Genomic DNA, 60,948 nt, shown 5'->3' with positions numbered 1-60,948 from the left:
CGGGGGTGCCGGCAGGAGCGGGGAAAGGCCCCGGGGGTGCCGGCAGGAGCAGTGCGGCCGGGAAGGGCCCCGGGGGTGCCGGCAGGAGCAGTGCTGCCGGGAAGGGCCCCGGGGGTGCCGGCAGGAGCAGTGCGGCCGGGAAGGGCCCCGGGGGTGCCGGCAGGAGCAGTGCCACAGTCGAGCACTAGATGCCACTCTGAGGCCGCAGAAGGAGCCTGGCCGCTCGGCAGCATCCCGGCACGGAGGGCTGGGAAGGAAAGCGCTCGGAAAGCCCCCGGGGAGCGAGACAGGCCGAGCTCCTCGCATGCCCCTGCGGTGACGCTCAGAGAACAAACAGCGAAAAGGTGAATCAGGGGCCACCGGTGCTGCGTTTGGGCCCCACGTGAGCCAGGCCAGCAGCAGGTGCTTCGGATGGGAACTAAACCTCCATCCAGAGCTAGCAAATAATCTCCCGACTTCAATGGCTTTGTGCACAGGTGTCCCCACTTCTGACCTATTAGCCAGATGGGCTCAAAAGGAGGGTGGAAGAGCAGGGTGAAAGGGCAGTTATAGCTCGCTGGATGGGGTTTCAGGAGAGTTTAAGGATGAAGACCCGTGGCTCTTACTGTGTTTCTGCTGGTACAGTTGCCCTACAGGTAGGTCTTTAAAAGTTTGTGATCAATAGAAGTATAGCTAACAATCCCCTCCTTCACTATTCCCATACACCTCCTAAACATTGCAGCATCGTGCTGAGAATCAGGCCTCAAAACTGTATAATCTGACTAAACTAATAATGGGCATGAGTCACAAACCTCAGTGTGGGTATTGTGTGGCTCAGAAAAATGCAGGGGTATCTGAAGAAAGGTTTGGCTTGTTGTCAGGATAAAGGCTAGTTGTGCAGTTTGGATTCAGATCAAGGCTGGAATGTGGAATGAAGTTTTGATGGGGCAGCATCTTTTCTGGGAAGTGAGTCTGCTTTACTGAACAACTTGGAATGGATCACTTTCTGTGAGTGACCCATACTATGCATTTTCTAAAAAGTACTCCCTGTTCATGTAATGTAATATTAGCAAAACAAACATGTTGCTTCAAAGTACTGAAGAAGCTGTGAGCTACTCAAAGGGTAGTGAAAGCAGAGAAACATATATCCATTTCCTTTTACGTGGAGGAATTTCCCAAAGCAACATCATAGTTTTGAGTGAACTGTGTGGCTTGTAGTCCTCAGCCTTAAGGATGAATACATGTCAATCTGGAGGAAAGAGGAAGGAATGAATCCTGGTAAAAGTCCTAGGCACTGATGTGTGTTATTTCTCTTCAGTTACTTGGTATTCCTACATAATCAGGAATAGTGTGCTATGCATTGCTAAGTGAGTTATGTTGGTCTTAAATAGTAGGCTTATAGAGAAAATAAGATTTTCCCTGCTATTAGCTACAAGAGATTTTTAGGTAGAAATGGTGGAGGTACGTGTCTCACGGCTGAGTTTTTTTTTGAGTGCTAACTTCCTAAGAACACTAGCCTTGCTTTTGTGGCCTGTACTCTAGTGCAACCCTCCCACGTGAACTGTGATTGGATCCAACCCTGTTGTGGTAGAGATGTGTGTGAGTTTGACCTTTACAGAGCTAAGTACTCAAAAATAACTGCTCTTGGCAAAGTGCAAGTATAATGCATTGTCTGGCTGTTTAATTCTCTGCACTAATTGGTCTGTACAGAGAATAAACAGATATTTACTGTAACAAGTTTTGTGTGAGCTCAAATGGTAGAAGATTGTGTATTTGGTGTTCGAGTTCCTGTACTTGCTTTTTGCTGTCCAGTTTAAACATCTGTTACATTGGGATCATAAATCCTACTAGTGCAACATAGCCAGCATGCCCTAGAAATTGAGTGGCACTTCAGGAGCCAGTTTCTTGTAAAAAGTATCAGAAAGAAACATTCTGTCTTTCCTGCCACCACCTACCTTGTGAAAAAAATATCTTCTGAAGAGTGATTGTCCAGTAATGTAAAGAAAGTCCATGTGTATTTGTTCTGTGTACCTGTAAATGTGTGAAGGTGTATTGTCCTGTGGTTGTCCGAGTCTGCTGAGTAATCCATCTGGGCTCCCTTAGATGTGAGACTGAAGCCTGGATACTTAGGTAAAGCAGGATGTTGGGTCAGTTTCTGTTTTCTGTAACTTGAATTTAAATGTAGGAGTGACTACTTTGAAGTAGAGCATTCTCAGATTTTGAGGAAGGAGTTTGGTCTTTTGCACATGAACTACACAACCATTGCACACACACGTTTTATCCATGAAGCCACCCTAAGTCATAATGTGGGATTTCAAGGTTCTCTGTTGGCAACATCCATCTTCTGCACCCTCCTCGTGTTAGCATTGATCTACAGGGGAAATAGAGAACACAGCTGTGTTATTATATACCTGACTGCAATTTCTGCTCTAGTGATCGAGTGTACATACAGAATTTTTGAAACATGGCCATTCTAACTTACTTTGTCTTCCTGTCAATAGCATGGCACTTGTCCAAATTATGGATCGATATCAGCTGATCTTTTTATGTTAAACTGTAATGAAGTTGCCTCTCTTATTGGAGATGTGATCTTGCTTCAGGCAATGCCTTTAAGTGCAAACTTTTGGAATGGAAATGGGGGAGAGGGGAAACAGAAGCAGAGGAATGAGCAAAAGCCAGAGTGGAGAATAAAAGCATTCCTTCCTCTTTTTTGAAATCTGTAGGAGTTGGGTAAGAGGGGACTTGGATAGATAGAGATCCTGGCTTGTTAGGACTTGTACTAGTATGGGTAAGAACTATCAGCCTCTACTCTCTTCAAAGTACTGTCAAAAATCCAGTGGTGGACACTGGGAATGAAAGCCAGGCTCTCTTGAAGTTTCATGCAGTCTTACCTTTAATTTCTATTTTTTTTTCCTATTTCATAAAGTTTGTGAGATCAAATAATTGAAAGAACAGAGGAAAAATGAAATGTGGCGAGGAGTGGGGAATGAGAGATGTAAAAGGGGGTACTAGATCAGCCATTTTTCCCTTGTGGGCAGGATGAGATCTACAGTGACATCTCTACAGTGACTTCTCTAAGTCATTATCTAGTTCAGAAGAGTTTCAGGGTGTCAGTGTTGTGTCATAGCTCTAGTGTGACATTTCACAGGCATTCACTGTAACTCTTCAGACTGCTCTGCTTTTACATTAATTTATTTAACTTGTATGGACAAAATGTAGCGGGGAACTTTTTTCCTATGCTATTTCTAGGGTAAAAGGTTTGTGGAAGAAAGATGTTCTGTCTGGCTTTTGGAACAGAGTCTGTGCGGGGCTATATTAATTTTGTTTTGTAAGGGAAAAACAATGAAGAAGGGAACTTGGTGAGTTCAGGGCTGGTAGTCTCTGGCTGAAGTTGACAGACACTTTCCTAGAACAAAGGGATAATGGTATTTTGAAAGGCATCTTTTTGTGAACCATTTAAAAATAAGTTGGTTTCTTTGCTAGTTTCTCTCAGAACTGCCTCTGAGCCACTCCTTACAGCTCACTTTTGGCTGCTATGAATATGCTCCGTATTTCTGGAGAAGCCAGGAATGCCCTCTCTTCCAAGTGTCTCATTTGTATCCCTGCCCCATGGGGCAGGTCTGAGGATTCAGCAGCTCTCCTGAGCCTCTCTGCAGTGGCAGGAGGGCCAGCAGGGGTGAGGGAGCTCTGACACAGCCTGGGCCCCGAGCTGGCTGACAGGAGGGCAGAGCCTGGGGGGCACTGCAGCAGGGACCCCTTGCTCTGAGTAAATGCAGCCAGTCTCACATTCTAGCTCTCCTCTCCAGAGAGTGGGGTTCCTGCAGGAATTCTTTCACTGCATCTCTTTGGTGCGTAGTGTCAGTCAGCAGAGCTCCACTTCTGTGTAATTATACGTGAGAGATTGTTGGTTTCCTTTGCAGCTTTTATATTTTCCTCTTAAACCTTTCCAGTGTGTGGGTGCTGCCCCCCTTTTCCCCCCACCCTCACTACATAACTTTATTTCTGTTTCAGGAAGATCTGTATGTGTGTCTTTCTAAAAATTACTGCTATTATTTTTCTTAGTTACTTTATGAAAGTATCTAGAATGATCCATACAAATACAGACTGCTGGATTTGAGAAGCACATGACAAGATCTTCATAAGAATTGAAAATGATTGAGTAGGACTGATGAACTGAGATAAGCAAGGGAAATTAAGGAACTAAGCAAATGGTTTCTTTACTGTCAAAGAACTGTGGCTGAGTTGGAAAGTGAATTTTCATTGCATAGTCTCATGTAGATACTTTTAATTCCAAGGCTATGTCTTCCCTTCTTGGAGACTTAAGCAAAAAATGAGTAAGACATCTCTATTTCAGGCTAATGCTGAAATGAATAATGAAAAGTTAAGACTATGGTAATCAAGAAGTTTTTGAAGTTTCAGGCAGTCTATAGTATCCAAACTTCAGCTTCACTCTATTACTCTGCTGGGACCCTATGATTCAGTTAGTGAATTTGTACGCATTTTTGCACCCCTTGATACAAGCTTGGCTAACTATGACTTTGGAGGCATCTTCACAGTAGTTTTGTGCTTGCAAGCCTCCCATACCCAAATATCTCAAAAAACATTTATGGTTATGGAGGCCTTGGTGAGGGACAGTGTTATTTCAGTTGTACAGATAATGAACTGAGACAAAAGACTGATATTTGGGGAGTAGTACAACAAAATTATGGTAATTCTGGATGGAAAAATATCTGCCTTGTTCAAGGAAAAACCCTAAATTCTAAGACACTTTTCCTTGTAGTGTAAGGATGAGAAATTAAATTGTGAGTGCTTCTTATGAATTACAATGAGAGAAACCCTCAAGCATTACTTTGGGTCTATGGAGAGAATTTAAGATTTTGATGATCCTATTGTGAAAAGGAGATGAATAGCTTCTTTTAAAAGACAGCTTAGTATTAGGAATAATGTCAAATGTGAAAAATTGAATTTTTCATACAGATTTAAAAATATTTATTCATCAAGTGTTTTAATTCATGTAGTTTGTCAAAAGTGCTTGATCTTTGAGAAAGGAAGTATTGGTTTGATGAATCTACATGTTCATCCTGAAAAGCTTGTAAAAAATCCAACTAGGTATAGTGCCTGGCTCAGAAAATAGAGGGAAGCCACAGGGTTTTTTTGAAGATTGGTGTTTTGTTAGTGTAGAAGGTAAAAGTTAAGACTTGTCCATAGCTTTTCAAAGAGTTTGATAACCTGTTGGTGTAAATCAGGATAGCTGCAGTGAGGTCTGGCTGTCAGTCTGTTCCTAACTGTGCCACAAAACTACTCTTATTGTGTTTTAGAAAAGAAATTAAAGCACAGATATTATATGTAAGCTAATGTACTTTAGTGACAGGAGATGGTATTTTCTTCAAGTCTGGGAAGCAAAGCTGGGAGACATGGAAAAAGAAACCCAACTGAGAAGTTACTTGCCCTACCACTAAAATCTTGTTTTAGGAGACCCAACATCAGTCACAAAGCAGATGCTGGCAATGTTCCTGCTCAGCAGGCCAGTATAAACATGTGTGCCAGGTGCCCAGTTTGTGACTATTGACACAAGCACAGAGGAGGTGGAGGGGGCTGTCCCTCTTAGTGGTACTCATTGCTGCTCTGTTTGCTTTGCTTCTGTGTCGGGGCAGCAGGGCAGGAGTGAACAGAACTGGGGAAACTCAGCCCAAGGAAATGAAGTGAATTATTGGGTGCTGAAGTAGGATATTTCTAATAACTGATCTGTTGCTTTGTTTGCAATACCAGAAAGGTGGGACATATGGAGCAATTTGGAGGATAATTCTATTAGTTTAAAACCAGATTTTTTTTTTTTTCCTTAGGCCTGAAGTACTTTCATTTAAGTGTGATTTTCTTTTTGTTAAAAGAAAAAGTAAAATTGAACTGAATTTTAAGAAAGTATTGCAGATTTGAGTTGAAAGGGTATACATTTCACATTCGGCATATCAAACTGAATGATCTGGATTTTCAAAGAGTTTGCCTAGGCTGGAATAGCTAAACAAATCTGGAAGAAATCTGCAGTCAGTGTAAATCTGCATTTTTAAAAGCTTGCTCAATCATTCCACCTTAGACAAACAAATATTTGTTTTACATCATCTATGTTCTTATTTCTGAGCTGTTACATACACAGAATGCTTGTGTGGATGAGTATGCACAGACTGTTGAATAAAGCCAGATTGTGAAACTGGGAAGGGGAAATTCAGTTGTAGCCTGTCGTTATGGAGAGTAAGAGAGCTACACCTCCAAGGGTTTTGCCTGATTACTTTGGAAATTAGAAGTCAGACTTAGGTAGTGGGTGTAAAAAGAAGAGTGGCAGTCATGACGGTGGAAACACTACGTGGGATAATTGTGTGCATTGCAGGGAAATAAACATCATGGAATTGTAGTTCTGGGCCTTGACTGTTTTCTATTAGCAAACAGGTTACCATAACTGATTTCAACCCTTTATTGGCAAAATTTAGTTGATTCCAGTGGATTTACACAAGGGATTAATTTAATCTTCAGTTTTCCTAGTTTTCAAGCCCAGAAGGGCTATTAGCTTGCATACTGTGGTCTGCCACACAGAACAGGCTGCAGAATTTCATATTGTTATTCAGCATCAAACCTGTAACTGGTATGTTTTGAAAAAAAAGTATCTTTCTGCAGGGAAAAATCTCAAGGAAATGCTGTTGGAAATTGCTGGAATGATCAAGTGTGGTTTTTTTTTTTTTTTTTTACACAAGGCTGAGACCTTGATTCTGTTCCTAATTCTGCGGCAGTCAAACTACCTCTCTGTGCTCTAATTTCTGTGCCTATAGCTGAAGGATAGGATAGTTAATTTCATCTGGAAACAGATTTAAATTCCATAGCAGAAGACTGATAAATGTAAGTAAAACATCACTCTGTGGCTGTAGTCAGCTCTCTCCTCTATCCCTTTTGTTCTTCTGCATTTCTCATTTTGCTTTTCTCATCTGCAGATCTGTGATATTTTTACTGAGTGCAGTAAATGATGTGCTGACCTTCTACTGCCTTTAGTACTACCTATTAAAGTTTTATCTATGTTTTCTTAAAGAGAAGTACAAATCAAGACAAATTTCTCTAAAATTTTATGCATTCAAACTCACAAAATGCTAAGCTAGCTTTTCATTTGTTCATAATACAGCACTTCAAGAGTGTGTGCTGTTGCTGTTATTTACATAGCTGTGTAACAAGATGGGCGGTTCATGAGGATTTTTTGGTTTGTGTTGCATTTCAGCTTTCTTTTAGTAATTACTGTAGCAAATCTGTCTGGTGAGTATCTCATAGTTGTGTCATTCCAGCCTCTGGAGTATTCATGCCATGCTGAGGTTGGAATTCCAACTTGTGTCTCAAAACACATGGTTTCAAGTGCCCAGAGACAGTGGTGTTTAGTGCTTGTGTTATGTTCCTCCCCAGCAGAAACTGTCCTGCATCCCAGGACTTGGTTCTGGATTGTCTCTCGATTCCAGTTGAACATTTGTATCTCTCCATGTGAATATAAAAGAGAAATGACTGATGTTTTCCTTGTTTCTAAGTTTTAGGAGCAGGGACTGACAGCTGGAGTCTTTGTAAAGAAAGGATCTGTAACCAAATGGACCCATGGGATATAGGCACCATTGGAGTTCAATATTACAGTGGCAGGTACCTTAGGGGTGAGATCCAAAGATTAGATTATAGGGCAAAGGGAAGCCCCAGTTTCCAAGTGTGATTTGCTGTTAGTAATGGTGTCAGGGCCATGAATGTCCTGAGCAATGTACACATCACTGACAGGAAAGGCTGAGGAAGAGGGTGCAACTTCTTGGCTTCTTATCTTGGTTTTGCATTTTATTAGATGCTAGGATCAGTCTAGTCCCTATTGTTTTCACAAACAATATGAGGCTCTTGTCTGCAGACTGCTTTAGGAAGGATTGGCCCCTCTCAAGCCCTACCAAGGAGGGCTCTGTAGCTGCTCTTCCCCTGGTATTTGCCAGCTGAGTGTTACTACAGAATCACTATTGTCTTTGCCTCTCTAGGCCTTAGGGACTGGTAGTGGTTGCTGTTTTCTCCCTACTTTCTTGGTGCTTTTTCTGATCTTTCTTCAGCTGACACTCCTGGAAGCCCCTCTCCTGTTCCTGATCCTTTGGAAGGCTTGGTCCTGGCAGTTCATCATGCCTCTCCATCATTTCCCTCGCCTGGTGCTGCCCGGCTGCAGCCTTGGTCCCCGGGGGCTTGTGTGTCCTGCCTCACCAGTGTTTGCCTTGCCTGGTGCAGCATTCAAGCAACACCTTAATAAAAAGCTTTCCTCCCTTATCTCTTCTCTGCTGCTGTGCCACTGGGCTGGGGATCGTGTTCCCATCTCTTTCACACGCACACCTGGCCATAAAACACTGGGTTTGTTTTTAACCTCAAACCAGGGAGCTTTAATTAAAGAGACAGTGACCTCTTTTATGAGTTTGCTCGCATAGGGTTTCAGGGCTATTGTCACATACAGCTCACATGACAGAGCACCGTTGCACAAAGCTCCATTTACACATCCTTCCCGGCTCTTTTCCTCTCCTCTTTTTGTTTTCCAAACGCAGAAGGAAGTTGTTTTCTTGTTTACCCCTAGGCAAAGTTGTCTCTCATGTTAGTAGCCTATGGCTAACAGTTTCTTTGAAGAGAACCCACCTTTCTTACTAACACACAGTTGTCATTAGACTTGCAGAAATGTTATTTTTTTAATCTATGTAAGAAATAGTCTTCTGGATCTGACTAGCTGAAGCAGATCTTCTGTTCGTTTTCCTTAACTAGTTCTCATAGCTGTATAATGGAATTTGTGTTTCTTATGATGACAAATACTTATTATTCACTGTTGCATTTACCTGTATTCATTAAGTTTCAGGGGCACTAGGTAGAATTTTTAATATATGCTCCAGCATGATATATGTAGCAACAGACACTGAAACTTGTCCATAGTTTTAAACAGAATAGTTTGTGTCATTGGAAGAAAAATTTTCACAAATACTGATGTGTATTCTGCAGCACATATGTTCAAAGATACACAAACAGAAAGATACACAGAAGTGTGTATGCAGTCCAGAACTTATTTGAGGTATGCAGACTTCTACAAAAGGCACTCATGCACAGAAAAGAGACAGCTGGGACAGACACAAGGAATTCCACATAATTGGTGGAATACGGAGACACACAGGATATGCACACACAAAAGAAAAAAACAAACAAACCATGTGGAAGGGTGTAGCTTCCCTCAGAACACACCTTGCATGTAGACCTTCAAAAGCAGGCACAAGGATAAGTCTACAGGAAAAGCTGTATGTAGAAACTGATGCCCAGTTAACTCTGAAAGTAATATGTAAGTTGCTGTGGACACAGACAGCATGTTCAGGTGCTGGAACTCTCACTGAATTGTGCAAGATTTCTGCATTCAGTAGTGTTACTTTTAGGAAAAGCTCAATTATATGGCAAAAATTTACACACTTTAACTGCAAAGCTTGTAGATATGAGAACACGTGCCCTTACACATATGAATAGGTAGATCTATTTTGATGTGAATACTGGCACATATTTTTCTTACTCAGTGTATTAATAGAGGTTTGCCTAGACACAAATATGCCACACACACAGACCCTTAGACACACACAGATATACCCATGTCTATGTTCATTGAGAGAGACTCACTCAATATCTGTGTATGTGTGTGTTGGGAGAGGGTCATAACCTCCTCCATTCTTCTCCTGAAGGGGTTTGGATAATGAAGGGAAAAGAAATGAGGCCTGGGGCTAATTTGTAGTGGCATTTCCTGGCCTCTCTTATGCCAATGAAGCTCCGTTTCATCTTTAGCCTTATCAATTCTGCAGTCATGTGGCTTTCCGCTTGGACGCCTCTGTCTCTTCACCCTCCTCCCCAATCTCCCATGCTAATGGAAACTTCGTTAATGCCATTAATCTGCTGACTGGGACAAGTCAAAAACATATCCACACAATCTGAGCCAGGGCTGCAAGCGTCCTGGGGCTGCCAAACAGAGGCACCCCTCGTGCTCGCTGCATTCCTGAAGGAACTTCATATTGATTTATTCCTTTCTTTCCTTGTCTGCTTTATCCTTTGGTGACTTTGCATCCTTCAGAACAGACATCAACTAGATGGCCTTTTTTTCCCCGATCCCTCAAAATGATATTTCTTCAAGAATCCTTTCCCTAGTTGCAGGACTAGTGCCTTCTTTCAGTGCCCCCTCATGGTAGCTGTTTTGTTCTTATGCTGTTTTTGATGACAGACTTGTTATTCCTCTTGTTTAATAGAATTTCATGACTATCCAAATGTTATGTGAACCTGCCTGGGCTGGACCATAAAAATGAAGTGTTCCACTCTACCTTAATATTAGCAGGCAGAGTATAAGTAAGTCTTTCATTATCCAGCTACTGTTACTGTTGTTCTAGTGGCAGTTGCCACTAGATCTGTTCTTGAAAGACTGTGCTGCTGGGTGCCCTGTCTTCTGAAATGTTCTCAGCTTCCCTGAATCACTTTTTAGGAGTGAGAACATACCAGTGCTTTGCCTTTTACTATTAGGCCAGGTTTTGTAATGCTTTGCCATTGTCTTCTATCACAATTGATTATCATTTTTGGTGATGTATCATTTTCTTAGCTATGACTTCAACTTTCCTTGCCAGTGTAGTGCACCTGCAGAAGCTTGAAGCTCTGAGCAATGACTCACCATCTCCTTATTTCATAGCATTGTTCAGTGGCTGAGCATGTGGAAGTTTCTCATGTCAGGATTATGCAGGCTGAGGTTTCACCAAGAAGAGAAAACAGACTCTGTGTGATACTTGTTTTAGGAAAAAATTCTGTGATAATCAGAGTTCATAGCTAGCTCTTGAGAATGTCAGGATGTTGAGTGATCTGTATTTGATCTATGAATCTTTATATACATAAATGAAATAGTGACAGTGAAGAAGGAAAAGACAGCTAGGAAAGGCATGCCGTCCGAGTTGTGACATATGGATATGTTTCTAAAAAAAAGGCATTAAATTGATGAAAACAAGGAGGGATGTTGGCAGTTCAGCATGAACTTTGATGTCAGGCTAAATCTGAAATCATATTGGCCATGACAGAAGGCTGAGCCTTAGTTGCCACCTCCACACAGACATCACAGTAAAAAGGGATTGTTTTCCAAGGAGAAGACAAAGAAGTTTTAAATTCTTCAGCCCTGGCAGGGGTTGAAGTCAAAAGTTCATCCTTATGTAGTTTTGGGTACAGAGAATGCATGTCATTTCCCACCAGCCAGGAGATGCTCCACTGAACAGAGCATCTTCTACCTCTGGCCAGTGCTGGGAGGGGAGACACTTTTTATCTTCAGGGTATATTAATGCATTGCACTATCTGATGTAGAAGGATTCATGCTGGTTTGTACCATGCTTATTTTTTGGGCATCACTGAATAAGGGGGAAAAATCAGGCAGAGATTGTTACATCTTGGTACAAAAGATAAAAAGCAGGTGGGATATTCAGTACCCTAAAATTCCTGTTTAGATGAGTGGGGGAGTATCTGTAAACCTAAGGCCAGCACCTGCTGGAGCACTTTCAGAGCTCCAGTGAAAGCAGAGAACTAAAAATCGAATACCTGTAGTCCTAATGAGTGCCAGGACAGTCAACAGCTCACACAAGACCACTCACTTTGGTTTAGATATTAAGTTTGCTTTCTCTTCCTTGTATTCTGTGATTGAGGATTTGAAAGTGAAACCTTGGGGCAAAAAATGATCACACCACATTGTCCTGTACAAGAAGAAATGAAAAGGATCTTCAGGTAAGTAATTTGTGCACATCAAGCTGTTCCTTTCCAGAGGGTACCTTAATAGAGAGGCAGGAAGATAAGCCCTATGCAAGATCTAACATTGTCCTGTCCAGTGACCTTGGCAAGTTGTTCAATCTCTTTGTGTATCTAGACTTTTCCTGTTCAGAATGTTCCTATCACAAACTTCTTGAGAAAGAATTTTCTTCCTATGGGTGCATCCAGCTAGAGAGTTGGTCAAAATTTTTGCTAAAGTCACTCTACAGTAATATAACAGTCTATGCCTCCATATGGCAGGAATTGTGCATTAGACTGAGAAGTAAAAGATGCTTTAGACTTCTGACTGGTGCCAAGAAATAAATAAATTCAGTAAAGCCTGCATTAGCTGCCTTGGGTACAGGGAGCATCCCAGCTGTGGCAGCACAGAGCCCATGGAGGTTAAATTTGGATCATGTCATGATGCAGCCTTCATGCTGGGAAAGAAGTTTAAAATGTCAGTGCTGTGTGTCTTTGGAAAATTTGTATTTGAATGCCAGTGCTATGCACAAAGCTGCTGCTGCCCACTGATTGTATGCTCTGACCCATTTTTTGCTCAGTCTTTTCTAACTGCTGGGCTCATAGGAGCTGTCATACTGCTATGCAGATTCTGCCCAGCTTCCATTTTGCAGAGGAAAATGCTCAAAAAGAGGTGGTGAATGCAGTTTTTCAGTGAAGCAGTATTTCACTGCACTCATGACACTCTGAAGATTTGGAGTAGATAAAGTTTGTTAGTTAAAATAATAACAGTATATCCATTGGTCTGAAAACCAAGCTCTTTTCCTACTTTGTGCAGTAAAAAGATTTTATTTTTTAAAATGAAGTCTGTGAGTGCTAGTCAGGCAATGCAGTATTTACTTCTGGTTCTGTTCAAATCTGCATTTTGATCTTGGGATAGCACAGTCTGTGTTTGCATTATCCGTTTGTAAAGTGAGGAAAACAACTCTTTCTTGCCTTCTTTTCTGTCTTGTCTAAGCCAGACTTGCCTGGCTCAGTGTCTGTCTCTGGTCAGTGAGCCACTCTTTTGTCTCTTGGGTTTTTCTGTGCAGGCTTTGTGGGCTTCTGGCTTTGGACCCAAAGGCTGGAAATCAACCCATATTCAAGCATCTCTATAGCTTATCTTTTACCTGCAGTTGGGTAGTACCTGGTGTGTCCTGATGTTGGTATGCTTCTCTTTCACTGAGGGATAAACAAAACAGAATTATAGCACTCTCTCCTTTTTCTTTACCTTTATATTTCTTTAGCTATGTCTTTTTCTATATCTTTATATATCTTTACTTTCTTCTTCTGGAACATTTGGTGAGTGTCCTGTGAGTCATCTTTAAGCTTTCCTGGAGGGAAGACCCAATATTTTGATGAATACAGCTGTTTCTGGTGGTAACTGTAGAAAAGAGCTTGAAGACTTTTGATTTTTTTTTTTTTTTTTTTTTTTTTTTTTTTTTTTTTTTTTTATTCAAGAGTGATGTAATGAAATCTGAGGAGTGACCTTTCCTGGAATCATTGAGACCTACCAGTTCATGGCAAGGGGAAGTTGGTGTGACTCATTACAGAATGTAGTACATTCTTTGATGCCGAGGGCAGAGAATTGAAACTCACACAAATGCAAATGAATCAATGTTTTAAAATCCTTGCAATCAGCAAGGGAAGAAACTTCTTTGCTTTAATGAAAGCACAATAAAAAGTAATACTTGCAGAGTTTATTTAATTCAGAGATGCTAGGCTCATTAGGCAACTGGATTAGAACATGATTCTGCCTCTTACTGGTACATAAGAATCATGTTTACTACTTTGAAAATACAGTCACTTCTAGGAAGGGATATTGGAGATGTTTAACTTTAAAAAATCTCCACAAACCATGGACATAAGGTTAAGGTAGGAAAAATAGAAAAGAAGGTACACAATGGAGGGAAAAACTCATCATCCTTACAACCATTGCCAAAAAGAACATTCTTGTAATGTCTGTAACAAACTCTGGCTTACAGCCTTTGTGGGGAATGTTTGAGTCCTGTCAGGGGGTGCCTCTGACACCTGCCTGGCAGCAGCAGTGCAGGGCTTTAGCAGCACAAATTACTCCCAACCACTCTGCTTGGCCTGTCAGTGTTTAAATAGGGTCAAAATCCTGTCTTCTGGTTCCTCAGGCCATGGGTGAATGCCATTGACTTGAGAGGAAATAGGTTTATGCTCTGATTTTGAAGAAGGTGCAAGGTGTACTGAAGGTCCTTGTTTCTAACAACTTGCAAAAGTTGCTTAGTTTCATGAAAGAAAGCTGACCAAATTGGATACCAAATGCCTAAACTGTGGTAGAAATCCTTATCCTGGAAAGCCTGTTGTCCAAACTGTTGCTTTTGAATCTGATTCACCTACTCCTTGGTCTAGCCTTCAATGCAACATCCACCAGCACCTCAGGTCTTGTGTCTGGGCTGCAATCCAGGAATAAAGTTTGAGAGCTATCAGTCTATTAGTCCAAATTCTTGGGGACTTCTGATTTGAAGAGGCAAAGGAGATGCTATTAAATGTGATTTACAAATGTACTGCTTAAACCATAGTTCATGGTAGACTTTTCTGCCTCACACATGAACTCATTTAGTCACTGAAACATTAACTTATATCCGCTTCAGAGACACACCTCTTTTTGTGGATGGCCCCGAAGAGAATTTATGGAAAGAAATGTATCTTTGCAGTACTGAAAGAAGAATTATAAGAGGAGTTGGGGGTTGGCTCTATAGTCACTGCTACTCTAGGGTACTGTTCTGGGCTTTGGTGATAGCAAGGAACAAAGGTGCTTTTCTTTGTTGTAGTTGTTAGGGGATTTTTTTATGTTTAGGTTGTCCTTTTTGTTTGTTTTGTTCTTGTTATTGCTCTTTGTGCCACAACTGAGGGGATGACACCTTCTCTATTCTGGCAAACTCCATCCAGCACAAGTTGCTGAAAGCCATTGTGGTTTGTAGTTTGGTTGCCTGGAAGAAATGAATGTGCAGCTCTCAACCAGCTTCCCTATGGGTGACAATAATGGCAATTTAGTTGTTTATTTCAGGTTCTTATGAAGTGAAATCATGAAAGGGGAGTTTGCCCTATTGCTGCGCTTATTTTATGATCTTTTTAAAAGAAAGAAAAGGATTAGGACTTGGGATGAAGTCCTAAGACTGACTTGGTGTCCAGAGCTCCAGCCTGACCTTAAAGCCACACAGAGAACAGTTAGCAGACACTTTGAAGTGAGTCTGGGCTGCACTTTTCATCTGCCAGAGCAGCAGTTTAGGAATCAGCACTCTGTTTGCCCTACTTACCCCCAGTACTCACAGAGGAACGCTGTTGGCACAGGCACCAGACTGTCACTTTTGTGACCGAGGGAGGAAAGAGAGGAGTCTTCACCCCATCTTCCTTTTCAGACAGTCTCCAGGAGTTTTGGAAGGAGCTTTTTAAAAGCCTTCTTCTATTGTTGGCCAGGAAACAAAGGATGGAGGAGCTGGATTTAAGCATAATGACGTGAGCTCCTCCATGCAGAAAAACCCAGCTGAGAGACCCCCCCGGCTCCACACACACACAAAAAAAGGAAGAAAGGGGGAGAAAATCTTTGAAAATAACTAATTAAAGTTGTTTTAGCCTCTCTCTCTCTCTCCCCTCCAAGGGCGCCTAATCTCACAGGGGGCAGAGGGGGAGAGAGGCAAGAGGAACAATGAGAACCATCCCCCCTTCTCCACACCCCACCTCCCGGTCTCTGAGGTTTTAAAACAAGAGGCCACTTTAAGTTAATGAGCTATCAGCTGACTGGGAGAAGTCTCTAATGAAGCCTGATGTTCACACATTCCCCAGCTTGCTGAATAGACTTCTGCCAATCTCATAACTGTCAGAAAGTTTCATTCATAAAATCCACATGCTGGGGATGGTGGTGATGGGGGCAGGGAGAGAGCTGGGTGGAAATGGAAGAGAGGAAGTGTGGGGTGGAGGTCTCCATATGGAGCAGTCATCCCCAGAGGCCAAACAGGAACATGCATGGCTGGGGCTGGCAGGCTTGAGGATCCCAGGGACCTGACTCCACTCTCCATTGTCTGGCTGGTAATTAGGAAGATCCTTCACATGGTTCTGGAGGACATTGAAGTCTGTAGGGATAATTAGTGAAGATTTAGGGGATGTTCCAGCTTTTATGTCACCAACTTTGCTAGGGCCACAGGGGCAGGTGCTGGTGGCATGAAGCCTAGGAGTCATTCTGGGGCTTTGCTGTGCCTCTTGTCTCCTGGCAGTACCTTAGGAGCTGTGCCTGTGGGCACCTTTGGGGGAAGAACAACAAAAATAAAGGGAAAAGTCTGAAGGAAAAGGTATAATGCTGAGACAGGAAGAAACACTCTTGTTTACTGTAAAGAAACTTGGTGTTGGTGTGTGCTGGAGCTAATTCTCCTTGGGTATTGCACGCGCTTTTGGCATTAGTAAATAGGAAAGATGCAGATACAGGTCAAAATCTCTTTTCCTCCAAAGGCTGGACTGTGGTTTGAGTAGCAAATCAGCATTGTAATCAACAGTAATTGGGAGCCACTGTATTCCTGTGTTTTGCAAGTTTTGACATGAGACAATTCAAGGTCTTTCCTGAAGTTTCTGAGCAGCAATGCTGAGCCTAGATCTTTTTTGGAAGTTATGGATTTAATATTTTAATAATAATTTAATTCCTCTGCTCAGAGCAAAGGAATTGGATCTTGGAGCATTAGACTTTTCTCTCTCTCTTTGAAACTTACTTCTCTGGTGGATCTGTTTAATCTGTTACCAAAAAACAAAACAGAAGGCTCTACACCTCAAGGCAGGAAATACACTGACCATGAGGGTTCCCTTTTGGTCCCTTCCAATCCCTAAGTCAGTATGCTGGAGCAGGACCAGGGCATAATTGTTAGAGTGTCACTTAAATCTTAGTTGTGACAAAAGGCACCGTTAAATGAGAAACAATCTCTGCCTTGGGGAGCTTACAGTGTAAATACACAGTGCAGATTGAGTGGAAAAAACCACTTAAGAGTCTTATTCAAAGACCACTGAAACAATAGTAGGATCTCTGTTAACTCTGAGGAGCTTTGAAACTTGATCATCTGCCTGCTATTACACAGGGTGTCTGAATCAGGGCTCTGAAGTCAAATCCTACTAAGGACATAACTACAAGGTCAATTTTGTTCGTATGTTTCTTGTATATACTACGAAGAGAAAGGGACTGGATTTTTCAAAGTATAATAAGAAATCAGGGATGAATATTCTTGACATGCAGGACAGCATGTGCTGGGGCCACAGTTTTCTCAACCAGTTTCCTTATTAGGAGCATTGGATTCTGTGAAAACATGAATATGTTGGGAAAGCAGCTGCCTTTTGAGATTTCTATGGATTGGAGTACTGAAATGAGTAATGAGTCAATGGCATAGTATTTAATTCACTAAGGCTTCTGGCTTCCCACCTATTTTGTCCTATCATTGAAATTTCACTAGAGTAGTGTAGAGAGCTATGTGGTTCTTTGTATGCAGCAGAGGCAGTGCTGGAGAGAATGTAACTGGGATTTGACTGTAAATTGCGAAGTCTGTTGTGTGGCTGAATAATCAGGGAATATTTTTCCTCAAACAGCTTCCATAAAGATTTTGGTTTTTTCCCCTCCTTACATTTGGTAGCTCTATTTACTCAGCTTTGTTGCATTATAACAGTACCTGAAGACTTCACCACATTTCTTTGCTGCTGTTTGCATTTTGAAGGTTGGGAAGCAAAACACAAAGCTTTGCAGTGGAATCTACAAAAGAGTTTAACCTTGCACACTTGGTTTCTAGGCAGCTTGTTTGCAGTGAAATCCAAGTATCTGTGTTAAATATGGGCACCTGTAGATGTATGTACATGGGACTGGGGAGCTGTGTAAGCTGGTGGGTGACAAGTGCTGGAGAGCAGGGTGGGACATCTAGTCTGGCAGGTAGGCAGTTCTCTCTTGCCTGGAGAGAGACACCTGTCTTTAAATTGGCTCATTGCTGTGCATATGTTCTTATTGAGGTGTGCTCTGGCTGTATGGATGCAGGACTTAAAACTGGATATTGGCCATAAATGCTCAGCCTTTGAATATTTCCATGGTGTGGCTTCCTAAATTACTTCTGGTGATGGTGTTCCATTTATAAATAATCAAATATTCTGATGAGAAAGCAGTAGATTAGCACTTCACAAAGGCTGAAGAAGTTTTTTGGCTGAAGGGAGGGCAAACTTGCAGAAGAGCAGGAATTTCTAATGTATAGTTATTTACATGCTATGGAGCATACAATGGGCTGTCTCATCTCTTCCATGTGCTGAGCCAGGAGCATCTTGGAATGAAGGCATGTTCAGCTCCTGTCTATGGCTCACTGAATGTATCCTCTTAGAGCTGGACCTGAAGCTGTTTATTTTTGTTATTGTGGTGCTAGTCACTGGTTTACATGCTGACTTAGTTCTCCAGCTTGGTTTTACTCCTGGGTTTTCTTTCTCTGGAATGCAGCACTAATCAGATCTATCTTAGGTGAAGTCAGAATGGTCTCTGTGTTGGCTTTGATTTTATTTGTTTTTTGCCTCTCTCACTCTTTTCTATCATCAGTATTTCTTAGTGGCTGGTGTACAAATTGCTGACACAGAAGAGGCAAATTCAATATTATCAAATCTCTGATCATGCCAGATTTTGTCCTTTTTTTTTTTCAGTTTTTCCTCTTGGTTATGCCATTGCTCACTCCCAGCTTTCCCTTGTCCTTTATCAAGTCTCCTTCCCAGTCAGCACTACACTGCTCTTGCTGATATTAACTTTTTCTTGCAAATCCCACAAACAATTTTGTGAAGTGCTGATTTTGTCACTGCTGCTTATATTTATTTAGCAGCGGGAGGATGACTGGGCTCTCTGTGGTTGAAGGGCCCTCCTGTATGCTTTAGACTCACTTGGATGCTCTCAGCCTGATCTAAGGGCTCTCCAGCAAGGAGCCACCAACACGCCTCTCAGGAAGTCAGGGAAGCATCTGCTGGAGGGTTTGTTCAATTGGGTCAGGGACTTGCTCACAAATTGGTAAAGGAGGAGGGGAGCAAGCAGACAGTGGTCAGGTCTGGGTACAGCACTGGATCCTGTGCCATGGGTTGTGTTTCCTCTGTGTGTGAGCCAAGAGGGACACTTGCTTTACCAGCCTCTCATGAGAGCATTCATCCGACACAAGAGGCTCTGCTCCTTTCCCCTTGGGGGATGCTGGAGGCAAGAGCTCTCAAGGGCTAAAGAAAACAAAGCAATGTTTGCTTAGCTGGAGAGCAGAGTGTGCCCTACGTAAATTGTACCAGGACCTAAAAGTGCTTCAGAAATGAAGTGCCTCTGAAATTGGCTCCACGAGGTAAATGTGAGACAGGATGATGCCATTTCCCCAGCTGATGGGGTGTTCCATTGACTCATTTGAGGAAATATTTTGGTTACTCTGAGCCTCAGCATCAGGAAAAATGACATGAAAGACCAAGTTTTCCCAAGGAAAAAAAGGTTCTGATAGTCCTGCTCCTTGTAGACAGCCAACAAAAAGTCAACGTGTGTGTCCCTTGTAATCACAGTACAAGGGCTCTGCTCATAGGAAGGAGAGAGAGGAAAAGGATATTATCTCCACTGGCCTGATAAAGCAAGCCATGAGGATGGGAGGAGATCAGGTACATTCTTTGTTCCCAATGTCCACATTCAAATGCTTGGAGCAAAAGGCTTGGAGAAGCATCCCAGCGTTCATCCTTGCTGAATGCTGGGATACTTCAGGTGGGACAGTGTTTCTGAGTCCATGTTTCTCTGGCCTTGCTGTGTTAGAGGTTGTTTTTTTTTTTTTTTACTCTTTGTACTGGACCTATGAAAAATATAGGTCCTGTTTTTAATTTTAGGTATCTCTGGTTCAGTCACAAGAGTGCAGGCCAAGCTGGCACGTTTACAATGTACTTATTGAAGATGTAGTACCCAGCCTCACATGTATTTTATGTATTATGTACTCTGCAGAAACCAAAATTTTGAAAATACAGTATTTCTAGTACAGCAGGAAGAAAAGACCACTCTTTGCCACATACCCACCTCCTGTAGCTTTTGTTTCATTTCTTGTCTCTGTATACAGAAGTGTCTCATCATACATAAGGGGATTTCACCTCAGTATACAGTCCATTGCAGCTGTCAGTTCCCAGACCTCCTTTGCATCTATAGGCATCTTGGGGATGCTCTGTATTTCTAGGACTGCCTTATTTCCCATAATGTTTTTCCTCTGGCGAACTTGAAATGTATCTATGCTGGCTGTTGATTATTGGTATCCTGAGTTATTAGTGATCCTTACAGAAGTGGGGATAGCAAACTAAGGGGTTCTATGTTTGTGGTCTCTTTCTTCCATGATAGTAGACCTGCTACTACAGTAGAAGTTCAGTTCAGTTGTGTAGGAAAGCATGTTATCACATCTCAGTGTTGATCAATCATTTGATGTTCCCAGCAATTCAATTTGCAGGGTAGGGGATGTCATAAAAATGATTAGGCTGAAAAAAATCTAAGCATCTTTTCTATGGAAGCCTTGTTGTTTGGGTCTTTTTTCTCTTTTTTTTTTTTTTTTTTTTTTTTTTTCCCCCTCCTGTGTGTATTTTTGAAGCCTGCAGTGGATTTTCTGGACTTGTGACATGAGTTGTTCTTATGTGGTGCATTAGAGCTCTTGTGAAAAATAAAACATGTGATGTGGAAAGTCTCTAGTAAAGAGTGACTCAGGAAAAAGAAAACAAAACCCTTCAGTCTAACGAAAGAACAGACTGTGTGAAAGTAACTTGGCATTTAATTGGAAATTGCAGTCAGTCTGCAGATGAAACAGCCTTGCTGGCATCTGCAGGTGGGTGTTTTGCTTATGCTTTACAGTTCTCCTTCCTGCTTGTGCTTGTGAATGTGTTTTGCCTGTCAGCTCAGAGGTGCAGACATGGCTGCAATTTGTGGCTGCTCTTTTTCCAGAAGTATCAGCAGTTCCCAATATCACGAGTGTTGTAAAACTGTGTTAGTAAGAAAGACCCTGCAAAAAATACCTTACAGTACAAATGGGTGTGACAGCCCTTGTTTTAGAGATGGAGAGTGCCTTTAGAGGTCATCAGAGATAAGTGATGTGACCAAGATCATGCAGGCCCTTTTGCACTCTAAATTATATCTGGGACTTCTACCTCACAGGTTCAGAGCTCACGAGGGCATTTTAATAGAGAAACTTTAGGAGGTGCACTGACATACATTCATTTAAGGTAAACGTGATCTGCCATCTTGGGCCAAACCCCAGATTTGCTTTCATCAAGTCTAATTATGATAATGGTTCATTTAACCTCTCTGCCTCCCCCTAACTTCGGCTTTAAAGCAAAGGTGCACGGGCTGAGAAACCTTGGACTGCACAGTTCCATTTTTAGCTCTGTCTGACTCATTTAATGATTTGGTCAGGTTAGTTTGTCCTTGACTCAGTTTCCCCACTGTCAAAATGGCACTAATAACACTGTCCTGCTTTTTGAGGAAGGGTTATGAAGATAAATTAGTTTTGGCTGGAGAAGAGTCCTGCAGGGCTAGCAGAATTGGAAGGAGACAAGCGTGCACTCTGTTGCAAGTATTATCTATCACTTATGTTTCTCACAGCCCTCCTTGACTTTTACTGACTACATTCTTTCTCCTCTTGCAAATCACCAATGTGTATATTGATCAGCAGTATTCCTTGCACAGATTACAGGGTCATCTCTCCATCAAATTCTTTGCCTTCTCAGAGGCAGATGGCTTTACAGTTGTGGGAGTGAAATCCTGGCCTCGACAATGTCAACAAAGCCAGGATCTCATCCCTGGTTTTCCACTCCATGAGTGCTTCGTCTTCTGCACAAAGGCTGGCTATGGGGCCTCTTTCTAGGGCTCCTCTAAGGAAGAGCAATTCTCTCCAAAAAATTGCAGAGATGTTTGCAGGGGCAGACAAAGTGATGTGAAGGGATGGTTGGAGATGGAAAAACCAGCCACACAACAATCTGACTTCTTCTAGAGAGGGTTAAGTACTAAATACCTCTTACTGGGTCACTTAATGATGGATGGTAGTTAGTGGGGGTGGGGTAAAGCTGACTTCCAGCCCTGCATCACTAAACAGTTCATTAGGAAAAACACACACAATGGAAAATGGCAGAGAGGCTCAAGTGTCCAATTTCTCTCTTGAACTCTCTGAACAGGAGGCTCCAGTCAGGGGAATCCCTGCCACCCATTCCCCCCCTCCTTCTCTGGCAGTTTCTTTATTAATTAACGGAGTTGGCTGGGGACGGAAATGGAGGACAATAATCAACATAGATGGGTCTGCAGACCTATTTTTAATAATGTGCTTTGCATCTGTCCTAATTGGTATGGAAACAGTGACCTGATTGGAACGACCGGGAGCCTCTTGGGGCCTTTCTTTCTTCCTTTCTCTCCCTCTGTTTTCTTTTTTGTTTGGTTGAAGTTTGACTTGGTGGGAGTGGAGGGGCCAGTGGGTAAGAAATATAAAACCTAACCTTAGGGGCTGTTCACAGGCTGGGGAGTTGAGAGGGGCGACGTACTGGGGAGGCATGGGATGTGGGGGCAGGGAGGCCTGGATTGGAAAGTTGGGTGTAAATGCCTCCAGGACAGAAAATCTAGCTGCCCTGAAGAGCTGAGGCCAAGCAAGGGAAGGAAGGGGCAGCAGCCCTCCTGGTTTAGTGTGACGATGAGGAATATGATGGCTTTTTTGGGTGAGACAAGAGAAGTACCCCAAGAGCCAGCTGATGGCCAGTCCTTACCCTGCTGTGTAACAAATGTGCATGCAGTGAGAGACAGCTCCTGTCTGCAAGAGATTTTAACCTGAAATAGACAGAGAGGGAAATGGATCATTTGATATCAGAAGGTGGTTTAGGAACAAAGTGTGGTCCAGAAATGTGACTCCCTCAGTGCTGCATGAGCTGCTTACCAGACCACAGATGTAGCTGCCATAATAGCTTGGAGACATGGCACTGGGGAATCCAGAACACATGCTGTATGCAAACATGCATTCAAAGACTCTGCCTGTGTGGGGAGACAGGATAAAACTGAATTTAACTGTGGTATGTTCTGCAAGGTGGCCAACTTTACCTGTTGCAGCTGCTGACATTCTCAGCATTTGCCTGTTCACAGTGGATGCCTGTTGGGGTGGGATTGCAGAGACTGAGCACCCCTGAGCCCAAGGAGCAATGTGTCCCTGTGTTTTTGCCATACAGCTGTGCTGTCTGTCCTGTGGCTGCAGGGATGCAGCTGAAGGACTGCTTTCCTCTTTCTCTCACCTAGTCAAACAGCTAGCAGCAGGCTCTTGCAGGCTGTGCTGTGTTTGTCCACTCTGCCTTCCAGTGTCTTCGCAATCTCTGGAAAGTCACTCATGAGGCTTGAGCGTTTGGAACACCACCTTTCTCCATACAGCCTCCAGCAGAGCACAACTGAACAGGAACTTGTTACCCATGCAAGAATTATGCTCGGTGTTTTTGCATTGCGATCTTGGTGCCAAATTACTACCTTGCAACTTTGCTTTGTGTCCAAAGCTTGCATGTGTGCACACTGTCAAGCAATAGGATGGAAAAACAACTCAAACTCCTGAAATTATAATGAAATAAAAGTGACTTTCATATAGGCTAGGATAGAAATTGCACATTATTTAAAATAAAGTGAAATGGATGGGAAGATTGGCTCAAACAGCTATTTTTGTATCTCCCCCTTGAATCCACGTCTGGCCATTTTATTTTGAGTTCTACAGCAATTATTTTTTCCTGTAAGCCCCAGCTCATAGGATGGATTCCTGTAACTGAGAATTTCAGCTTTCTTTTGAGGAAGCTTGCTCTTATACTTGCTATGGAAAACTTGAAGAAATGATGTTATTGCCCTCAAAAGGATCAGAATGAGAAGCTGAAAACAAGATCTCCCACATGCATTGCATTTAATAATAATAAGTCTCGGGTGCTTTTTTCCAGTCTCTGTTTTGTGGGGTCTTGCTTGTTAACCTGGGCTTACTTAGGCAGCCATGGAGGCATTGCTAAATTCAGGCCCTGCTCATGGATGGTGATCTCTTGTGTATATAGAACCCCTTATGAAGAGGAAGGAAAAAGAGAAAAGAATTGCAATATGAAATGTAGGGGGAGCAGGCAGTGAGCGGCTGCCGCTGCAATGCGTGAGGAGTTGGCCAGGTCCCATGTAAATCAAGGACAAAGTTGACTAATTTCCTGGGTCGGTCATGGTGAAAATATCACATTTCATGGTTTGTTGCCGATTCATAGAAAAATCCTATTAAAACCGGGCAGATTACTTATACAATTTAAACAAATGATGATCAAAGATTATAACATGTTCTGTGAAGAATGAAAAGGAATAGAAATGAATGTGCATCTGGTGCGATGGGGCCAGCTGGGGTTTGCATGCCAACTTGCTGTTTTAGCGGGGCGGGGGCGGTGCGGCCCGGGGGCTCCGCGCCCCTCTCGGCCCGGGCGGGCAGCGCCGCGCGCGGCCACCAGGGGGCGCCGCAGGCCGCGTTTTGAGGCGGGGGCTCCGGCCGGGCCCGGCAGCGGGCTGCGGTCCCGGCACCAGCGTCGGACGGACGGACAGATGGGTGGATGGAGGGATGGTGCAGCCGCGGAGTGCGGCCGCCGGGCACGCTGCCCGCTCGGAGGCAGCCCGGCCGCTGCCCATCGGGGCTTTCCCCTCACAGCCAGGTGCGATGTGCCCAGCGCGGCTCAGCCGGCGGAGTGCCGGTGCTCGGCCCAGACCCGAAACCCGCGCTGACTCGCTATCCCATGGCACACTGCATCACTTCCAAGTTGCTCAGGAAGAAAAGCCAAGCTGAAAATCAGCACAGCTTAGGATGCAAGGTAAAAATGGGTTCTGTGTCTCGCCGACACAAGGTCTACACTAGCGGTAAGCCAGACTGTTCCAGACCCCTGCATAGATCTGTCCCCTAATCCTCGTCAGAGTGAAATGCTGAAACCTTCACAAGACCTTCACAAAGTGTCAAGTGCAACAACTGTACCCTGAAGAAGAGAATACAGAGGCATGAGCATATGCTTATGTTGTAAAGAGCAGTGGCTTCGTGAAGTGATTGTGAAGGTGGCGATGAAATGGGTAAACAGAAATGCATCCTCAAAGAAAATGGCAGAAATTTTAACAAATACAACAAAATGATTGGCATGGGGAGCAGGAAAAGACAGGGATTTGTTTTGTTCATGTTTTTAAGACAGATTTCTGCATTTCAGTTGAAATTGTTACATCAAGCAGGGCAGAATTTGGTATTTTCCCATGCACTGCTGAGCACCCTATCCCAAACAGCAATCCATGTGAAACCTACTGAAGTGGTTTTCATAGAAGCTTAAATAATGAAGTCTTATGACATCAGCTCTCACTTTCTTATACTAAGTAGACCACTGATGCTTCTGTCACAAGGCTTGTTTTGCACAGCTGTCTGTCCAAAGTCCTCTATTGAAGCTTTCTCAAACACTGATAGGGTAGGAAGGACTTGATTTTAAAGGTCTTCTCCAATTTAAATAATTCTATGTTAGTGTGGGAATTCAGTTGCATCTGAAATTTAGGGATGAGATGTATGAATTTACTGATACTGGCTCTTCTTTTTTACCTATAAATCTAGGAAAATGTTGCAATCAACTTTTCTGCATGGCCTTCAACTCCACATCCAAACCCTAATGCCATCTCTAACCCTAGTGTTGTCCAGAACTAAGGTATCCATGGCTCCCTTATAATTCAGCATAACATATTTAAACATTCTGACAGCTACCCTGAACTTTTCTTCAATGACCAGACAAATAAGCACCAAATTCTCCCATTGTGAATCCTGCAAGAAAGCCAAGCCCTAACTTACTGATCATTTTAACACCAGGACATAGTGCTGCTGAGAGAGTAAAGGTGTTTGCAGCTCTGACCCTCTTGTTTTACCCTGAAGGACCTGGGAGAGTTCTGCAATGGAAATATGATGCTGCAGAGCCTCCTGTCCCATGCCCTAAATGTGAGCTGCTTGCATTATCATTTATGGCTAAAGAACCTGTTGATTTGTGAACATTAACTATGAAAAATTCAAATCCACCGAGGCAGGCTGCAATCCTGTTGCAGGCTGGACAGAACTCATCAGTAAATCTGCACTAAATCTTAGTTTTAATCCTCACTTTATTCCTGGCACGAGTGATGACCTAGAAATCCAGCTATGTCCAAAAGTTAATCAGAAGATGTTTAAATATGCTGATACTGATTTTACCACTTATCTTACCTCAAGCAATGATGCCATTCCGGTTCCAGCGTTGATCATGGCTCAGTAACCCCATTCTGTCTGACAATTAAAAATGATACATTTTAATCTACTTATCCCTGAGCAGGTTTGGCAGAATTGAGCAACAAAAATTATTTAGCAGAGCCTCATTTCTGGAATGCTAAGCTAGAGCCTAATTGTAATCCTAACCCTGCTTTGACCTCTGCCCAGATACTTGCTGTTAGTGAAAAATAAAGAATAAATATTTGAGTATAGCAACATTAACTTTCATCCAGTTTTGTGAGTCTTAAAGATTTCAACAATTAATTTGTCCCTTTAATCTCTCTTCTTCCAGACTCTATCCCCAACTCTAATCCTATTTTTGATGACAGCTCAGAAACCCAGAATTTGGCATTCTCATCTAGTGGTATCAGACCTTGGCTTTTCTCTACAGGTCTGACAGGGGTCAGTATTAAATTTGGTGTTTTACAGATCCTGCTGTCCCTAAGCATAACTCAAATCCCAACCTACCAGCATCATACACTCTCCTCTCATTGTCACCAGACTTGAATCTACTTGTTCTAGCCTTGTTTGACTTTGCAGAATTCAGCAAATATCCAACTCTGTCTATATCTCTTTAATTTTGTTCCTAAAAATAAACTACCAGTCTTTACCACAGACCAAACATTTGTTCTTTCTTCAAGATCAGGAATAAGACATTTGAATCTATTGGCACCAGAGTGCTCTGGTATGGATAATCTGTGTATTTAGTGATTTGGCTATAGAGAACTGAAAATTCTGTTTTCTAAAAATAAGTGATTTCACACCTTGAGTGGTGAATAAAAAATTTAATTTCTATGTATTCAAGGGGAGATGAGGCTGATTTATGCTAGCTGATAGTTCTGGTCTGATACATAGAGTTCTTTGCAATAGAAAGTACCTGATGCTGCTTTGTGCTTAAAGAATCCTTATGCTTTTATAACAAAATGTGTATATAGTGTTGCTGAGTAAAAATCAAGAATGGTCTCTAAACAGTAAGTGCTGTTGGCTATATCCTGTGCTTCTCTTGTATGTGCTTTATTCTGGCCAGAGGGTGTGAACTAGGACATGGGAATAACAGCTGGAGAACGTGGTGGGAGTCATGGTGCTGGGAGGAACAGCTGCAAGTCTCCCTGTTTTTAATTCACTATTGAATACAGTGCTATTGGCTTTTTAGATCCTGACCTGTTCCTGTACTGCTAATTACGTTTGTGACATGAATGGTCATAGGAAGGAACTTGGGGCACTGGAGTTAGATTTTACAGAAGATGCCTTTTATGTGAATTTGTGTGATTAAATGTCATATTTCTTGGAAAAATGCCACCTGATGTACATTAATTTTGGATCATAATGCTGAATTGAGAAACTGAACTGAATTGGACATTAATTTGTTTGTTAACTTTTCCACTTTGTTTTCAAGTAGGCAGTCAGGATGGAGTAGGAGAGGCTGTTGGTCGCCAGCATGTTCTGGATAGGGCAACCCTGTGAGCAGCTGGTAAAATAATATGCATATTAAGTTGGAGAGCAAGTGAAAACCACAGATAATTTTTTTCCTCTCTGATACTATGAATAAGCATCTTCCAACAGTGATGTCTTTGTGTAACTAAGCAGTCTTAAAGCCTTGTACTTAGGCAGAGCTGAGAGAACGTGGTAAGGACCTCTCACTTGGTGTAGCCAGCTTACCACCATGGCTGCTTTGAGCCAACATTTTGTAGACTTAGCATCATGTTCATTTCACGTTAATGGTGAGTAAAGCTGATTAGCTGCTGTTTTAACTGCAGGTAACTCATTGTTACTGGCAGGAAACATGTTTCATCTGCATAACAGTTTCATGTGAGCAGTGGGGAACATTTTCTATTAGCGTTTGTTGATGTGAAACGTGTTTCTTAGTGGAATTGTGTTTGGGAGTGGAAGAGAACTTTATTTTCATCTTTAACTCCAACTAGGAAACCTGAATAATGAAAACAAACTTTTTCATTCATTCCCAGTGATTTTTGATATTACTTTTAATGTGTCCAAGATCAGTGTCTAGCCTATTTATCATGCACATGGCTAATGAAGCTAGAATCAACCTTCTTAATGTTGCCAAAGTATATAAATGTCAGCTGCATGCAGAGGCTGGGGTGAGCTGAGGTTGTGTTCCAGAGAAGCTGTGTTACTCTGCTGTCCCTAACTGCCATGTTCAGCTGAGAGTTTGAGATCTGCAGGGCCCCTGTGAGGTTCAGGTAAGCAGTGTGTGTTCTTTTCCATCCTGGCAGTGTAATATTCCTTCTTTTCTCTTAGATACCAGGCAATCCTGTTCATACTTTTTGATTTATTATAATGACACCTACCAAAGCTCTACATAGCCAGGAGCTTGAGTTTTGAAAGTGATAGAATAGTGGTACTTGCTTTTTAAGAAAAGCTTTACTTGCTTTCTTTGCTTATGCTTTCCAGATAGTGAAGCCAAAACAAGCAATGTTTGAGTCAGTATCTTTCCAAAAATGGTGTCATATAATAACTAATTGCATTACCAGTTGTGCCTCTCATTCTGAAGGATCTCAAAGCACACAGTTTTCCAAATTATAAGAGCAAATGAAAATCCTGTGTTGTCAGTAAATACTGTGAGACTCTCCTTAAGAAATGAAACTTCCACCTTCTGTTAGCCTAGGAGGTGGAACTTGCTTTACAGTTTGCAATAGCACTACACAAATATTTTTGTGAGCAAGGAGGGGAGAATACCCCATTTGGTACAGATCAGGAAAGAATTTAGGAAGAAGGTTGCCTTGCAACATGATCATTCTAGAGACAAAGTTTTTGCTTGCCCAAAGCCATAAAAATTATGTAAGGGTATGGCTTCTTTCTTGATTTCATAGAGATAGCCTCTTGATTCTTAACAATCCACAAGTTGAATTGTTTCCAAGTCTTCATTTATTCTGGGGGATGTGCTTGTGCTTAAGGGCCTGACAGTCACAAAATACAGTCCCAGACAGCTTTAAGTCCAAGTGTGACTTGTAGACAAATAACTTAGTTCTGATTTTGCTGATTTAAATCAGGGAACCCACACATTTACTGCTGCAAGCCTCACTTGCTATTGTATATTTGTACTGCTGGAATGCCAAGGATCCAAATTACCTATGAAGATATTCCTATGCTAGATATCATATGAATGCAGAACAAATGAAAGATGATTTCATGCTTTAGAACTCCAACAGTCTATGACAGAAGATTGTGACATGGTCACAATTATAATTGACACCAGAGAAGCCAGTACTTCTGCTTCAACTTGTTGGCCACAAACCAACAAGACAAAACAAAAAAACCCCAACAACACAATAACTGCAAAATTCCCCAATGACAACAATAAAAACCCCAGGCCAAAACACTGATCCACTTGACCTATTTATAGAGAGGGAAGAGTTAAAGAGCAAAAGCACATGGGAAAATCTAAAATTATCTTCTCTTCAAGTGTATGGGGAAGAAAGAAGAGAGGCAAAACAAAGCTCAGAGAATCTGAAGCTTGGACTGCCTTGTTTTTCCATAAATTTTCCAAGATATGTTGGAGACTCTTTTATGCATTAGCACAGTGTTTAGGAATGAATATTTGTTCAGTGAGATATGACTCTCCCATGGCAGTGCAGTGAAATATAGGATATTTCGCTTGTTGGCAGCAGATTTCTGGCTGTCTATGTTTTTATTAGTGCAGGTTTTTCTATATGAGCACAGCTATTTATCTAGCAAGCAGGGCCAGCAGATAGAAAGTTGAAGAGAGAGCCAGCACAGTTCTAAGCCATGACAGTTGATAAAAACCCTTAAGGCGAAATATCTACAGGACTGGGCCATGTGCCTGAATTAAGGGAAATGCTGTTACATTTTCCCAGTCACTTCAATATCCTGCAGTTCCTGCACTTCCACAAACACAATTTAATGCAGCTGATAGAATGCTATGCTGAGGATGTTTTGTCAGCTGCCAGTGTTGAGTCTTGGAAATTTTAATTCCTGAGTTAGAAGATGGAGGGAGCTTTTTACTAGAGGTTGTAACTGGCTGATGACCCTTAGTGTTTTGCTCATTTACCACCAGAGATGGTCAGATAGTTACCCCAAGGGGCTTTGAAGTACACCAGCATCTGTAGTCTGCTGGTCTGGTTTGTCTGTGTGGTGATAGTGGAGGTATAAGAATCCAAATAAGCAACCTGATTCTCTAGAGTAATAATCTGTGTGTAATTGTTGGGGCTCAATCACACACCGGGGTGTTCTCTGGTGGCAGGAATTTTGCTCGAGTGTAAACTGGATCAGACCTGTGGGACCTGATCTTTAGTTTGTAATACTTTGCATGTGTGATAAATGCTTGTGGAGGTAAGCAGACCAATTACTAAAGAGGGAAGCAAAGGTTACCAAGTAAAAGAACAGAGTAAGAAACCAATGGTAAGATCCTTATTTCTAAGGTGATTCCCTAAGCTCTTGGTGTTTTGCTTGAATAGCTGCTGAAAACAGAAGAAAAGGCAGTCTTTGCTCTATAGACTGAGAGAGGAACTGTAAGATAAAAGGCAACAAGGGATGAGAATTAGAGGTGGCTTAGGGAATGTATGGAGATTTGTCTGAAGTAGCAGTAGCAGCATAAACAAATGGGACAAAGCTATTTGTGAAAATATCATTATAAAGGATTTTGCAGATGGGCTTGTGATGAAGACCAATGAAACAAGCAAGGGACATTTATAAGGAGCTCCATTCCCTCATAAAACCTGTGAGGGGCACAAGGACACAGATTTGGAGATCCAGCAATTAACAGTGGGTGTGGGAATAGAGGTGGTTAAGATGTGGGGCTCTCTTTTCTTGCCTAAAATGAGAGATATTGAGAACAGGCACCAGTGAAGGTTCTTGAGAGGGAATACAAGCACCTTCTGATTGCTGCCTTAAAGAAAGAAAAAGCAGTGGAGAGGTAGGAAGGAGGGCAACTCTACTAACAGGTAGGCTGGGAAGGTCTGCTGTGCAGTAGCATAGCAGAAAGGAGCAGCAAGTTTCCAGGTCAGAGACATGATGGGTATGAAACCTAGTGGTTATGTGGACTGCATACTTATATCTATGTCTTGGATCATCTAGAGACTCTGCCTTCACACTCTGTTTTTAGCTTCTCTTATAATTTAGTATTACCTGAGATCTGCATAGTCAAGAGCTTGAAATTGCAACCAAACTACAATGAAAGTCAGCTAAGCAGGGTTGAAGTGATACTAAAAGGCCCTTCCAAAGAAGCATGTAATCAAATTATTTAACTGGGGATAAAAGCATGACAGGTAGGGAGCAAACGTGCAGCATCTCAGGATCTACTATGTTTAAATAAACTACAGTTTTTAAGTGGCTTTCCAGCATGATCAGATTATAGGCTCTGGGACATAGAGTGTAGGGGAAGCATTGTTGTTATGTCCAGTTTGAGTAGATACTGATCAAGTCCACTGGGGCTACCATCACATGCAACAAACACAGAACAATAATAATTTGTAAAGCATATTGAAACCCTCTGATAGAAAAAGTGTAATTGCACTGTGTTTGCAGTACATCTGCATTACTTTAATTGATATTTTGCACTTATTGCCAGCCTTGGTCTCCTGTTACAAACATTTTTCATGTACAAGTGCTTTCCTCAACGCCATCACACATACAGAGGCATTCCTACTAGTCCAGACTCGCTCCCATGCAGCTTTCCCTGTGACAAGTGGGGCTGAAGTATGCAGAATTCCAGAAAGAAACAGAAATACCAGCCTTTGTATTGTCAGAACGAAAGCAAATAAGTACAAATAAATGAGTCAGCTATATAGATGCATTTCTTTATTTAGATGATTTAAAGTATCCTTGTGTTTTATAATAATGTGATGTATGGTTCACTCTGCCTGATATTAAATAGCAAAAATAGGCTTGTAGCACCCAAAAGTTGTTCATCTTGTGTTTTGGTACAGTTTTGTTTTCTCTGTATTTCTTGTTTCAGCTTTTATTTCTGGAACAAGATTTTTATTGTTTAGAAACTCAGACTTGGATTCTTTAGGAAGCAGACCTTTTCTGAAAAATCAAGTCCCTGCTATATATTTATTGCCTCCAATCCTAAAAAGATTTTTTTTTTAATGTGTTTAGTTTGATTTCAAAATAATTGCCTGGACATATAAAATAAATTGCAGAAATAAATCTGTGTGGATCCAGAGGCCTTACTAATCAATATATGTGTTCTTCTGGACTTGTTTTCTTCATATCTATTTCCAGAGCTGTAAATACAGGCATTTTGGTTTGAAATACCCTATGTGACTTCTGCAGTAAAGGGATTTCTCTTAGGAGATGAAAGTTGAAACAATAATGACAATTGCAGTGTTAATGGGTGAATTTTAAGTATCCTTCTGGAGAAAATGTCCAGCATACAGCTGAAAAATTATTTTATGTGATAGGTTGGGCACAGATTATAGTTAATGGGGTGACATTAGGCTGGTGACCTGTCACTTAGTGGAGTTCCACATGGCTCCATCTCAGGCCCTGTGCGCTTCAGCATCTTCACCTACAACTTGGACACAGGAACTTGAAGGAATACTAAGTAAGTTGGCCAACACTAAATTGAGAGGAACCATTGACTCACTCGGGGGCAGAGAGGCCCTGCAGAGGCACCTTGATAGTCACTAATTGGGGCAATCACCAATCAATGAAGTGTAACAAGAGCAAGTGCCAGATTCTGCACCTACAGCAGTGCATTACCTTGGTTGTATGCACAGGCTGGGAAAGGACAGGCTGGACAGCAGCACTCTGAAATCTGACCTGGGGGTCCTGGGTGATGGCAAGCTGAACATGAGCCAGCCGTGCCCTGGCAGCCAGGAGGGCCAAGCCTGTCCTGGGGGGGCATCAGGGACGGCATGGGCAGCTGGGCGAGGGAGGGGATTGTCCTGCTCTGCTCTGGGGCCTCCTCTCCTTGAATGCTGGGGGCAGTTCTGGGCACCACAATAGAAAAAAGCCATTAAGCCACTCCAGTGTCCAAAGGAGGGCCATGAGAATGCTGAAGGGTCTGTAATGGAAGATGTATGAGGAGCAGTTGAGGCCACTTGGCTTAATCAGCCTGGAGAAGAGGAGATTGAGGGGAGACCTCATTGTAATCCTCATGAGGGGAAGTGGAGGGCAGGTATTGATCTTTGCACTCTCGTGACCAGTGACAGGACTCAAGCAAACAGCACAAAGATGAATCGGGATATTTAGGCTGAATATCAGGGAAAGGTTTTTTACCCAGAGGGTGGTGAGGCACTGGAAGAGGCTCCCCAGGGAAGTGGTGACAACACCAGTCAGATGGAGTTCAAGAAGCATTTGGACAATGCTTTCAGGCACATGGTGTGACTCTCAAAGATCCTGTGAAGGCCTAATAGTTGAACTTGATGATCCTTGTGGGTCACTTCCAAGTCAGCATATTCTGTGATTCTGTGGTTCAAATCTAAAGCATTTCTGACATCACCTGATCATTCAGCTTCACCTCTCTTTGGGACAGCTATATGCATCAGCATGCACCACTACACAAACAACACAGAATTTTAACAGCAGGCAATAAAAAGTACCAAAACCTACTGAATCATTCAGAGCTGCTTAAGTGGCTGGCTATTGGGCTTTGTGCTGGAGTGTGAAGAATCCAATGCTCCAACATCACCATCCTTGTGTGGTGTCCGAGGTCTGTAAAGCCCACAGATGGTCAGGTTTGCCATTGCAGATCAGAGCTCACAAGTTTTGTCATGGTTAAGTGAGATTGAAGCTTGTGTAGAATGGAGGCTGGGTTTATGCTTAAGTACTCAAAGAGGACTCAGTAGGACTGTTCTGTGACCTGGAGAAAAATATATTTCTCTCATGGTCATTTTATAATATAGGGGTTTATGCAGGGAATCATGGAATTGGTTCTCACTGAAGTTAGCTTGCTCTTACTGCTATGCATAGGTATAAGCTCTTTTTGAAAAGAAATCAGAATAAGCTTGGGTTTATATGACTTTTCTGACTTGGAGTGCATAGTATGTCTATCTGTAATGATTATTTGTTGCTGTTGAAGGGATTCTTGAAAAGAAACAGTGAGACACTATGTCCTAGAGAAGTCTGTTTAAGGACTCTCGCTGACACCACAGGGTGTTCAAGCCAGTCCTCCTTTGTTATCATAGCATTTGCATTCTCATTCTCAAACTTGTGTGGTTTTAGTTACAAATTTCTGGTTTGCTGTGTTTTTCTCTTTATGAAAGACCTTTTCTTGGCTGTTTATATCCTTTTTTTTTTTTATTCCACTCTTACTCTAACAGTTTTTGGTAATCTTGATAGTCTATTTCTTGATTTCTTCTGTAGCTAGCTGATTCAGGGGGACAGATTTTGTGCACTGCAGCATGGCTGGTGGCAAGTATCCTGCTTTCTAGAGAAAGAGAGCTCTTTGGTGGTAAGGAACAACCATGATATTGAAGGATACCTTTGTGTCAGAAGGAAGTGAGAATTCTAAGCTCAGAACACTAGTGTATTATAAAGTCAGAGAAGTTGTTCTACATTTATATAGAAGTAAGAGCTTGAATCTTTGGATTCAAACAGGAATCCTTGCCTAGGAAACAAGTCTTTAACTTCAGCTGATTTTCTGATATTGGAATTTTGTTCTGCTCAAAGTGAAGGGATGTGAGTGCCTTTGTGGGAATTCTCATCTGTGTGTAGCAGTGACTGTGCAGCCACATTAGCGCAGAGTCTGTGAGAATGCATAGATCAGGGTGAGACTATGATCTGTGGGTTGTGTGTGTGCAACTACGCTCTGAGTGTGAGAATGCAATGGTGAGAGTGAGTGTACCTGTCTGTGTGACACTGACGCTGTGAGTACCTGTGGGGGACTTGATGATGCGACCATGTGTGCATTGTGCAAAGGTTCATCCCATCTGTGTATTGATATTGGTGCCCAAGTGTGATTGCACAAACATGTGAGTGGAAGCACAGATGTGAATGTGTATGTGAACATAGGGAGAGCAAAGCCATGAATGCATATGTGAGCATGGGTGCAAGTATTAGTACATTTCTAAGTGCAGAACGTATAAATAAATGTATGTAACTGAAATATGTATATTACCAGATGATCTTAGATGGAGAGATCCTGTGCCAGGCATGGCCTCTTCTCTCTTCTGTTTATTTCTGTACATGTGTTAGCTTCAAGATAAAAAGTGCCCCAGCTTGGCTTTAGCCTGGCAGCAGCCCTGAGTGCGCAGTTGCTCTGCCAGCTCAGTGTGTTTGTGTGCTCTTGTGAGAGAGTTGGTAATTGTGAGCGCTCCCTAAGAGAATCTCTGGGGCCAGGGGATACAATAGGCAAGGGTCTAGGGTCTGAAACTGTAGACTTTAATAAAGCCACTGACAGCAAATAAGAGCCTGACATGTGAGTCACATTACTGACAACAAGGGCTGCTTTGTAGTCCCATCTGCACCCTGATCGGGTCCCGTACAGTAACTGAAAGGACAGAACAAACTGCTGCTGCCTTCAATAAATACAACAGTGCCACAAAGGCGGCCGAACAGACCAACTTTGTGTGGCTTTGCTGCAGCTGAGCTACTCCCCTGCTCCTCTTGCTCGCCTCCCCCACCAGTGAAAATGACTGACGTTACCTCGTAAGGGTTGCTTTGGAGCCCTGACTATGTGCTTGTCCCCATGGCAGTCATTACATGTAGCCCTGTAACATCTTTCTTCCCTGCCACCCCTTGTGTTCCTTCATAGCCTTTCTCTGCTTCCAGTGACTGGGAGAGTCCTGGAGCCTCTGCTCATGAGCCATGTCCCCTGGACCTCATGCCCCTGTCTGGGCTAGCCAGCACTGGGAGCTTAGCAAAACCTTACATCAGGCTATGAGCATAGGTACCTGAGGTGTCAGTGGCTTGAATAGTTACTCTGGACTCTCACCGGAGTGGTCATGATGACAATGTTGCCAGTACATTTCTTGCCTGTACAGAAACTTGAATGCCTTTCAGTTGCTTAGTGGTTGGTCACCTCCCTAACCCAGGTAGCATTAGGAACAAGAGTGTTTTCTATTTATCCAGGTGTCAGAAACTTTTTTTGCTGGCTGCCCTCAGGGTCTCTTACTCTTCCCTCCATCTGGGCCTCTCCCCTTTGGCTTGGAGACTTCCCCAGAAGAGGTTTCACATGGAGCAAAAAACCCTTGCAGATTGACCCCTCTTCAATGGGAATTTGTGCCACTGTTGTCTTTCTCAATGCTTTTCTGGCCTCTCTTTCAGTTTGTCCCAATAGCCCTAGAGAAAGGGCTTTAGTTGGACTGCATGTGTTGTCATGTACTGAAAGAGTTATAAACTGTGGAAAAGATCACTAGCTTATAAATCAAAATAAAAGTCTATGGTTGCCAAAGGGGTGATGTTAGGTATCAGGATAAGGTCTGTAATAGTGTAGGAATCTGTGTTGTCTGTCCTAGCCCACTGCATGTCAGTCCACCTAGCAAAAAGTCTAAATTCTTCTCTACTTGAAAAAATGGAAAATCAGACTCAACAGTTTATGCCTAGCAGAAACTGTGTCCTCCTGTATCATGTAGTGTACACAGAGCTGGATTCCCTGGAGGTAAGGGTGGGATCCCTACCATTTGCCCTGTGCTTCGACAGTGTGCAGTAGAGCCTGTAGCCTGCCCTGCCAGTGTCTAATTGACACTGTCTTCAGACAAGAAGGTCTCAGTCATAGTGATTTGTTCCTAAGGTATAAGACTTACCTACTTTAAAGGTCAGATTTTTCAGCTGGCAATCTATATACTGTAGCTTTTGGGAACATAACATGGTAGAGGTGGGAATGCAGCAGATCTTTCCTTGAGAAGGTGAATAGATTTCAGGAAGCAAACAAATTCAGGTGCTGAGCATCTTTAGGAAATCCTACAGTACAGTCTTGTGTGAAAAATACCTCTCTGTGACTTTACATCTCCTTCTGTTCAAGCAAACACTTCAGATAACATTAAAGATGGGAAAGTACAGACCAGCATAATACAAATCAGCAAGCAATAGGAAGCAATATCTCCTACAGATGTATGCAGAAGAGAAAGAGAGAAGGATTTCACTGGTGTCACATAGAAAATGCCCAGATCCTATAATATGAGGTGTTGATAGGTGATGTTTGTAGGAACAACTTGTGATGATGATTTGCATAACACAGTGATATTTCTTAGAGTTAATCTCTGGACCTTCTGCTAGAGATTTCTGTTCTCTTTGTATCAATAATATATAACGGATTAAACACCACTGTTTTGAAATAAAGTTTCTGGTGCTGCTTCTCAGCTATGTAGGTTAAGTCCTGTAGGAAATGTCTGTACTTCTCAGGGAAATGTCTGGAATTCTTGAAAAAATAAATTAGAGCATCTTATGGCACTATTAAAAGAGAATGCAGATTCCCCCACATCTGGCTCAGCGCTTTTATCACATAAGAAGCTTCCCTTTTGCTTGGTGTTTAGGCCAAGAACTGGACAGGATGAGGCCAATAAACCTGCAGTCATGGTATTTTTTGGTGTGTGTCAGCCCCTCAGTCCTCACCTGTGCTTACTTCTTGTAGAGGCTTCAGCTAAGGCATAGCTGGCGAAAGTGGGAAATTACTCTTAAGCAAGGAGTCTACAGCAACAGCACTAGTACCTTCCTCTGGAGCCCCTCCACCTCTTGAACAGGCAGGAACTGAGAGATCCCATTTCTAGTAGCTTCATACCTGAGGAGAAGAAATGTTTCCTAGAAGGAGATGGAAGGATGGAGCCCAAAAGAACAGGAATGGACTTGGCACAGACATGCTGGATTGTATGTTACTGCAGGGAGTAGGAAGCTGCTCTCTTGTCCCAGCTGTTCTGCAGCAGGCAATCTGAGAGGACAGGTTTAAATTCTTCTTGCTGTACTTTGAGAAAGGTGCAATTGGTAATTTTTTTTTCTCTCAATTTCTTTTTCTTTTTTCCTTTCATTGAAGAACTGGTTGGTTACGTCATTGAAGTAATCATTTCTGGAGAAGCATAGCTCATTGAGTGCCAAAGTAGTTCAGTTTTAATTTTTCCAGGTTTCTGAGTGGGTTCTCAAAGTGATCTTTACTAATGATCCCTGAAGATTGAACCTGATTCTATCTGTTGTTAAGCAGAGCCTGTCAGAAGTGCTATCATAAAATGCAATGGAAAGCTGAGTGCAAGTATATAAAAAAATAGAAACAATAATAAAAAAACCTTAAGGCAAACAGAACTTTGGAAAAGAAAAGCTGTGGAAGGCACTGGAGATTATTTTTACACTTTCCTCTGATAAAGCTGAAGCCTAATTCAGTTCTCTCTGAATGCAGAAAAGAACTAGGGCTGCATTTGGCAGCCCATGAAGTATTGGCTTAGTCTGTACAGCCTCATCTAGCATACCAGAGAGTGAAGGACAGGCTAACAAGTTACAGAAGAGCATACCAGTCTCATCACTCTCTTTTTAAAATTTATTTTCCCACCCTTCCCCCCCACCCTCCCAAGAAATGCTCATTTGTACGCTAATGACTTTTTGTAAATAATTGATGTCACAGATACTCAAGGCTGAAAATAGTCTGAGTGGAACTTCATGTCTGTCCTTCACCAACTACTTAGAAAAGGTGGTGACCAGCTTCTGCAAGCCTTCTTGAAAGTGGCAGCCCAGACACTCAGGAGGTCTAGAGCATGCACTAAAGTCAAGGACTTCCTCTTAGTATTTGTCAGCTCTTCTGATCTTGCTTTGGGATCTTAATTTTTTCAGGCCATGGCCAAATCTTGGAGATTTGAGAGATAAAAGAAACTAAGCTCCAGAAAATCTCAGAGCCTTAGCAGTTCTGATCAAATAAGGTTGTACCTTATGGCTGAGGTCCAGTCCTGTTCAAGATAGCTTATTTAGGCCTATGGGGAAAAGAAGCAACCTTCTGGGAAGGACTGTTTGGTCCTAAATTGTCAGCCATTAAATACAAGAGTATTTTGCCAGCAGAATAGGAGAAGCTACTTCCAATAAAGCCAATCAAAAGCAATTTCCCTGCTGAAAGGTGGCCTACCTGAGACAGAGCAGCCTGCACCAGCTGCACGCCGCTGCTGTCAGACTTGGCCGGGTCTGTCAATTAAGGGAACACAGAGCAATCTGTGAGTGCTGAAAGGGATCCCTTCAGAGCCCTCCGTGGCTCAGAGACAGGCCCATTGTCTGCATGCATGTCTCACATAGTTTCAGAGTCCTGATAAGCAGGCATGCCATGAAAAACTACATTATATGGTGAGCTCGGGAATACTTTGTCTGGGGGTAGATGAGATGGGGGTGGGAGAAGAGGTAACACTGCACCTTTGCATTGTGGGAGGTGGGGCAATGAAAGACGTCGCGTTTGGTGGTCCCCCAACATAACCTGCTTTCTCACAAACTCTTGTTGAATGATGAATTCGTGGTTTCCTCTAATTCCCCTCCTCCTCTCCATCCTTGTCATTTCTTCTGGAGTTCAGAAATCAGTTGGGAAATTACTGCAGACTGAGAAGCTTAACCACCTTCAGCTGCTGCCTTGCCACATACTGAGAGCCTTTTTTCCTCTGAATCTGTGACCTCCAGGGTCTATAACTCTGTGGGCAGGGAAGAGTGAAGACTTCAGACTTCCATGCATGTGCTGCAGAAAGCATAGAATAGGATATGTCAACATAGCTCCAAGGGGAAGGAATAAGTGGGGTTTTCTCACGAGCTGCTAAGAAATGTTTGCTTTCTTTTTCCTCAGCTTATAGCCTGGTGCCTGGATCCCTTAGTGCAAACGGGCCCTTTGCCTTTCCTAGATGCAGACCCAGAAGAGCTGGTAGTCTTGGATGAGCACCTCTCAGTCTACAGCAGGATGTTCTCTTAGAGTCCCCTGCATGAGCTTGGAGTATGTAAAGAGGTTAGTACATGCAAAAATGCCTGCATAACAAAGCAAATAAAACCAATCTCTAAGTTGCTTTTATACTATCTTTTTAGGCCACACTGCATAGAAGGAAAAGGTTCAAGCAGAACTTTCTCTTTAAAATATCCACTATGTAAAGCTGGTTTTCCATATGCTTGGGAGAATATGGAGACTGTACTCTGTGTGATGGGATGCTAAGAAATGTATACATGGGAGCAAGCAACTCTGTTACTAATGCAGTAGCACAGATTTGGAAAGAACCAATGCTGTGGTTAAACTAAGAACATGAAGGATGACTTGCAAGTGACTTTTCCTAACACTTTTTCTTTCTCCTTCTGGCTGAGGTTTTTTTTTTTTTTGCACTCACTGAAGCTGATAGTCTCCTTGTTTAATTTTAGTTGCAGGCACTCTAGATGATCTTCATTCAGTGTTTAAGCCAAAGTTTGTTGTGGACCATGCCTACTTCTGACTGTCACAGACATGTTGGACAAAAGCCATTACTGATAAGGCAGTTAAATTCTGTGGAGCTACCAAGGGATGAGCCTGGCCCATACTCTTCAGCTTTCCTATCAGTTTTTTGGCAGTACAGTGGGCTGCCAAAGAGAGGATTGGATTTCTGATCATGCAGTCATTAGTCTTCAGCAGGTATACCCTTGTCAGGCTTTAGTGATTTGTCTGCAGCTCACCCAGTGTACAGTGACACTCCAGGAGATGGCAGGTCCTAGTTTTTCCCAGTAGGGGAATATGACTTGGCTCAGTACATTTGATAAGAAAAATTAATGCATTTGTTATGGGATGGAAGCTCTTCTTTCATCTCTGACTTGGTGAGGTTCATGGAAACCCATCTTTCTTTTCATGTTAAATAAAGCTCCCACCACGGATGCCAAATCCTGCTGTCTATTCTCACATTCTTCACTGCACACACACTTGTACCATACTGTCACTCCTGGATAAAGTTGTTGTGCTGACATATTTGACAAATTCTTGTGTTTCTTTCTGTTTAGATATATATATATATATATATATATATATAAATATACACACACACTTAAATTGACAAGAGAGACTGCTTTGCTTTAATTTCTCTTCCTCAATTCTTCAAACCAGAGACCTTGCTAATGTTCATATTAGTTTCCTAAAACTGCGTGTTTCCCCTGCATCCTCACATAAATGCAATTCATTGTCTTTCTCCCAGCCAAATGCTGGCACATCATTTTCACCAGCAGCCCACACCATCCACTGAATCACAATGTGGGCTCTGGAGGGCACCTTGAAGAACCTTATAATTTCCTTTGATTTGTCTCTTTTGGTGTTTTTTTTTTGAGCCTGTTGAATCTGAGTCATTCTTGATGAGGGAGAGATAAGTTGAGGCATCCCACAAAACTGCCAGGTCTTTTCAGCAAAATGAACTGTCTCTTTTGAGTGGCTTATATAAAGATAGTCCTAGCACAATCGTCACATTGCATTTTTACTTGCTTCAAAGAACAGCGGACTAATTAAGTGAACATATTTAGCAGATTGTCATCAGGAGGCAAGTGAGCCACTCAGGGAGATGAATGGGGTAGTTTGTGCTTCTTGGAATTGTTGTTTCAATATCTTGTCAGGCTTGAGCAGATACCAATGGCTTCAGGAAGGGTACATATTCAGTCTTTCATATATGTTCAAGATAGAGCTGAGCTGCTTCATTGTAACATGGAAGCTGAGGAGCAGAAGGATCGGTGTCAAATTGAGTATCCTGGTGCATCCTGCTGTAATGTCGAGGTACATTTCTCCTCCTTGCTGTGGTGTTTTTTGACCAAATTTATAAGCCAGTGCTCCACACTGGAGCTGTGTAACAATCTTCACCTGCTCTCCTCAGTTTTTCCTGTGCCTCCTACAGGCAGATATGAGTGATTGGGTGTTTTTGTATCTTTTGGATATGTATGTAGGATATCTAATGGGAAATGTTTTCCCTTCTACCATGTATTGCAGAAGCTGCACAGTCTTGGTGTCTAGCAGAAAGTATAAAGCTAGACATCTGCTCCTTGGACCCCCTGGGACCCCCCTGTGGTTTAGAAAATAGAGACCTTTGATCTGTGGTTTGTGTGGGAGAGGTAGATGATGCTGTGGTTTGCAAACAGCTGATGGTTCTCTCTTTCCTTCAAAGAAAAAATAGTGTTGGTGTGTGATGATGCAGGACATCGAGTGACCAATTGGGAGCACACAGCAAGATGTGGTTTGGTCTGCAAGCTGCAGTTCACCAGTGTCATGGTATATTTTTAAGAAAAGGTGACAGTGTTGGTTGTGTCTTTAAGCCACAAGCCTCCTGTAGGGGCAGCAGGGAATGGCCCAAAACCAGCAATAAAACCCCATGAGCTGAAAATTTCCTTCTGCATCTCTCCAGGGCATAATAGCAATTGTTCACCCCAGGCAAAAGGGCTGCCCCTTCTTACACTGACTTGTCTGTAAAAGGGATTTTTGTCCATAGGCACCTACCCCAGCAGGGGCCCTGTGCACTGCCTACTGCAAGTTTAGAGTTCAGAGGAGTGTGACTGCCATTACCTTTCATGACCCTGGAGGTTATGTTCAGCAATTTGGGTAAGGACTGCTGAGAAAATGTTGAGTTTGAACAGGAACTGCTGTGTGAATGTTTGTGTCCATCTGGGCAGGGTGGCATTCAGAGTACACAGCTCTGAAGGAAAAGAGTGAAGCTGTGCTCGTGTCTCTACAATTTTGTGAAAAATTATGTGCAACAGTCCAGTGCTTAGAACACAAAAATCTGGTGCACCTGACTAACCAAATATCTAACTTCCATGTGATCTTGTCTCCCTACAAAGTGAGTGTTTAAGGAAGGGAATAAGAACAGGATGCATATATAGTGAACTCTCTGCTATATAGTGTCCAGGAATCAGAGGTGAGAGATTTCTTGAAATGGAAAATATATTTGGCTCAATGACTGGTATTCATCTCTGGATTAATATCAGTCCGTTGGGCTCCCCTGACACAATTGTCTTGGGCAGCAAGTCTGGCAGCATTTGAAAGCTAAGAAGGAGAAGCTGTGTTGGTAGGGGTGGAACTAGTGCTAAGACCTGTAGCAATGTGAGTGCTGCCAGGCTTGCCAACCTTCCAGCTGGGAAGGAATAAGAAGGGAAAACATGTAAATCAGCTAGATCCAAAAAACTATAAATACAACAGAACAAAGCCAAACAAAGTGAGACTGAAAAGTGGGTGATTTATTGGCTGTAGAACAGGTATTCCTCACAGATGCCATTTTTGTTTTGCCTAAATGCTTAAGAACCTGATCAATTTCCCTCTACTTCCTGTAGTCTCATGAGGTGGCCTCACTCACAGCAGCCTGGATGACTCTGGGCAATGTTCCTCGACAGTGGGCCCTTGAACAGTACTTCTGCAGCCCTTTGAGCAGTAGCCTGTTCCCAGCATGCTCCAGCATTCAGAACCTACCTGCCATGGTTGTCTGACATGCACTGCAGATACAGGACACGGGGTTCTGCACATGGCCCAGGAACCAGGCGCTGCAGCAGGTTCCTGGAGCCATTTGCCACAGCTCATCTGTAGCTTGTGTGAGAAAGGCCTGTCTTAGGCACTAAAACCCAAGTTTGATGCCTTCTAGAGGCATTGCCAGAATTAGAGGAATGGGATTCTTACAAGAACCCAATACAATTTCTGTTGTTTGTTTTTTTTTTTTTTTTTTAATCAGTGGTGTGCTGTAAAATTGCACCCTCAGGGCTTACATGTATTTGCAGGAGCGGAGCCCTAAAATTTTTGAATGTGTTTTTTGTTAAATCCTTAATAGCTAGGTGACTCCTGCTTATCATTGCTTCTTCTGCTGACATTTCCAAGGAACACTAGCAGGTCAGAAAGTCAGGTTGGAGAAGCTGAGCTGCTTCTTTACCACATTACGCTCACCCAGCCGGGTGCTTTATAACTCTGTCTTTAATGATTTTCTCAGCTATTTTTCCTGGGACTGGCGTAAGGCTCACTGAGGTCTATAATTCCCATGATTGCCCTTAGCACCTCTTTTAAAAGAAGTGCAGAGTTTTGGCTCCACTCCAGCCTGATGGGAGAGTGGCTATTTTTAATGATAAACAGAATGATTTTGTTAGTAACTTCTATGAACTTTGAGTTTTTTAGAGTGTTTGCATAAATGCCATCTGGTCTTGGATGTTTCTTATTCTTTTGGTTTTTAGGTTATGTTATTATGTCTTTTTTTTCTTCCTTTTGAGTTTCTATCTGTCAGTTTTCAATATATCTGGCTTTGTGCATCCCCTAATACTATTGTTGCTATTTGTGGTGACAGCATTAACGTAATGTGGTCAAGGTACCCAGATCTCAAACTGGAGACTCTTTATGTTAAATAGTTTACATCTATCCAAACCAAGAGTTATTACCTAGGAGAATTTGTTGACAGGGTAAAGATAAATTGAGCCTTTATCTAATTTTCTGGCATGGGGCAAATGGCAAAAGTTTACTCAGATCAGCTAGGCCAAAAATAACCTTGTGCAACTGTCTCTGAGTTCAAGAGCATTGCCTGCTGGTGGCAGTCCAGAGTGGAAGGGGTCACAAGCCTACAATTCCACAGCTTTGATGTTTTCATATTCTAGTCCTGTATTTTAACTGCAACACCACATTTGTCAGACTCATTCTATTTTTCTGGATAGTTTGAAAATCTTGATTCCTGTGACTCATAGTCGAACACTCCTGGAATTGCACCCCCCCTTCACCAGCTCGTATTTCTGACTGTGTTAGAGGAATAAGGTATCCAAAATGTCATCAGGCAATTGACATTGTTTAACAACTCACTGTCATTACTTGGGAGAAAGTCTAGGCTTCCCTCTCACAGTTTCTGACTCCTCAGCTCACCTCACTCCTGCTGTCAGCATCTTTCTGAATAGAGTTTGCTAGAAGAGAATGAGCCCTACCCCTTTCTTGTCTCTTCCCTACTCCCAGCAGGCAAGCAATATGGCAGAGTGTGGTCTCCAGTGTCCCTTTAGTCACTTCTCTGCTGTCGGTGTCATAGGGCCAGTGTTTAAGCATTTTCACGCTGGATTTGAAATGAGATTATAGACTGGTCCACTCAATTGACTTAATGGATTTTAAGAAACTAGATCCTATTAATGCAGTCAGTGCCCCAGGGTGCCTCTCCTACTGCAGACAAGATAATCTGCCATGCAAATTAAATCCTGCCTCAAGATGCAGGGCCTGCTTAATGTGATCCATTACACAGTTTACTTGTTTATATCTAATATTGTAACAGGAATAGGCTTACGAGCAGCAGGACTCAACTGAATAGAAGAGTAAATTACCGGGAAAATGAGGTTTTAGAGCCTCTCTCTCTTCCTTTCTCTCAATCCCTCTTCTTTTCTTCACTTCCCTCTCTCTTTCACATGTGAAAACACTTTCTTCTGCTTTTTGCATGTAGGGAAGTAATCAAAGAAAATAATACACATGTGAGTGCTGGATTCTGCTTTTGTTTACAGAGGTGCAAATTGGGAACTTAGCGAGGAGAAGGAGCTCAAAAGGATCAGCAAAATCTTTATGGAGAGGTGAATCTTTCTTTAGTTCTGTTGTCCAGTCTGCATGGGGTTTTGGAATGGCATTCACAAGAACAGATGTGGGTGGCAAGGGTGGATAGGAATACAGAGACTAGTCAAACTGGAGGACTGGGTTTGAACTCAGGAGAGAAAACCAGGGATATCCAATTTCGGCATTCTGAGGGAAAGAAGTTAGTCCGAGAAGAAGTGGTTCAGCAAGGTCACAGGCTACTAACAGAAGTGACTCAAGTCCATATAGGGATATGTGCCAAGGAAGATTCTTGTATAAGTGATCCTTTGAAGGGCAGGAGGATGGATTATCTGATCTCTTACTTTTATGATAAGCTTATGTTAAAGATCTTGAGATGAGGATCCATAAGTTTAGGAACACTGACCTTGCATTGGAAGAGATAGTTTTTTGTATATGACAAAGTCACTGGCTTATCCTGGAGTTCCTGGGATAAGGACATGGAGAATCAAAGTAATATGGCAGGATCCACAAGATGAATAAAAAGGAAGAAATGGATGGAAGGGTCTGCATGAATATTTCAAATTGTAGGTGACTGCTATTAATAGATGAAGGTCTGACTCCCCTTTGCTTTTCTCCAATGGCAAGTGAAATTCCAATTCATTTCCACAGCCAAATCAGTTTTCTGGTGGAATATCAGCAGACTGCTTTGAGTACATACAGACTTGCATATGCTATCATACAGCCACTGTCCCAACACAGTACGAGTGCCTTGCACTCATAGTGTGGCTGTGTTGCTTTAGCTGCACTAGGGGCTGTAGGCACAGTGATGAATTGGCCTCTCCTCATATTCCTAAAGGAAATGGATGGTTGTGATATAGAAATGTAGTCTTGCTGTGATTTTTTGCAATGCCTGTAATGGATCCTAAGGTCTATGAGATTTCTGAATGAAAGAAAAGTTAGAGTCCAAGGCAGGGGCATATTTGGAGTGATTCCTTAGGATTTGAAGCAATCTGTAGCAATAGAGGTGTGGCTGTCTGCAAAGACACACTGTGGACAGACCCAGAACCTGTCCCTTGCAAAGGAAGAAGGAACCTGCATCAGGCTACTTCACTTTCACGATAGCTTATTTGATCTATTTCTGCAGTGATGGGAGTCATCTCTGACAAGATCCAAACAATAATTTTCAATTCCTGTCATTCAAATATACTTTCTCATTTATCTCATGTAAACCAGTTATTTTACTGAGCCTCAGTTCACGGTTCATAGCAGTGTGATCTCTTCAGTCTTGTCTGTGCACATGCAGCCCCAGATGGGGACTGTGCCTTTGGTAGTACCCAGAGCTATGTGGGTTACAGCTGGGGCCCTGCACACGCAAATGATCAGGGCAGAGGGTTTATTCCCATGGGCAGCAGAGAGAGGTACGTGAGCCTCAGCAGCATACGTGGTGTTGCATGGTTAAGGCCTCATAAGCTGGTGCTGCCTTCAGAAAAGGTCTCCATGCCAGGGAACAACACTGCCTTGAACCAACACTTTTGCCATCTCTGCTGATAGCACCTCATGCAGGAAGAGAAGTAAGGGGAGGAGGGAAGGGAACTGTTGTTTTTTTAACTTAATTTAAAGCTCTTTATGAGATTTTCACAGCTGTGATCTTATCAGGGTTTGGCTATAGAAATTAAAGCGGCAATTATATTTTCCCCTTCCTGGAATGTAAAATAAAGTCTTGTGTAAAATGCATTAAAAACTGGAATGTAAAAGTGTAATTAATGTGGAGCAAAAAGCACATTGCGTCATTAACTTTTTTATTAATATTCTCACGCAGTGCAATTTCAAAGCTCAGTGCCACTCCATTTCCCCCAGTGAAATATCTCCCACTCTTTCATTGCAGCTACCTTTAACCTCATCTTTAATGGGATGACAGCAGCTTTTCTCTGGAATTACATCTCTGCTCATCCATCTGTCCCACTAGACCCTTTCTCCTTCCACTTAGGGTTCCTATCAGATTAGGGTGCAATTTTATTCCTAATGGAAAGAGAGAGGGACAAAAACATGAGATTCATTTGACATCTGTAAAGCAACAATGGAGATGCTTGCTTATCTGGAGGAAGGCTAAAGAGTAGGGTTCTTCCTTCTGCTGAGCTGGAGAGCAAGGCTTCATCTTTCAAAGGCACCTCAATATGTCTTGCTTGCAGCTCTCATCTCTAGAGACCATTCTAGATCTGTTTAACCTTGCTGTGTTAAGGCCTAATCCTGTACATAGTAGTTGCTAGGTGCCATCTGGGTATTGACTGAATTTCCCTTGTTTTGTTGTCTCTACATGCAGCAAGTATTTTTCAGTTGCTGCTGTGTGAACAGAGGACCCCTGCTTTCCCTGAGATGTCAGTCTAAGCTCTTTGTTCTACCTCTGCAGCGTTGATGAGAGGGTTAATGTATGGTCCTTTTCGGCATGGTTCATTTTCCCCGTGTCAGCCAATGCCACAGAAGGAAGGATAGGACTGTAAGCAATTCTTGCTGAAATCAGGAGTGGTTTGAGTGGCAGAACTGTAGTCCAATATGCAGGAAGCAGACTGAGAGGTCTATTTGCAGTGAAATAATACGCTCATCAGTTGTAGTGTGTCTTGTGCCCTGTATTGTTTCACAAGAGAGGCCAAGGGATAAAAAATATCTAGATTCACTACTCAATCCTTTCTCATTTTTCTGGGCTCCGTTCAGCTCTGGAATGGGCAGACATCTCTCAAACTTGTCTTTTGAAGGCTTTTAACAGTTTGTCTGTCACAGAGGGGCAAATGATTTGTTCCCTTGTTTCTAAGCTTAGCCCCTATCTTATTCTCATTTCATTCTAATTTGATGCTCACTTATAATTTACAATCTGAGTTTTAGTCCCTGCAATTATCCCTAGGATTGAAGTTGAAGGAAGACTTTTAGAGCTACCAGCTATTTGCTTGGTTTTGAAATGCTTGTAAGAGTTTAGCCCAGAGTATCCATGTATGTATTCACAAATGATTCATGATATTGAAGCCAAAAGATTCTGCCTGTATTTCCTGGTAAAGATGGGATGTCCACAACACCTAGACTATATTGAGCAAGATAGGATATTTACTGCATCTGATGATTTTATCAGATACCTGATTGATATTGTAGAATGGGAGTGCCTCTCTCTCCATCACTCCATCCATCCAGCTCTGTAGAGTTCCAGAGCTCACAAGTTGTTTAGATCTTACTCTGGTCCTAGGAAATGGCTGACAGTTTGCCTGCATCTCACTTGAAGTATTTACAACGTGACTGTGGCATTTTGAGTTAGGTTGTGACCAGTAAAATGGAGGTGTATGGGCCACCTCATGTCAGAAAGGAGAGGAGACATTTGGAGAAAGGAATTTTGGCTTCTACAAGTGAGCAGGTGTAATCTGGATGCTGTATATAGAAGAGAAGGCTTTGGTGAGTCTTCAGAAGGTGCTTTCCCAATTCCTACCTACACTGCCATGAAAGGGTAATTGATTTGCATGGCCATGGCCATGAATTTCCTAGCACAGTAGTGTGTAGAAGAAAAATAACAGCCTTGTCCCAGAGATCTTCTAAAATGCTCTGTCTGGGAAAAATTCCCTTGAAGTATGTGTTCAGTGCTTTACTGTTAACTGGGCTTTCTCCAAAGATCTGAAATAGCTAATATTTGTCCTTATTTGTTGGCCTGGGGTAGAATCCCAAAAATCCACTTGGTATGAGCTGGTATTCATTGTGATCTGCTGTTTGTCTGAAGAAGACATTTGATAGTGTCAATCAGACTTCCCATTTATTGACTTTTCAACTGCTTGCTGAATAAACCCAATGCATTTCACAATGCATTGCCAATACTATGAGCATCTTAGCGGGAGCTGTTGTTCACATTTTGACTGAAATTATTATTGCAATTGCTTTGAAATTATAAAAAATTTAATTTAATGAAAACCATCACTATGGAAATTATACTGGGTTTCAGATTAATTATGTATGTATTTCACACATCTGTGATTCTGAGGTCCTGTACTATCAATTTCATCATTCCTTTTCTTAAGGCTTTTTTCTGCAAAAAATATCAGGTGGTAAAATGAGTGTTTACCAGTCATCTGTCACTTTGCTGCTTTTCAGGTTGTTGATTAGGTTAATGTTAACCAGCATCCTGGGACTGGACTTGAGGAGAGCTATGTACTGTCTACTTGCCTGGTACTTTACTTCATAGTGCTTGAATTCTTGTAATCCCTTGTCAATGAGTGCCAGCTACCTGTCAGATGTTACTACATCAGGTACACAAGGATTAGAAAAGTTACTTATGACATGAGTTTTTAGCTTTAGTACATTCTCATAAAACTAAATGTGGGAAGAGGAAATGTTTGGCTTCAAACATATGATTTTTTTTACAAATTATGTTATTCCACATCATCCACATTACTGCTTGTCATAGCACTTTTTTTCCCCTGCTGGAATTCTTCTCACCTGTGGCCTAGATAAAATAACTTTGAGATTCCTTTAAGATCTCTCAGCTCCCAAATGAACAATACAATTCTGATAGTACAAAGACAGCACAGTATCTTGGGCACCAATTTTAGAGAATCCCCTCTAGTGACTTGTGGTTGGAAGCATGCATTCCCAAACTCTGTTAATAATATAAGTCAAAATGTCGCCTTTCCTTAAGGACATCATTGTCTAAAATTTGAGACAAAGCTATTAATTTTAAAATGAAGCTGAGATACACACAATTATGCTCTGGACTTCTGTTAAATGTCCTGGAGATTGGCTCAGTGGCCAGCAGAGCCAATGCTGCTATAGTGCTTCATTTAAAGTATGTCTTTATTTTAAGCATTTTTGGAGCAATGGTAAAACGGAATTATTGGTTACTTCAGAGAATACCTATTAGAAAAAAAAGAGGTTGAAAAACCAAAAAGTGCACCTTGTCCTATCATAATCTTGTTGCATCCATCTAATTTTTGTTGTGCCAAAGAGGTATATGCTGCTCTTTTCAATATTAAATGTTATGCTGCAAAATGACAATGTCACTACCCTCTTTGAAATTGCCACTGACAGATTAATTCCATGCTTAGTGTCCTAATGCCTACAGGGGCATTGTCTTTAGCTCTTTCATTTTTATGCTATTTTATTGAGATTTTCATCTTACGTTCTTTGGACAGTTCTGCAGAGTGGTGCTCTAGGGTGCTGGTTCATACAGCTCATTTGGGCACATATTCCTTGCAGTTTACCCTTTGTTGGCACCCCTTTGTATGCTGAAGGATGAATATTGATGGTGATTTCAACTTTGTCATGATCTACCTGCATGCTTTTCTGCTTTTGCTGGAGGGTATGTTGTCTCTCTTAAATGGGATTTACATATTTCATGCTCATTCAGCCCAGCAGCTTTTGCTCTCTTCACAATTGCCTTAAGCCTTTGATAATTTTCTTCTGCTGTTTTACCCCAGCTTAAAATGCCATCTGTATCCATACCATCAACACTTTGTTGTTCTAGTAACAACCCAAATGGCAGTCTGCACAAACAGCATTTCTCTAAAGGATGTGCAGTCTGCACAAGTGAGAGCACTGTTTTTTGAATACTGCTGATGTGTCTACTGTAGAGTGTCAAATTTTTTTCTTTCTCCAATACTTTTCTTCTTGCAGACAAGAAAATCTATTCCTTTTTGCATTGTTAGTTACCAATTAGTCTCTACAGTAGTAAAAGATTCTTCAGCCTTGTCCCACAAAAGCCAAGGAGCGTCCTCATTTTGATGTTTCTTCTGGTTACATTATGATTTGTAGTTTTTTTTAGCTTTTGATTTAGCAACAATAGAATTTGAGACAGCACAGCTTTTCCACTTGTATTACTTACTGTGCTCATTCTGACTCCTTGTAATACATCTTTGACTCTTCTTTGATAGTTTGTCTTCCTGGCACTCCAGTTACTATATTTGCTGTGTAACATCCAAGATGGTATTTTTTTGTATGTCATCGTGTACTTTTTCCCTTAGTGTTGTTGCAATGAATATTGAAAGCTGTATTTTTCCCAACTTGTGATTTTTCTATATGATCCTGCCTTCACTTTCCCCCCATCTCTTATTCTGACCTTTAAAATGAGTTATTTATGGTATTTTTGGTAATATATTGGCTGAAGCTCATATATCCAGCTGAAGACTATCAAATATCTCAATTGTTGTGAAGCTGGTAAAGCATTCATCTTAAACATCTTGTGCCCATACCACCTTGGAGGAATTTGTAGGGCTCTGGTGGTACCCTCCTGTCCCTGCCTGTTGCTGGTGATTTCTTTATCTGCTGCAAGGACTAATCCAGAGTCACATAATGGTTCTGTGCTACAAGAGGTAGCCTGAAACCTGGGTGGGAGGCTGGACATCACCCACAGCAAGGTGGTGGTGATAGAGCTCATTGCAGCAACAGAATGTTTGTGCCTTTCTAACACAGCACAGCAACACTCTTGCTTCTTTTACTGGGAAGCAGTAGTGACCAGCTACTTTGCCGTTCACTCTTCTCTCTCCTCCTAACCCTTAGTGGAAATCAAACTTTAGGGCAAAGAGCAATATGGCTGCCTGCACCAGCTGCCTACAACAGCTTTGGCGACAGCCATACCCAGCAGACACAAAAGCTCTAAGAAGGGGCCTATCTGATGAAGGCAGTAGTTGGGCATGTGCTGGCAGAGAGGTGGCCTTTTAGAATAGAAGTAATCAAATGGTCATTAGATTAAAATGACCACCTTCAGATGCACTTGGGAGCAGATGGGAAGCTGGTACAGTACGCAGAGGACAGGTGGGCTGTGCTTATTCCAGGTTGCTTGTCTAAGCAGGTGATTTCTGTCGCTGGACTAGCTGAGGGTCTCCAGGGGTCTTTGAGGTGCTTCACTGTTTCTGTCCTAGCAGAAGGAAATAGAAGCCATGCACACTCAGTGCAAACTGCATTAACAGCAAGGCAGACAGCTGCCTGCTTTCAGACTGGAGCTGTCCTGAACTGAGCAGTGCACTGTGCTTCCAGCAGGGCAGCTCGGCACAGAGCACTTGCTGTGCCAAGTGCTGAGAACATCCTCGGTAATGCTGTGTGTTTGTACTTCCTCAGCTGAAGATCAGCAGTGGCCTTGGAAAGGAAGGAGCTCCTGTTTATTAGTATGGCCTTGCTGTGTAATCATTGGTGTGCTGCCAGCATTTAGGGCCTTATCTGAAATCCACTGGAAATGTAGGAATCTCTTCAGCTTTTAAAAGTAATATGTAGTTTTCCCTGTGCCTGAAAAGTTTCCCTGGGGAGAAACAGCAGTGCTTTCCAAGTTCCAGTGTGCAGCTGCAGATGTGAGCTGTGCTATGTGCCAGGGTGGCTCCAGCATACAGTGATCTGATGGCCCAGAGGTGTAAAATTTAGAACTCTCAGTGGTGAAGAAAACCAAGATAAAGGGATGCTTCATGGCCGAATAATTTTGTAGCTAAACCTACCCACTGCCTGGGAAATACAGGCACTTTTGAGGCCAAGTGCTGGTTTCTGAGCAAAACCTGTGCTCCAGACACTTGAAAAACGTCTGGCCACTGTTTTTCATTAGTAACAGAGTCATAATACCTTCCCATTTACACCATGCTGAGATACATATGCTCAGCTCAGTAGCCTCCTGAATGAGGATGGGAGATGTCAATGGTGAGAGATTTCCATTTTTCTCTTCAACACTCTCCCCCAAAGAACCCTCAAACTGATTGAAATTATGTGTAGGAGAAAGAGGGGCTCACAGAAATGAGCTGGCTCTCTTTACAGGGTATATGGTGAGTTGGGTTTTGTTCAGCTAGGAAGAAAGTCAAATGTTCCCAGCCACCTTGTCACATTCAGAACTACAGGGACAATTACTGACACACTGCTTCCCTCAAAGACTAAGGACATCTGAAAAGGAAGGACACCTTGTCACAACAATTCATTTTAAAAAAAAGGTAGCGATAAAGTTCTTTGAAACCACTAACCAGACGCACTGGTAATTGGTTCATGATATTTTCCTTGCTTTGTTGCCAACTCTCTTAGACTCAAGAGGCAGCCCTTGAGAACAGACTTGACACATTGAGATGTACTTGGCCTCATAGTTACTGCTGTGTCTTCTTGGTGGTCATCAGGAAAGCCCACTTCATTATCTGCATAACCAGTAATGTGGGTGATGGAACTTGGGTTCAAAAAGTGGTGCAAATGTGTGAATTCTATTTTTAAAGACTTGAGATAAACTATCATGCTGGATCTTCTGTCTGTTCTGGCAATTTTTGGTGGAATAAATAGCTTCTAAAGAAACAGTTAATCTTTATGTAAACATAATCTCTGATACCTATCTCTTAGTTTCCTCAGAACAGTCTTAAAACTGAGGAATAAATTCAACCCATAGGGAGCTGCTTATGGTTTCTTCCTGTGCTACACTTATTGTTTTCTGAGTTGTAGGTGCCTTCATATTCTTACAGAAAACAGGATGGCTATGGGGTCATCAGGTCAGTATGCAGTCTGTCACAGCCACCACCTAACCTTGAAGTAGACTGTGATCCACTTCAAGACACAGGAAAATGTAAAATGAAGCAGAGGAGAAGTTCAGCTGAACAAGGAAGGCTGGTAGAGCCTATTCTTCTTATCTTTTTCCTTATCTGTCCCATATGAGAACCAACAAATAACACCTGTTTGCTGACCATCACTATTTCCCTTCTCTCCTTCTCTTTTTCCCCCTTTCTGGTCAGATACTTCATTTTCTTGTATAGAAATGAACTTGGCAAGAGAGCACACCTTACCCTCTAAGACAAATTCCTTGATTATTGTGAGATTGTTTCCTTTAGATCTGTGCTGAAGTGCAGTGGAAGATTTGTCTATGGCCAAACTCCAAGTTTGAATGCAGACAGGGAGGAGGGAAGGACAGAATAAGAGAAAGAGGGAAGGAGGAAAAGGGAGGCACTGTGACCCCTGCACCGAAGCCTTGTGAGCGTGGCAGAGACTTCTGTGTGTTTGTGTGGAATGGTGGCTGTTTAGATAAACAGATGGCAACAAATGGCATAAAATTATATACCCATAATGTCAGTTCATAACATTTTGTTCGACATACTTGATTTAATCGCTTAGCTGACGATTTTGCTTTTGGGCCCATATGGTGGCAAATGGCAAATGAACCCTCTTTACACAGCAACTCCAATCTGGCACTTTTATCACTGAGACTTAGAGAAGAATCCAGGAGGAGAGAGATGCAGATGGAAAATGAATGAGCAAGCAGGGTGGGTACACGTGTGGGAAGAGGAGGTTTTGAAGGTGCAGCCAGGGGAGTGTTCTTGGGAGATGGAGTTGGGGGGCGGTGGTGGAATGGGAAAGGGAGGGCTGGGGCAAAGGAAATCAGGATGTGCTATTTTTAAGAACATCTAAGAGATGAAACAAGGAATTTATCAGGGAGAATTTGAGAGAAAATCCCCACATGAAAGTATAAGGAGAATGCTGCCAAGAAGAAAGGAAAGAAGTAGATAAGGTAGGGATAATAGCAGATTTTTAGGAAGTACATTCAAAACTGATCTACAAACATAAGTGAAATGAGTGCAAAACCAAGAGAACAGATTGATTGACTGGACTCTTCAAAAGACCCAGGAAAAAATTAATAGGAAATGTACCTGATGAGACTTAGTTTTCCTGTGCTGCTATCAATGTGGTACTCCTGAGAAGAGAGATCTCTAGAAGGGCAACATAATAGTGATGACTGAGTTCCTATGGCAGATGACTTTGTCACTAAGACTGTGGTCATATCCGGCATGATTACTGTGTATTACAGTATTCTGAATAATTGCTTTCTTCAACTTAGCTTTTTCTTAAGTTTTGAGAAGGCTGGACCTTTGAATGTTTTTTTCAGCCAGGGTGTGGTCTTGCAAAATGTTGATGACTGTAAGTTTGTCTGTCAGTGAGCAGGGCAGTTCTCTCAGGCACATCCAGTGTGCCTTCATGTATTCACTCTGTGATGGGGATTTTCTTTTGCATGTGCCAAGGAGAAAACAGAAGAGGCACCCTTTGAAAGATGCTGCTTCAGTGACTAGGAAATAGTCCTCAGTAGGATGGAAGTGATATGATCTGGCAAGACTGAGAAGTTAGAAGACAAATGAAGCTGAATATGTGCCTTTTGATAAGACATTTTTCCTAGCACATCAGCACTTCATTGCTTATAGTGCAGAATGAAAAAAAAAAACATTCACCAAAATCCTTACTTAATCCAAATAATTGGTCAATAAAGGCTTAGAGAAATGTATTTCCTGTGGTTCTGAGAAGTATGTTGCCAGGGAAATTTCATAATGGCAAGATAACAGTCTCAGAGTAACGATACAAATAAAAAGTCCAAAGACCACAAGAAATTTATGACCATTTAGGCAAGCTTTCTCTAATATCTCTTCCCCTTTTTTGATATTCTTTTGTGAGCCCTGTTCAGTAGAGAAATGCCAGGCTGGCTCTGCTCATTGCACTGTGTTGATTGGTCCAGCAGTTGATCAGAATTTGGTTTGCACCATACTTGGGATGCTGAAGAGGGCTAGCTGCTGGGGAGTTTATAGCTCCTTCATGGGAAAATTGTATCCTTTTAACCTATTGTTGTATATCTTTAATTACTGGGGGACTCAGCTACAGAAATTAAATTCTGTCCAAGTTTCTTCTAAGATGTCCTGTGCACATCTGGGTATACTGAGCCCTCAGTTTTACTCTTATTTCTCTGGATCTTTACTTCATGCAGCTGTGGCTGGGACTTCCCCACTGTTCAACTAGTTTGCTTGTGACCAATTAGTACCAATTAGTTTAAGACTTCTTGTTTGATTGAGACTTACTGTAGTTAAGTCTAGATGTGGCTCATGTCTATCAAAAGGTTAGGGTGACTCATATTTGTGGTACCTACAAACCATCTCTTTCTGATGAAAATTAGTGCTTCCCCTTCTGCCTAGCTTTCCTTTTTTCTTTTCCTGAACAACTGAAACTGCCTCCCAAGCAATGCAGTCCAGCAGACAGCCAGGTAGTAGCAGTTGGCTGTGGACTGTATTGTTCCCACCCTTACTGGATCTTGTGGTGACAGGTGCTAGGTAAGTCCCAAATTTGCTGTCAGAATCCACATTGAAGGATTATGGGCTTCCAGGGTAAGGTCTGGGTGTTGGAGGTTGGTTTCCCTCCTTTCCCTCCCTGTTTTATGTGTTCAATTTCAAAGTATCTGCAAACTAGCCTGACACAGCTCCCTTCTTCTCCGTTACTCCCCCCACCACCCTCCCCCGTTCACACCCCCCAGGCTCTTTACAACTAAACAGTTTGTCCTTTTCCCAGCGTTTTGGAGAATCTGGGAACGTAAGTGCTCCAATAACTCATGTCTGAGCTCTCATTTACCCCCTGCCGGCATGGGGATGCTGCGCACCAGCCTCTCAGAATGCCAAATGAGTCGTGGCTGCCGCCTTGTCCCCCGCGCCCCCCGAGGCCAGCGAAGGGACCCTCCGCCTTGCTGGGGCTGCTCAGAGACAGCCAGCTGGGCATCCTCGCCCAGCTTCTGAGCGAGAACCTCTGGAACTGGGAGGTGCTGTGTGCAGGACAGGTGACTCCACTGCTTCAACTTTTTGGATATGGGGAGAGAAGGAGGAAGGCTAGGTCCCAGAGCTTAAGACTTTTTGTAGCTGGGATCATAAGAGGTGGCTTCATGCAGGCAACGCCTTTGAAGTTTGGCTCTGCCACTGCTATGTCCCATTGTCTTGGCTCAGTCACTTAGCTTCTGCCCAGTTAGCTTCTGCTTCAGTTTCTCACATTATCTGAAGGACAGAAGAGCCTTTCCCCCCCCATCCCTATGCAGCTGTGAAGTTCACACTGAGAACTGATGCAAAATGTTTTGAGATCCTTGATTTGAGCATGGCAGACTGCAATGAAAACCAGGATAGAAAAAGACATCAATAGCTTTTGGAAAAGTGGGGATGCTTCTCATGCATTGGGCTTTGCAGCTGATGGACTGAATAGCTCCCAAATATCTTTTGAAAACAATTGAGGATGATTGAGGGTTTAAATCCAGTCATGGTAGGGCTTGTTTTTAATCTGCAGGAAAGCTTTGGAATTGTGGATTTTTCCTGACACCATATCTTGCCTTTGCCTCTGACTACATCAGCTGCTTTTCATTTACATTCACCCTGTGGTATATGTCCTTCCTTCACTGTTCTCTGAGTACTCTGGTGTTCTCCCCAAGTGTTGTGGTTTTGGGTTTTTTTTTCTTTTTGTGTAACTGGCACGGGTTTCACTGCCCACCCAGCTCATGAAGCTGTGCCTGCTCACTTAAGGAGTACTATTCTCATTTTACAGAAGGAAGATGAGACCAAGGCACAAAATGGCCTAGGTCTATTAATCTGCTCTGGTCTCAGCCCAGAAGTGGTGACTCAATACACAATTCTCACTCCTGTGAACCTGCAAGCTCATTGCGGTGTTACCAGCACCGGCAGGTGGGTTATCAGCTGTTTGGTCCCTGAGTGCCAGGCCCATTTCCTCTGTTGTCCTGTGCTCGGGCTGGCTGCTCGACTGGATCGGACCCAAGCCCCGGCCTGCTTGCCGAGGGATGGTGTCGGGTTTGCTGCCATGAGGAGGTGGCCCCGATCCGTCCGTGCACACCTTGCAGCCGCTCCCCGCAGGGTGCAGGGGCTCTCGGGGTGTCGGGAGAACAGCCTGCCCCCAAGCTCCCAGAGACGGGATGAAGCTGGCACTCCCTGGAGCCTTGGGAGAGAGCGAATCACAGGCGTCTCCCTCCGGAGCCCTCGCTCACGCTCCTCCCTGCTCTTTTTCCAGGATTCCCTGGGGAGGGGGGAGGTACCCAGCAGGGCATCATTCGGTGCTCGGAGCGCCGCAGACCGCCGTGCCGGAGCCTCACTCACCGCGGCGTCGCTCACCCTCCTTCCCCCTTTCGCGTTCCCTGCCTGTGGCCCTGGCAGGCGACGGGAAGTGCCAAGGATGAGAGCAGGTCCCTGGTGTCTCCTTTAGCTGCCATTGCAGTTAAATTAGAACAGAGACCTGCAAATAAAGCACCCCCTCCCCTACACCCCCTCCCCGCTGCCAGAAGCTCTGCATTTCACTCAAGTGCCCACCGGGGAATTTGCCCATTTACTCTTGTTATTTGCATGATAAAGGCTGTTCTGCTGCCTTTTCTGCAGCCTGCCTTAAAAAGGCAGGGAAGTTGGAGCAGACGGGTAGGAGAGCCGGAGAGGTCAGGGCACCCAGCCCCGAGCCCTCCGCCCCCGGCTGAGCCGCCGAGGGTGCTTCGGCGAGGAGGAGGAGGGAGGGAGGAAGGCTCTCCTCAGCCCGAGGTTTTGCTTTCCAGTTTTGTTCTCATTAGCGGCTCTGTGCATTCCCTTCGCTCCTCACAAAGACGCGTATTCTGGCACGGAAATGTGCCCTCTGGGATTCACTGAGAGAGAAAGAGAAAGGGAGGGGAAAGAGGGAGATAGATGGAGAGAGAATAGGCGTTTATCCTGGGTTGCATCCAAGCTGCCTTAGCTGAAAGTCGGGATGGAAGCGTAAAGGTGGCTGTAAACCTTTCTGGTTGCACCACCCCAGTCATGGATTAATCACCTGAAGCAGTCTCCGTGTTTTGCTCGCTTTGCCCTGGCTTCTTCTGCCAGGTATTTTTGAAATGTAATTTTCTTGAAGTAAGATGAAGTGGAAATACTCTGCGGTGATATGCCACTTTCAGTTCAGTTTTCACCCTGGCTCTGATTTAGATGAAGGGCCCCATGTCCCTTCTGACTAAGGAAAATTTACCAAAATGAAAATATGACTTAGCAGAAGAAGCACAAATTTTGAGATCTAATCAGCAGTCAGGAAATTATTGTTTGGCTAACTTTATGGGGCAAGGGTGGCTGGTGCTCAGCCCTGCCCTATTCCCATGCTTTCTGGCCTGATGAGGCTTCTCGTGCCTGTGATGAGGCCAGTGGCCACACAGGAGCTGCAGTAGTGACACTTTCACCAAGGCAATCTTCTGTTGTCTGCTAAGCTGGCATCACATGTACTCTGTAGCTGTGGAGCTCTCTCTAGCCAGGCCACAGTCACGGGCCATAGTGGAGCTGCATCTTTAATAGTCTATCTCCCTCAAATACCTCTCAGCTGAAGTGTACCCTTTTACTTCCCTGTCAGCAAGTACAGCCAGCCCCAGCACTCGGTCTCTGAAGCACTCTGGCTGTGTTGACTGTAGCTGCCCTCAGCCTTCTCCCAAAGGCTACAACAGGAGGAAACTGTGAAGGCTATGTAAAAAGAGGGCCTGAGGAAAGATGTCCAGAGAAAGAGAGAAAAAAGTCCTCTCTGCCTAGGATGTTGAACTGTGTCATGTCGTCTTTTTTCTATGTTTTATTCCCTTTTTAAAATCCTCATTTGTTTGTAAGTGGCTTTACTGCACACTGTGTGTACAATGTGACAAAAGTTTGGAAGCTATCTCCATTCATTGTACACCTCAGGCCTGGATGGGAGTATTGCCTTATGGGGAGCCCATATGGAATGGGGTGTAGGACTTCTTATAACTGGTATTGTACTGACAGTGTATGCAGGAAAAGAGAGTGTGTTTGGAGTCCTGATGTAGAGATGCAGTAAGATCTGTTTGAAAACATTATTTTCCTTTTGCCCTTTCTTTCTTGTGATGCTTCTCCAGAGAGGAACAGTGCCCCAGACTGAATGTGTGGAAAATTTCTGATCTGTGCATAGGATCTTTTTGTGTAAACTTACACTTCACTTGGACCCTAAACCCTGTTGAGGAGATCCCAAGGGCTGTCCAGCCAGGAACATCCCAAACCGCTGCTCTCTGCCACTTTATTCTCTTTTTAAGCAATTTTAAAGAGGCAGAGGAAGGTATGGGTGTGAGAATCTGCCCTCTAGATCTCAGATGGAATTCTCCACTGAAGAAAGCATCACTGCATCTGTAGGTTTTGAGGTTTTGTACTCTAGCAGTAACCGCCATCAAAAAAAAAATATACTGCTGTGCATTGGAGCCTTCTAAAAAATCTTGCAGATGTTTGGGGGTGGGTTCCAAAATTTTTTTACTCAGTGTAGATGTCCTTGGTGTATATGGAGCGATTTACTGATCCAGAACTTCACAAGCAGAATTTGATCAGTGTTTCTACATTTCCCAACAGACTGCATTCTGACTGCATCCACTGAGGGCTCGAGAACCAGGATGCTGCTGGTGTATGGTCAGGCTAGAATGTGGAGTGAGACAAGGCTACTGCAGAGCCTGGGACCAGGCCCATTGCAGTTTCTCACTGCTGCTCAGGATGGGTTCCAGAAACAAAGCTCTACAAGCTTGCATTAAATTAGGGAAGCAGGTTTCTGCAAGCATGTGGCAGGCTGCACAGCCAGGATTCTGGCATTCTAAGTGAGTTCTGGAGCCAGCAGTCTGGGAGCTTGTGGCCGCTCAGGGCTAGTGCTTGGGAAAGGTTCCAGGATGAGGTCTCAGTGGCATCCTCTTTTTTCACTGTTGATCAACAAGTTCAGAGCATCTGTTCTTGAATCTAAATTCTGTATCTGGTGAACTTTTACATTTTCAGCATGGGTAATGATACCAACTCCATCCTCTCTTCTTGTCTGAAG

The 60,948-nt window shown here is 42.8% G+C and overlaps 1 long non-coding RNA gene across 1 annotated transcript; it reads left to right on the top strand.

The window, feature by feature from the left end:
* Positions 1-535: 535 nt before the first annotated feature.
* On the top strand, positions 536-40,776 carry LOC135449502 (uncharacterized). Its single transcript, XR_010440751.1, has 3 exons — positions 536-635; positions 39,730-39,885; positions 39,963-40,776. It is a non-coding gene; the product is annotated as an uncharacterized LOC135449502 (long non-coding RNA).
* Positions 40,777-60,948: the final 20,172 nt, after the last annotated feature.

Source organism: Zonotrichia leucophrys, chromosome 6, assembly GCF_028769735.1.
Source record: "Zonotrichia leucophrys gambelii isolate GWCS_2022_RI chromosome 6, RI_Zleu_2.0, whole genome shotgun sequence".
Classification (NCBI taxonomy): Eukaryota; Metazoa; Chordata; class Aves; order Passeriformes; family Passerellidae; genus Zonotrichia; species Zonotrichia leucophrys.
The sequence above is the reverse complement of the archived record's forward strand: the minus strand, read 5'-3'. Positions and strand labels throughout refer to the sequence as shown.